Source organism: Furipterus horrens, unplaced genomic scaffold, assembly GCF_987537825.1.
Source record: "Furipterus horrens unplaced genomic scaffold, mFurHor1.1.pri manual_scaffold_5, whole genome shotgun sequence".
In the NCBI taxonomy this organism is placed as follows: domain Eukaryota; kingdom Metazoa; phylum Chordata; class Mammalia; order Chiroptera; family Furipteridae; genus Furipterus; species Furipterus horrens.
In genome coordinates this window covers 169,351,981-169,424,069 of record NW_028327175.1, presented here as the reverse complement: position 1 = coordinate 169,424,069, position 72,089 = coordinate 169,351,981, and the positions used below count along the sequence as shown (strand labels likewise).

At 39.4% G+C, this 72,089-nt stretch overlaps 2 protein-coding genes and 1 pseudogene across 2 annotated transcripts; 2 read left to right on the top strand and 1 right to left on the bottom strand.

The window, feature by feature from the left end:
- Positions 1-21,487: 21,487 nt before the first annotated feature.
- On the bottom strand, positions 21,488-26,994 carry DYDC2 (DPY30 domain containing 2). The gene is given in 4 exon segments (XM_090279415.1): positions 21,488-21,690; positions 25,420-25,540; positions 25,890-26,044; positions 26,731-26,994. Coding segments are annotated over 3 exon segments (471 nt in total). The 5' UTR covers positions 26,037-26,044; positions 26,731-26,994.
- A 2,719-nt stretch (positions 26,995-29,713) lies between these two features.
- LOC150010366 (high mobility group protein B3 pseudogene) lies at positions 29,714-30,292 on the top strand (annotated as a pseudogene).
- Positions 30,293-42,857: 12,565 nt separating this feature from the next.
- DYDC1 (DPY30 domain containing 1) lies at positions 42,858-65,746 on the top strand. Its single transcript, XM_090279491.1, has 6 exons — positions 42,858-43,004; positions 43,447-43,548; positions 56,842-56,934; positions 62,654-62,710; positions 63,186-63,290; positions 65,683-65,746. The coding sequence occupies exons 1-6, from the start codon at positions 42,858-42,860 to the stop codon at positions 65,710-65,712; spliced, it is 534 nt and encodes a 177-aa protein (XP_090135617.1). The 3' UTR covers positions 65,713-65,746.
- Positions 65,747-72,089: the final 6,343 nt, after the last annotated feature.

Sequence of the window (72,089 nt, the reverse complement as noted above, 5' to 3'; positions counted from 1 at the left end):
TCTGCCCAGCAAAAAATGTGACCCCAAGCCTAGCAGTTACCTAACCATCTCAGCAACTAGAGAGATCAGTTTTCCTGCTAGAGGAAGGATTGGTGAAGAAAGTAACCAGAAGAATTAATGTCCCATTCTGGAGGCTGGTGTAGAAGAATCCTTATGAAAATCAAAGACTTAGGAATTAAGCATCCTATCTAATAGTCACAGTGAAGGCTAAAGTTACAAAGGTACATTTCATACTTTTTAAAGGAAAGAAATTGAGTTGCTCAGACTCATATGGATACATTTTACTTTAAAAATAAATTTATTTTCCTGCTGGTGAAAAGAACTATTTCTTTTTAATTTTATAAAGCATTCGTGATCATTATGAAGAAGTTTAAGTGATATAGAAAAGTACAAAAAATAAGAATTCAGCAGTAATGCTATCACTTAAAGGACCATCTTTCTAAATACTTCTCTAGAAACAGACACATGAACGCACACGCGCACACACACCCTGAGATAATGCATTTGCTATGTCACCACATATCTTTCTACATTATTGCTTTTAATGGCTGCATAATGGTTATAGTGGAATACTTCCATGATGAATTCCAGTAATGCTTTGTGTTCTTTCTATCTACCTGTCAATCTGAAATATACAAGACACTAAATACTAAATCAAAGTACTCTTTTTGTAATCAGATCTCAAAATTGTTGTCAGTCTATGTGTGTTTTAGTTTTTGTTCTGTGTTTTTCAGGAAATGTTCATATCTTTGTTATAAGAAAAGGTTAGATGTTAAGCAGATTGGAACCTAGGAGAGAACAGCACAAGATTCTGGAGTTCAGTCTGCCAGTTCTGTAAAACAAAACCCTTAGAGATCCTCCCTTGTACATTTGCCCCCGTCTCTCTGATACTGCCCCCTGGTGGTAGTGGTGGGTGGTCAAAGTTGGGGCCAGCAGCCTCCAATCCTGCCTGTCTTTTCCTTCTTTTTTCCCCTCCCTTGGCTACTGGAAGAGGACAGCTTAGGCAGAAGAAAGAAATACTAAAATCGAGAGAAATTTACTTTTTAGTCATTTAGATTCTGAGTGCAATAAAATTTTGGAATTTAAAGTTTTGGAACAAGGTAAAAGAACCGAACCCTTTATATTGCATCTTTTCAAACCCCTCCTTTCCCAACTCTCTCTCTCTTTTCTTCTCTCTCTCTCTCTCTCACCATATACACACCAAAATCATATGATTCTTTAGGTGTACCACATTTCCCCATTGGCAGATATTATGATTGCTTTTGGTTTTTCACTATTGTAAACTTAAGTTGATGAACAACTTTGTGCATACATCTTTACACATCTTGATAAATTAAGAAGCTTCTTCTCATACCTTACTTCCTTAGTGGGAACAGAGGGACTGCAAACAGAAGCTGGAAGAGCTCTTGCAAATCTTTCAAGAGAATTCTTCAAGACTAGGGGCAACAATGGCCTGCTTTTAGAGCCAGGTGAAAACAGGTGGCACAAAGCTGTAAGAGGTTCTTTTCCATACTTCTACCAAATGCCCCATAGCCTCAGGGCTCTGCCTCTGGGAAACAGGGTGCAGCTTTAGCCCCTGGATGGTGAGCAGAGCTGCAGCAGCAGCCCTGGAGGCAGGAGGGAGCAATGATGCTAGGTGGCAGGCACCTTCAAACCACTTCTCAGACAGCAGAGGCCTGGAGAGAAAATTCACTGAATGGGAGAGAAACTACATGGTGTCTGTCCTCTGTGAGCTTACAGGACACATCTACTAGGGATGACAAAAACAATCTAGGGGAAAATCTGGACTAATAGATGGAATAACACCACTAAAATATGGGTAGTCACTCTTAATGTAATGGTTTTCAGAGGCCAGTGTTGAGCTGGGGAAACATGGCAAGTAGCTACTGTTTATTGAGCACTGATATATACTGCTTCATGAAAATGCCAAAACAACTTTACATAGTATCTTAGTTTTAGAGGAGGCAGGCATCAGAGGCACAGTGAGGTTAGGTAACTTGCCTGTGGCCATACGGCTAGTAAGTGCCAGGTCTTGGATTTGCATCCAGGTTGTGCTGAGGCCAAACGTCTTGCTCTTAATCCTTATGTCATATTGTTTGCTTTACAATTAAATAACAAATCAGTTGAGAGAAAAATCAAGTGGAGATTGACCAGTCTCATCAATTCTTTGTTTTTTCTCCATTCTCCATTGAACTAATGGGCTCCTCTCATTTATCCATTTAGGTACCCATATAGTCATTTGATTTTTTTTTTCTGGAATTTCTGAAGTATTTGATGCATTTTTAGATCTGATATCTTGTTATGTTGTTGATAATCTCTTAAGAAATAGCTTCTTAGACAATTTCACCATCATTATTTATGTCTAAAAAATATCTCAATCACAGTGGAAAAGTTAGTTATCTATACAATAACCACTTTTGGGAAGGAATTTTACTCAGATTGGGGGACATCAGGAGCAATTCCATTTTGATTAACAGTCTCAGGACACTTGTGTCTTGTGGTGAAACTTTCTCATGAAGTGTGGCTGGATTCTTTTATTTCTTCTCAATGGTTTTCGTTCACTGGCTTTACCTCCAACATGCACCTCTCCTGGAAAGGCAATGTAGTAAACATCCTCTCTCAGCTGCCAACTTGTCTCTGAGTCTTTGAGAACTTCATGCCTTTCTAAAGGAAAGTCTGGGAATCATTCCTTGGGTAACTTCACCCTGATTGACTTCATTCTTTGATGCTGTGATTTTCATTTTTGTTTGCTAAGATATATCATCTTTGTTCATATTAGGCTGGCCTTACCTCTTGCGGAAATTTTTGAAATGAGTATAGTAGTCCCCCTTACCTGTGGTTTCTATTTCTGCAGTTTCAGTTACCTGCAGTCAGCTGTCATCTGAAAATATTAAATGGAAATTTCCAGAAGTAAACAATTTGTAGGTTTTAAATTAGGTGCTGCTTTGAGTAGCATGATGAAATCTTGAACCAACCCACTCTGTCCCACCCTGGATGTAAATCATCACTTTGTCCAGTGTACCACCCTGTATGTGCTTCCCGCCCCTTAGTCACTTAGTAGTTGTCTTGGTTATCAGATCAACCATTTGGGTATCACATTTTGCTTGTGTTCAAGTAACTCTTATTTTAGTTAATAATGACCCTAAGGCCATTCACATAACTTATTACAGTATATCATTATAATTTTTATTGTTAGTTATTAATCTCTGACTATATCTAATTTATAAATTAAACTTTATCACAGGTATGCAGATATAGGAAAAAAACATAGTATATATAGGGTTTGGTACTATCTGTGGTTTCAGTCATCCACTGGTAGTCTTAGAACATAGCCCTCATAGATAAGGGAGGACCACTGTACTTTTGAAGCACTAAAGATAAGCAAATTAAACTTGAAGCAGAGAAAAATCTTCATGGCATCCTTGCTCTCTAGAAATGGGTCACAGAATACTGAAGGCAGAATTTTTTCTAAAGCTTTATCTTGGGTAACACTGACTACAGAACTTGTACTAGGAGATGACATCTGTGGGAAAAATTGGCCTGAATTTAGTTCACTTTGGTTCTGTTTTTCCTTAAAAGAGATGATTTGAGATAATGGAAGCTACCCAGCTCAGGAGAGGTAATTTCTACAGCAAACAGAACACTTCTTCCTGGTGGGCTACAGGCAAATGGCATTGTGAGCTCAGTGTCAGCTCAGCCTCACTTCAAACTACTCCTGATTCCTAAGATGTTTTGCCTTGGCTACCTTTCTTGAAAGATTTTCTTCCATTGGATAGTGTTTGCCAGGAAATTTCACTGAGTTGGATCCTCTCCATAGGCTTTTTGACAGCATGTGCTGGGCGCACTGCCCTGGCTCAAAGTATTCATTACTTGTTCTCCCCTGAAGAATTTCTTAGAAGACTCTTATCCTAACTAATCTTATATGTGAATCTTTTTATCTCCAGATGGCATTATTTGACTAGACTTATATACTATTATCGGTGGTGACATTTGCTGAGAACTTTATTCTTTATTTAGGGTTGTTTAGTTAGTAGCTTTATGTATCAAAATAATGATTTTTCTGATATTTTGTTTTTAAGGGACCTAGAAATGAATATTAATGTTCCTGAAGGCATGTGCTCAAGAATATTGCCCTGCAGACCTGCAGAAGCACTTCCACAAACCTATCTGTTCCTGAAGAGTAATCTCAAGAAACTCTGCCTTGGGGCTTGCCCTTATACATTGGTTTAGCTCATCCTGATTTCAAGGTTAACTTAGTTTTATTGTTTCTCATTGAGTCAACAAGTTATCCCTCAGAGTCAGCAGCTTTTGAGATTTTGTTCTGAATGTCTTGATCTTTAGGTATTATTTTTCTTTATAAACTTTCTGAATATCTTCTTTCTGGCTAATCCTGCTGGTGGAAGTTTTTTTCTAAGGCCATTTTCTCAGTAATTATGCTCTAAATTTAGCAATGGAAATGCTTCATCCAGGTCAGAATTTTGGGGGAATTTCCCCGTGGATTTCTTTGTCAATTTGACTCAAATGCTCCTGAATAGGCCTGTGGAGTCATTTGTTGGATAATCTCTTTTCTACATGGTAATCTCCTTGAAAAAAATGCTTGGGGAATTAGGTCCCAGTTCCATTTGTCCACTGATGAAAATCAATTTATGTCAGTTGTGTAAATGTGCCCCAATAGCCTTTTTAAAATGAGTTTATATATAATGAGCCAAGTATATACATTCATGTTTATTAAATTATGTTTAATAAAATTATATAAATTCAAGATAAAATTCTATATTAAATATGTATTATACATATTTATATATATTGTAACCATTGCTTTTTGAAGAGCCTTGTCTTGAATACCTTTAACCAAGGTTCTCAGGCTTTCAAGGGACCCTGTCGGGCTAATTAATCTGTGGCTAATTTTAATCATGGAATCTTTTTCTTAGCAACTGATTTTTGAGGAGTCTCATTAACACTGATTTTATGCACTGAATATGACAGTGATGAATATTGAGGAATTTTTCTCTGGCTAGCTTTTCTCATAAAATTGCTTCCTGTTGGTTCACCATTCAGGATGTTTTTTCCTTAGCCAGGCTCACCTAACGAATTTACATTCCCTGGTGATAATTCTTGCAGTCCCTCCTCAACTACTTGCATCCGCATAGTTAATTTCTTCAGGCAAATGATCTGGAGGTTTTTCATTCTGGCCCAGTATAGTCTTAGAATATGTCCCTAAAATGGTGACTTTGGGTGGGGGTTGGTGAGGATGTAATTGTAGCTTGGCTGAAAAAAGCCCTTGATCCAGTGATCCCACTGCTGGGATTGTACCCTAAACATCCTGAAACACCAATTCAAAAGAACCTATGCACCCCAATGTTCAGAGCAGCATTCTTTACAATAGCCAATTTCTAGAAACAGCCAAAGTGCCCATCAGTAAAGGAGTGGATCAAAAAACAACGGAATACTACACCGCAGAAAGAAAGAAGGAACTACTACCTTTCACAACAGTTTGAATGGAACTGGAGAATATTATGCTAAGTGAAATAAGCCAGGTGGCAAAAGACAAATATCATATGATCTCACCTATAAGTGGAACCTAATGAACAAAACAAACAAATGAGTGAAATAGAACCAGTGACATGGAAATAAGAACAAACTGACAGTGACCAGAGCAGAGCAGAGAGAGGAATAATGGGGAAAGAAAGGGGAAGGGTCTAGTCAAGGAACAAGTAAAAAGGACCCATGGACATGGACAACAGGGTGGGGATTGACTGTGGGAATGGGGCTGGGTGAGGCAGGGAAGAGCAACAGGGGAAAAATTGGGACAACTGTAATCAAACAACAATAAAATTAAATTAAAAACTGTGGGTTTCATCACTAACAGCAATGATTTCTCCTCAGTTTCTCCATTTTGGCATTATTATATGGGCTCTTTCTTTTTCAGTGTTTCTTGTGGAGAAATTTTTGCCCTAATAACCCCAGTCTGTGAAATTTATTTCTCCTGATATTCCGCCCCCCCCCCAAGAATAAACACTTTTATTACATGAGCTTTTAAGAAAGGAGGGAAGACGATTTATTATATTTGCCTTTCTGGGCCTTGATTTTCCTCAGCTAGAACTCCAGCTCCTTGCCCCCCAATACACAGCCATCTGCTCAGCCACACTAACTTGGTCTTGAAGTAATGCATGCATGAAGCTTGCCCTGCTGAAACTGCTCCTCAAGAAGACAGCTAATTGTGGTATTCTTTTTTTCTTTCATCATAGTTCTTCTAAATTTTCTTTGACTGCTTAGAATCTCTTCTTCTTCAGAAGTCAGCTTGGCCCCCGTCTCAGCCCAGGGGCAGTGCATGGTGGGACTTGTACCACTGTTGGTACAGTGTGCTGTCAATGAGCATGATGCAGTTCTTTTCTAGGGTCTTGGTAAAGACCAATTTGTTGTTGCATGAATTGCAGACAATATTAATAACTGTTGTTTTGCACATACAACATAGGGAGTCCTGGGGGAAGTTGCCCATGTCCAGCCTCATGGTACTTCCTGTTGCTTCTCCATACACGGATGCTGTGCGTGTGTCAGGGGCCAATCTTAGTACTGGCAGAAGAGCATCTCAACTCAAATTTTCACTACTTATGGGGCTTTCTCTTGCCCCTGGTCTTGTAGCGCTTGTGCCATTTGTCCCAATAGATGCTTATGGCTTGGTGCCAGCTGGAAAACTCTCCTGATATTTTTAATTATTCTAGTTCACTTCAGTTTAACTTATCTACAAGTGTGATATTTTCAATGATACTTTTGTATGCTATAATTTTGTTTCAGGGTGTTATCCTTTTTTACTATGGCAATCAAAGAATTTTTTCTTTTCTAATAGTTTATTTGGAATGGGTATCTTTTGACAATGACTATAGAGGACAGCAAATCCAAGAAACCCCATCTAGTGCCTACATGGCTTCCAAAAGTCTGCTTTTTGGAACACTTACTAAGATTCTCTTTTCTCTGTGACATTAGACTTGCCTTTTGTTGAAAGACATCAGAAGAAGTTTTTCCTTTTTTTTTTTAATCCTCACCCAACAATATGTTTACTGATTTAGAGAGAGGATAAGGGAGGGGGAGAGAGAGACAGAGGCAGAGACAGAGAGAGACAAAGAAACATTGATTGGTTCCCTCCCCTATGTGCTCCAACTGAGGATTGAACCTGTAGCCTTTTGGTGTATGGGACAATGCTCCAACCAACTCAGCCACCTAGCCAAGGCAAAATAAATTTCTTCTTGAAAAACAAAACTCAAACATGAAAACAAAGATCCAGCAAACCTTCCCCTTACTAAAAGAAATATGTGCTATGACTCATCTGTAAGCTATACTTGAGGAACTGTTGGCCCAAGCATTGAAGTATCTTCATACAAATTGTAAATTTTAATCCTGCCAGGAAAATCATCCACTAGTTTTTCTTTGCTGACAAGCATCTCCTTATAGCTACGTTTTTAGTTGATATAGCCATTTTAGTTTTATATTCTGAAAATATCTGGTTGTGGTATCACAGCTTTTGTTTTCCAAAAGTTCTTATTATTATTCCCTTTCTAAAGATAGAAAAAGGTGATTTATTTCCCCATAAGATAGTACTCAACCTTTTGAAAAATATTTACAATCTGCATAAGAATAGTAAGAGTGATATCACTCAGTAGTAGTTATTCAAAAGAATGTTTTCACTGAAAGTTATTCTGTCACTGGGAAGAACTTTAATATATGGACTTTATCACTGATATGATTATAAAAAACCTAACATGAATTTTTGAAGTATCCTGTTTGACAGTATAAATGCTTAGAGCTTCAGTTAATTTGGGCTGATAATCAAGAAACTGAAATATGCACAAGTGAGCATAAATGCTTCTGGATAACAATAATCTCTAAAAGCTCTTTGCAGATTTCATTTCACTTAAGAGGTAAGAAAAAGACTGTAAGTGACTTGGAGCAAAATGTTCAAGGGAAGGAGAATCAGTCTTCCTTTGTTAGAAAGCATTAGGCAGCACAGCCTGGCAGACAAGTGTGTGGGCTCCTGACAGACAGACCTGAGTGCCACCTCCTGGTAGTCTGACCTTAGGCCAGCCATTAACCTTTGAACCTTGGTTGCTTCCTCATCCATACAAGGGGATTATTTAAGTGCCCTACTCTTGGAGTGTTGTTAGAATTAAATGTGATCATGTAATTAAGTGCTTAGCACAGTGCCTGGCACATATTAAACATCCAACGTAAGTCAAATGTTACTGTTATTGACAACTAAGATAATGCTTTATAAATCATGTCTCTTTCATTCTTTAAACACATATGGAGGAATAAAGTTGAGTGGTAAGTGGGAGTTTTCACATTCCCTTTAGAAGAGTATAGAAGGTGTGGTGAGCACACAGCTTTGGGAAAGTTGTGCTCCATCCTAGATTCTAGCTCTTGGGGCATGGTCCTGATTTTAAAGTTACTTCAAAAGCAGGCACTATTATAGGAAAATTTTACTCAGCCCCCTCACTTCCTGCTAAACAAATAAAAGCTGTAATTTCCTCCAAACTTCTCCCTCCCACTCACTGCAGATTCTTCCTACCCAGCCTCTCTCAGATTCAGCCCTTCCCCTCACCCTGAGCCTCACTGGCCGTTCTGCCACACACCCTGCTTATGCTCCTGTGAGTACTCACTCTTGCCTCCATGCCTTTGCCCAGGCTGATCTGGTCTGAAACGCTCTTGTGGTGTCTTTCATCTGCCTTTGTTTCTGCCATCATCTCTCCCTACATTGGACTCTTGCTGTGGTCATTGAACATCTCCTGTATGCTCGGCATCGAATCCCTTACCGCTCCTGTTCTTAACAGGGAGACAGGACAGGTAGAGGGAACTGCCACTGCAAGTTTCAGTTGCTCAATAAGAGCAAAGTGAGCTCCGTCAGAAGTGAGATAAATAATGTTATCTTAGAGAGCAGGGAGAAAGACTATACCCCGAGTGAAGGCATACAGCTAGCTCCCTTTAGAAAGAATGTGTCTATCAGAAGAGGGCAGTGCAAGCATTGACAGTGACCTGGAAGCACAGCCCTGGGGAAGAGGCATGTGGTCTTTTTCCTTTGTCATTTTCAGTTCCTGAGGAAGCCTCGATAAAGCCCGTGACAGTATGGTAACCAGTCATGACTTGGTTTGTCCTAGACCACAAGGTCGGGTCACTTCCATTGGGAGAGGGATGAGCTGGGCTGTCTGTGCCAAGTGCCCTTAACCATTTGATTCTTGTGGCTTCTATTCTGAGGTCACTGCTGATGACTGAGTTCAAACCCTCACTTTGGAATTTGAACACTGATTGGTCTTCTAGCTACATGGACTCAAACAGGCTATCTAAAGTCCTTGTGCCTCAGTTTCTTCATTGGTAAAATGGGGGTAATAATAGTATGTATTTGCAAAACTGTATATGATAAGGGTTCTGTATCCAGAATATATATATAAAGATATCTCCTTTTTTTCATATATTAGATTGGCAGAAAATATAAGTAAGATGGTAAGAGTATTAAAAAATGGCCATTTTCATGTGAGTACGTAAATTAGTCTAGCCTTTCTGGATGATGATTTCACAAAATTTATTGCAATTAGAAACAAAATTTTCTTTTTTAAATGAAAAGTAAATAAATAAAAACTGAATTACATTATTTGGACAACTGAGGATATTTTTAAGTGGACTTTAAAATGGTAAGACTTTTATCAACTTTAAAAATTTAACATTTTATTTTAAGGTACTGATAGATTTACATGCAGTTATATGAAATAATATAGAGAGATCTCATGTATCTTTAACTAGTTTCTGCAAATGGTAACATCTTACAAAACTATAGAATAACTATGATATTGACATTGATACAATCCACCAATATGATTCAGATTTCCCCAGTTGTACTTATTTGTGTGTGTGTGTGTGTGTATTTAATTCTAAGCAATGTTTTTCAGATGTGTAGGTTCATGTACCCACCACCATAATTAAAATATGAAACAGTTCCATCACCACATCTATCTCCCTCCTTCCCCAACCTGTCCCGTACCTTGGCAATCACTAATCTAGTCTCCATTTCTGTAATTTTGCCATTTCAAGAACATTATATAAGAGGAATCATATAGTATATAACCTTTTGGGATTAGATTTTTCCACTCGCATAACTTCTTTCAGATTCATCCAAGCTGATCATACATCAATAGCTCCTTCCTTTTTATTGCTCAGTATTGCATGATTCAGATGTATCGAAGATTGTTTACTCACCCAGTGAAGAATATCTGGGTTAATTTCATTTTTTGCCTATTCTGAATAAAGCTTTTATAAACATTTGCATACAGATTTATGTGTGAACATAAGTTTAATTTTTCTGGGAAAAGTGCCCAACAGAACAATTGCTGGGTCATATGGTAGTTGCACGTTTACTTTTATAAAAAACTACCAAACTGTTTTTTGAAGTAACTGTACCATTTTACATTCCCACCAGTTAACTGTGAGTTATCCAGTTTCCCTTCATCCTCGCCAGCATTTGCTGTTGTGGCTACTTGTTAACTGTAGCCATTCTGACAGGTGTGTAATGATGTGTCATTGTAATTTTAATTTGCATTTCCCTAATGGCTAGTGATGTCCAACATATGTTCATGTGTTTGACTGTCATGTATACACACACTTGGGTGAAATGTCTGTGTGTGTCTTTTGAACCCCAAAGTGCAAATGGAGTTTACTCTTGAACAACACAGGTTTGAACTGCACAGGTCCACTTATACTTGGATTTTTAAAAATACTGTAAATATATTTTATCTTCCTTATAATTTTCTTTTAATAAGATTTTTCTCTAGCTTGTTTTAATGTAAGAATACACATAAAACACATATAACGAATTATGTGTTAATCGACTGTTTATGTTATTGGTAAGACTTCCAGTCAACAGTAGGCTGTTAGTTAAGTTTTGGGGAAGTCAAAAGTTATTGATAGGTGGATTTTTGACTGTGTGGAGGGTAAGCACCCCTAACCCTTGTGTTGTTCAAGGACCAACTGTATCTTTTAGTTTAGAAATTCATAGTTGTATCAGCAGAGAGTTATATGTACAAGAACGTTCACTGTAGCAACAAAATCAACCCTGGAAACAATATAAAGAACGTTGGTAACAATTGATTAAATTATCACTGCCTTCAGTATAATCAAATACTGAACCAAACAGCATGGAATCCTTTAAAGTAGACAAAGGTTACAACTTACTTCACACAGACTTTGATATCCAAGACATAGCAGCTCCCAGGTAGCAGACAAGCTTCTTCAACTTCTCTTTGTTTTTTTTTTTTTTTTGTGTGTGTGTGTGTGAGGATTTAGCTCCTGCCCTTTTTCAGCTACTCAGCATCATCTGGTTGCATGCCTTGCCACCAGGTGCAAATTAACATTGGTGACCTCAGCACATGCCTGGAGTGCTTTTCCAAAAGATTGAATGAATCAAGGCTACTCAAAGTTTCCTAGTTTTACCCTCTTTAAAAAATATATTATTAAATTTATTGAGGTAACATTAGTTAATAGGGTCATATAGGCATCAAGTGTGCATTTCCATGATACATGACTGTATATTGCATTTTTTGGTCTCCTTTACCCTTTACTACACTCCCCCCCTTCCTTCTGGTAACCACCAGACTGTTGTCTGTCTGGGTCTATGAGTTTCAGATTTCTATCCCATATATGAGTGACATCACACAGTTCTTAGCTTCTCCTGACTGACTTATTTACTTAGCATAATATTCTCAAGGTCCATCCATGCTGTCACAAATCACAGAACTTCATCTAGCTTCCTAGTTTTGATGTTTGACTGCTGACAGCTTTTAGGCTTCAACTCTCTTTCCTCCCTTTGTGCCTCACATCTAGGCAAGGTGATAAGCTCAGGTGCTCCCAAATTTGGAGTTTCAAACCATGCAAGCCCCTTCTCACGCATGGGAACTCCTACCTGGGCCTGCTCCCTAACCACAATACAAACCTCTTTGCTTGCTAGTCTCCTTTCCTTGCTCTCTCAAGCCATTGTCAAACCAGCTTGTGAAGCCTGTCCTGTTCTTCCCTGAAAGATTCATTATGGAAGTAATTAACCTTCTCCTGCTCTGTTGGTGTGTGGCTACAACACCCCATCTAGTAAGTCCTTGCCTGAGTCCCTATTCCTATGACCTATCACTAAAATCTTTTCCTATAATCCAGCAATTTTCAACTAGCATGCTACAAGAATTTTTAAAACATGCCATATGTGACTGTTTAGTCAGGGGCAGTGACCTCTTTTCCCTGAGATTGTCAAATTTTAAAAATGACAACATCCAGCACAACAATAGTCATCTGGTATGAATGAATCAAAATTATACCTATATTTTGGTGTGCCACAGAATTTTAGTTATTAGTTTATGTGTGCTGTGAGATGAAAAAGGTTGAAAATCACTGCTATAACCCATCCCTGACCTAAGGTTTAATACTTTTTCACTACTAACTCAATAGGTCTAACCTTTTAAAATTTACTTATTTTTAAATAAAATGTTCCTAATCTTAAGTGGAAAACAAAACAAATTGCCTTTCCATTACCACAGTAACTATCTGAGGTAAATAAACTATTATACAAATCACACTATTTCACATTTCTTTTGCCAACAAATGGTTTGTTCTTCCCAAGCTCACCCCACTATTTTTATAAAAGAAAATGCCAACTAATTAACCCATGTTAGAAGATTGACTTTAGCACAGTGGTCTCAACTGAAGGCAATTTTGTCCCTGAGGCAGGGTAATTAGCAGTACCAGTTTTCCCAGGACTTTCCTGATGTTAGCACTAAAATTCAGTATCCTGGGAAACTCCCCAGTCACAGGTAAACTGGGACAGGTGGTGACCCTACTCCCAGAGAACGTTTGATATTGTCTGGAGGCAGTTTTAGTTGACTAACTGGGGTGTAGACGTGTGTGTACTACTGGCAACTACTGAGTAATGGCCAGGAATGCCACTAAACATCCTACAACATACAAGACAGCTCAACACAGCAAAAAATGTCCCAAATGTCAGTAGTGTTAAGTTTGAGAAACTCTACTCTAGCATTTGGACTAGCAGTTTGGATGTGACGCAGAATGCAGAATCTCAGGCCCACCCCAGATCTGGTGACTCAGAATTGGCCATTTAACTAGCTCCCTAAGTGATCTGTATGTCCATTAAACCTTGAGAAGTGCTGCTCTAGTACACTTACTGTTTGTTCTTTTCATTGGTTTTTCACAGGCACAAATAGTTCCAGTTAATTATAAGCACTGGTTTCTCATTGAGATCCAGCGTTACCAGTAGCCTCTCTTTCCAGGCTGACCTCTCTACCCAAGGGCCTCTGAAAGCATCCTTTATCCTTGACAACAAATTCTTGATGTCTCAGATTCATCGTTTGACCTCTTGCACCTAGGAAGAAATCTTTTTTCTAAAGAGATCTGGTTTCACTTAGTGGAGAACAAGTTTGAGACATCTAAACCAGGCCAAAATAGAGCAATGGAATAGTAGACAAATGGTTAAATAAGTCTTTCCCTAAAAAACAACAACAACAACAAAAAAAAACCACTCAAATAAGTTTAAGTACTGTAAGTATAGGTATTCAATAGACTTCTGTACAATTAGTGAATACAAGTAATGAAAGGAACAATTGAAAATAATACAACTTCTTGTATTTTAGCCTAACACTCTTCTTTAACCCTTAATTTTCATGGTCACTAGTGTCATTTGTCATGCACGGTTTGGTTTTGAACTCAAATATCTTTTTTAAATTTTTACTAAATTTATTGGGGAAACATTGGTTGATAAGATTATATGCTTCAAATGCACATCATCTGTGTCACCTAAAGTTGTCTTCCTTTGTCACCATATATTTGACCTCTGTTACCCTCTTCTACCTCTCCTCTCCTCCTCCACTCTTGTAACCACCATACTGTTGTCTGTGTCTAGGAGGATTTTTGTTTGTTTGTTCGTTAGTTTGTTGCTTTCTATTTTATATCGCACACATGTGTGAAATTATATGGTTCTTGTCCTTTTTTGGCTTATTTTGCTTAGCAATATACTCTCAGGATCCACTGATGTTATTGTAAATGGCAGCATTTCACCTTTTCTTATGGCTGAGTAGTATTCCATTATATATAATATACCACTTATCCAATCATCCATTAAAGGACACTTACGTTGCTTCCATGTCTTGACCAAAATGAATAATGCTGCAGTGAACATAGGGGTACATGTGTCTTTACGAATAAATTTTTTCAAATTTTTTAGGTAGATAAAAGAGGGATTGCTGGTTCATATGGTAGCTCTATTCTTAATGTTTTGAGGAACCTCCATACTGTTTTCCATAGTGGCTGTACCAGTTTACAGTTCTACCAGCAATAAATAAGCATTCCTTTTTCTCCAACACTTGTTATTTTTTGTCTTGTTGATAAAGCCTTTCTAGCAGGTGTGAGGTGGTATCTCATTGTGGTTTTGATTTGCATTTTCATTATAACTAATGAAATTGAACACCTTTTCATATATTTGTTGGCCATTTATATGTCTTCTTGGGAAAACAGTCTGTTCAGGTCTCTGCCCATTAAAAAAATTTTTTTAAAATATGCTTTATTGATTATGCTGTTACAGTAGTCCCAATTTCTTTTCCCTTTGTTCCCCTCCACCCAGTGACTCCCTTCCCTCCGGTTGTCCCCCCAACTTTAGTCCATGCCCATTGGTTGTGCATATAGTTCTTCTCAACATCTTCCTGTCTATTCCACTCCCTTCTACTATGCTTCTTAATTCCTGTAACATCTCCCTCCCTTTCCCCACTTCCTGCTCCCTGCTGACAACCCCCATAATGTTCCCCATACCTATAATTTTTTCCTCACTCTCGTTGCCTACTTAGTTTGCCTTTGTTTTAGTTCCCTAGCTTCTGTTGTTAGTTGTTGTGATACAGTTTTCATTTTAATGTTCATAGTTTTTATCCTCTTTCTCCTAAACAAGTCCCTTTAACATTTCCTCTAACAGTGGTTTGGATCTGATGAACTCCTTCAGTTCTACTTTGTCCTGGAAGCGCTTTCTCTGACCTTCTATTCTGAATGACAGCTTCACTGGATAGAGTAATCGTAATTGTAGCTTTTTGCTTTTCATTACTTTGAATATTTCTTACCAGTCCCTGGGAGTCAGTCTCTTGCCCTTTGGGGCGGGGCCCCGGACACTTGTGCATGGTGGAAGTGGGCGTCTGTGAGTCACCGCCGCCCGCTGTTCCCATGCTGCAGCCATCCACTGTTCCTGCACCCACCTGGGTGGGCACAAGTAGAGCTTGCGCAAGTGGGCTGTGCACTGGCCTGGCCCCTATTGGGGTGGGCCAGGGGTGTCTTCTCATGGTCTCCTGTGTGACCAGTGGGCTGATCCTGTGCCTGCAGGAGCGCTGATCTTACGCCTTTTGGGATGGGCCCGAGGGGCACCAGGACGCGTGGCCAGCAACCTGGCTGTGCGCCTGGGCTAGTGGATGAGGGCACCTCCCTGTGTGCCCCTGCACGACCCAAGGGAAAGGTTGGGGAGTGGGTGAGTGCACTTCTGCACCTGCGCTCCTCAAGAATGTCCTATCACCCCCAAACTTTCCTCCCCTCTCTGCAGCACACAAGAGAAAAATATCAAGGAAAAACACGTTCTTACATACACAGCAGTATGCTGTTTCTTGTCTCTCAGCACCAGATGCCACCTGGCCCACTCCTGGCTCTGCCAGTGGGTAGAGACCCGCTCTCCTCCTGATTCCTTTCTGGGGAAGCCTGTGGTCGCTAAAAAGTCTTTGTGTATTTCCAGCCACAGCTTGGGAAGCCAACCCAACCAGAAATCCTGTCTCATCCCTTTTCCCTCTGCCATCCTCACCAAACAGGTTGTTCCCAGATGGTCTTCTCTGATGCAGCAGTGCCAAGGCTCAACTCCTGCCAGTGTCCAAATGCTCACTGAGATACTCTGTCTGCAATCATTCCAAACTGCAGACGGGTCTCAGGAGCCAGAAAGTGCAGCCTCCCCTTATTCCTCCACCATCTTCGAACCCCCCTTGAGTTTACTTTAAAATTATTCCTTACATCTTATGAGGCAGAAACTATGGCATTTCAGACAGGTAATTCCAAAAATTAAAATAAATTCACTGGGGAGCACAATTTTCATTGAGTTAGATCTGACACTTGTTTTTGACTAACTTTTGGCATCTGAATCCAAAAACAACCCCAGTTTTTCTTTATCACATCAACTTTGTAAGATACAGGATACCCTCCCTTTGTCCCAAAAATCATACAAAATATACATACAAAGGAAAATAAAGAAAACAATTACCTGAATATATTGTTTATTTAGAGTTATTTTATTCATATAAAGCCTATATATTGTTACTGTAAGTCAAATTGTGTATAAGTAGTGAAGTTCTGCTACCAAACATACATATTAAGGTATTTTATCTTTCAAAGGACATGCTAGGAAATGCCAAAATGAGATACTTGTAACAGTCTCCTTCAGTTGGCAAAGCTTTAACAAACTACTTCATGAGACCCAGTTTTATGTGCAGAGGTGGGAATAGAATGTTCTTCCTGTCAACAAGTGGCTAATGTAGAATGTTTGGATCACCAGGTTTGAGGTCAGATCTTGGAGGCCAATTTGACTCCACCCAATGTTTCTCACAAGCTCCGCTGTCCCACATACACAGGAAACAGGGATACTTGGTGTATCTGCATTACTGACCAAGAAGGAAGCAGACCATTTTAAGGTCAACATAGATCATCCAATTGTGCTGTGATATTGCAACAGATCAATGACTCTCTTTATGTCTTTATATTCTTCACAAAAACAAACTGAATGGCCAATTGGGACTGCACCAAATAAACTGCCACTGTGGAGGACACACTTCATATTCCACTTTGAGCTATCAGTGAACATTTGCCATTCAGTTGCATTCTAGATTGGAATTCCCAATTCCTCCATTAAACCATGTATGTTATGGCAATACACAAAGCCACCATCACCTCAAAGTACTGCAGAAATGCACTTTCTCTTGATCAAAAGTAGGATATCTTTGCTCCTTTTTCAAGCAAGTTTTTCTTGTGCAGTCTTGATGCTAGGAGTTCTGAAGCCTTTTTGGATAGTCCCAAATCTCATGCCAAATCATTCAACTCATGCTGATCAAATCCCTTATGAACTCAGTCACCTTCAATTTCAAAATCTTCAACATTTCTGTCACTTAGGTGTTCACCATACTTCTGCCTTTCGAAAGAGGGTAGTTCATTAAAAACTGACACTGGGATTTCAGCTGAATGAGGCACTGGGCATATAGCTGATGGTAGAGTAGGATACTCTGTTTTACATTTATTATTCTTGTTATATCCTGACATTTTCACTATACAAAAGGAATGATCTCTGGTCTCTTGACAAACCATAGGTATATCAAATGGCAATTTTTTATGTGTTCCCTTCATCCACACCCATAAACTCTTGACACACTGCTTGCACACCTTGTGAGGGGCCCAAGACTTATCTTGATCACCAAGTTTTACTTTAAAATATGCAAAACAGGCTTGCCTGACAAATGCACTGATGTTTGTCCTTTGGGAATGGTGAAACTGCCACAGATATAACAAAACAAATCAAGGTTGTTTAGGCACTTACAATGAGAAACAGCAGAGGCAGACATGATCTGAAGGAAAGGAAATACGTACACATGTAAATTAAAAAATAAATTCTGTTAACTTCTTGTATACAGACAAGAACTCGGACTACACTTTGGAATATGATTCACTATATAGAGCGGCACACAACCTCTCACCACACTGACTCATGTGTAACTCAATAGCCTAGACAAGTCTGAACCTGTCGCTGGTCTCCAAGGTTGCCCTCCACCCTTCCCCACTTGAGGGAGGTTTGCTCTTAGCCAATAGGAGAGCACTGGTGCTTCCCTCGATCCAGGCTCAATCCAGCCTAGAGTGATCGCATTAAGATAAGCTTTACAGAAAAAAACTTGATGTGTTAGGAGAAAACTGCCTGTAGTTTTGAAATCAGCATGCCTATGTAAGTCTATAACAACTGAAAAATCACACTCAATAGGAATTATGTTAAAAATGGTTCCCCTGTGTTATTGTTTATAACATGCTTCTACTTCTCTTGCCCTGCTACAAGAAGGCATTTTTCATAGAGACATCATTCTAGCCGTGGAAGGGTGGCTCAGTTAGTTGGAGCATTGTCCCATACACAAAAAGGCTGAGGGCTCAACCCCCAGTCAGGGTACATACCTAGGTTGCGGGTTCGATTCCTAGTCGGGGTGCCTAAAAGCAGCAACCAAACAATTGTTCTCTCTCACATCAATGCCCCCCCCTTCCTCTCTCTCTAAAATCAACAAACAGCCTCAGGTGAGGATTTTAAAAAAAGAAAGAAAGAAACCCCATTCTAAATGGTATTAGGTTACTAAGCTAGTCTATAGCAGCCTGTTCAGACCATAACGTCCATGAATAGTAGTTGTAACTTCTTTACTTTCTGGGGTTCTGAGGAGCCCATTTCTGTCCTGATCTGGACTAGGCATCCACACCCATGAGACAAAGAGCAGACATACAGTAGCAGTAGGTTCCAAAGTTCTGAGCATTTTCCTTAAGCTTGACCCATGGGGAGCCCTGTGGCAGCCTTGGATTGATGTGTGCGTTATTTGTGTGTTGGAGAAGAACAATGGGAGATCTCTCCTGTCCTTGAGAGTGTAGTCATGTAACTTTTGATGTATTTGAGCTGCCTATGCCAAGACCCCATCAGAGATACTCCTTGTGGAGGGCAGCTCTGTCTGCAGTGGGGTTCACTTCATGAGTGTGTGACCTGTGCAGTCACTCAGGGCCTGCATTTGGAAGAGTGCTGCAGTTGGTTTAATGGTCTGTCATCACCATGATGAAATATGTAATTATTTTTGAACAAGGAAGCCACATTTTCCTTTTGCACTGGGCCCCACATGCTATGTAGTCAATCCTAGGCTAGAGGACAGGGTCCGCAGTCTGAAATTGCCAACTGATCCTTGTGCCAATCAAAAATGGCTAGCTTGTCATTTTTACATATGCTATGGATTTACAGCCCTTCTATAAATTCAACTCATTTATTCACTTATTTGACAAATATTTATTGGACATCTCTTATGTGTTGGCACTGTTTTAGGTGCTAGGGATAAAAAAATAAACAGATAAAATCCCTTTCTTCATGGAGCTCACATTCTACTGAAGGAGACTGACAGGGAAAAGGGTATCACATGTGTGTGGAAGTCCGGATAGGATGTGTATGTATATATAGGAAATTTAGATAGGATGTACAGTGATACCTTGGCTAACAACAATAATTCATTCCGGAATCACATTCGTTAGCCAAAATTTTGTTAGCCGAAACGTGATTTCCTATAGGTTTCTATAGAAAATTATTTAATATGTTCTGGATGCTGCCCACCATTTAATGATAAGTTTTATAAAATAGTAAAGAGCACACTACAAAAGATCAAAAACTCCCCAAAGGTTGAGATGAACAGCTACCTAAATGGATGAAGGAGAATGGAGAGTAGAATGAAAAACCGACGATCTTTACACTATTACAGTACATCGTCATCAGATCCAAAGCAGCTTATGCTGTCAGGTGTCTCATTTCTCATTGCCTCAAACATAAACAACCCGGTTGGGTTGGTGGGTCTCCCCTATGTGATGTGCTCAGCTCCTTTCTTTGTCACACACATACAGATGAACAAGATAAGCTTCAGGAATGGCCTGACCATTCATGTTTGCTGCTTTATGTTAGTGTAAGCATACGCTAAAACATTCATTAGCTGAGTCCCAAAACAGTGAAAAAAATCTTTGTTAGCCGAAAAATTCATTAGCAGGGTCATTCGTTAGCTGAGGTAACACTGTATATAGTATATAGGAAGTATAGACAAGATATCTATCTATCTATCTCTAACTATCTGTCTGTCTACCATCTGCCAAAAAAAGCCTCATCAAAAAGGCAGCTTTTGATACAGAAAAAATAAGGCTATTTTTCTAGGGCGAATGTACAAATCCTGCTAAGGTTTCAAAGAAGAGCTCCTTTTTTGGCCTTAGAGATTGACTTCAGAAATATTGGAACCATATTTTCTTTTATGTAGTGACTGAGGAAAATCTTTCCCATTTATAAAAATATGGCACATTTGAGAAACAGATTTAATTTCATCCTGTATGTAGTGGATGATTATAGCCTATGTGCTGCATCATGCCAAGTTTTGTAGCTACTAAATAAATACAAAAGTAAATAAGAAAAGGTGACTTTTGAGAAAGGCCTGAGGAAAAGAGAATCTTCAGAAATGGAGGGATGTGGGTAGATTGGAGAATTCCAAGAAGACAGAAGAGAAAGAAGAAAGCAAAAGTTCCGGGTTGGGACCATGCCTAGTCAGGATGTCTAAAGTGGAGAGAACAATGCAGAGAGTGAAGGTGATGGGGAAGCAGATCTTATATAGAGTCTGGGACTGCAATGGGAAGCTGCTCATTAGACATGATCTGACTTATGTGTTATGAAGATCATTCTCACTTCAAAGAGTGACAAGAATAAGACTAGAGAAGGGCAAGGGCAGGAGAAGGGAGACCAGTTAACAGGCTATTACAATAATCTATGTGCAAAAGATAATTGTAGCTTGGGCATTAAGTGAGTGAGTTTTAGTTTTATTTTAAATAGAAAGCCAACAGACCAGATGTAGGGTGACCAAAAAAAGAGTAGAATAAAGGATGAAAACAAGAGTTTTGACCTAAGCAAATAGAAGAAAGGAGAGATACTAGGTCAGGGAGCATATCAGGATTCCATCTGGATAAGTTTAAGTTTTGAGATGTCCATTGGTCATCCAGACAGAAATCAAATAAGCAGTCAAGTTTAAGGAAATGTTCATTATAGATCTGAATCTGAAGTTGCCAACATATAGATGATATTTGAATGAATACAGATAGAAAATAATTTTTTTACATGTTCAAATATTTTGAGTTTTGTTGACACTGGAGCTTTTTCAAAATATGTTGTCATGACACAGGTATACTCTAGGGCAGGTGTAACACTTGGAGTGGTTGACTGCAAAGTTTAGTAAAATGAAGACTTTATTACATGACAGCTGTGTTTTCACTGCCTAGTTTGAAAACAGAAGATAACACCAGAGGAAAACATCTCATCATTTTGGTTGCTTATTTTAAATCTTTATTATGAGTTTTATTTTATCCTATAACTAGTTCAAATTTTCACATGATTAAAGAATTTTCATGGCTATCAGAATAGGACTTGAGCTAGAGAGTCCCTGCAGATACCTCCTTCTACAGTCCCTCAAATCTTGGTTTAACCCACACAGTTATCATCTTTAGGTAAGAGTTCTTCTAGATGACTATGATTCTGGCTTGCAGCTTTGAGAGAAGCATCATTAGAATTATCCACCTTCTGATAACCTAACAAGGAGATCTGGAGCCAGAATACATGATGGGAGTACTTCATGCTAAAAGCCTACTAACATAGTTCTTGAGAAGTTTCAACATTCTAGCCAGTCTGGCCAGATGAGTCAGAAGAAGGAATCTGTTGAGGCATTCCTGGAATCATACTGGAAGTATCAGGCAGACATTTCTGCTTCAAGAACTCCTTTTCAAGGGGTTTTGTGTTCTCTTGCATGAATATGGTCTTCTTTGTGGAACTAGAAACAGATACCAGTGGCTAAATAGAAAACAAAAAAAGCAAAAAAGTCACTAGCAGAGACTAAAACACACCTGGTATGGCAAGAACACAATATTGCCATTTTCATGCTGGAGAATAAGAACAAAATGGAGACAGACTTGCTCTAGCAAAGCATAAAACAAGAACCTGATAGGATCAAGATGAGTCAGCAATCATTTAACTGTCTGCCAGAACAAAGCTAAACACCTTTTAAAGAAAAACATAATCTAGCTTCCTACAAAGTATCCTCTACAATGTTCAGCATACAAATAATACTGATTAGATATGTGAAGAAGTAGGAAAATTTGGACTATATTCTAGAGAAACAGAATTTAATAGAAACAGAGCCTCATGACAAAAATGATTGAATTAGCAGATAAGGACTTAAAACAGCTATTACATACATTTTCAAAAATTTAAAGGAGAAAAATAAACATAATGAGTGAAAAGATAGAGTATATATCAGCAGAGAAAATTGAAATTATAGAAACGAACCAGATAGAAATTCTAGAATTGAAAAGCTTAATAACCAAAATAAAAAAAGTGTACTGAATCCCTAATCACTAATGTCCTTGGATATCGGACATTGCAGAAGAAAGGGTCAGTAAACTTGAAGACAGATCAATAGAAATCATCCAAACTGAGGCACGAGATTTAAAAGCTTGAAAAAATGGACAGTCTTATTGATCTCTGACAATAATAAAGAGTTTAATATCCATGGAATTTCAGTCCATGGTTGAGGTCGGAATCCTTGGAGCTTAAACTCTACTGGCCACCTCTACCTCTGTATTTGCCCAGAAGTCCCAAAAGTCCATTTGGCAATTGACCTTGTGGGGCACTGCAGAGAGGTCTGTGAAGTACTTGCCCACAGGATCTGTAAGACCCTCCTAACTTCAAAGTGCTGTGAGTCTATGCAGCATATATGTGTTTTAATTCTATAAAAATGTATTCTAACACATTTGTATGGCTCATATCTTTATAAACAAAGGGATTGTTTTCAGACTTAGAAACAGAATTATGGGTTATTTACACAAAGCTGCCTCTGCTTAATGAAAAGAAACCAATACGAGGACAACTTTTGCCAGCTCTCTTCTAGGTCTGACACAAATGCCATCTCCTCCGTGAATCTCTTCTTGATTGCTATAATTGGATATGATCTCTACCACACATAGTACTCTGTCTGTTTCTACTCCTCTTCTGACATATCCACTGGACCAGTAGTATTCAATCTATGGTACTCAAGGGCTTTCTAAGGTATATGCAAGCAATGATGGTTTTAAGATATTAACAAAAATCTTGCAAAGCTTTGAGTAAGTATGCACAGGCCAATCAACTAAATCAGTAGGCCTGCTGAAATCTTATGCAACCCATCCTGGGCCTATTTAAGACCAGGTTTTACAGCACTCGTGACACAAAATCTGAAGGTGATCAATAGCAAGAAAATAGTTTGCAATTCACCTTTAGTCACCAAGAAACCAAAACTTAGAATCTTTTCTTATTTCATGTACCCCAATCTCTTTGCTCTTTATCTAGTTCTTTAATTTATACTAGCAGAGTAACTTGCATTTGAATGACATGGCTCTCTCTGATTAAGTAAGCGATAAATTCAGCTTTATGTTAGAGCACTGTTGGGTTCTCTTTTTTTCTTTCTAATGAAGGGAATCAATGTCCACAACTACAACTTACATATGAATTCTTTCCTAAAACCAAGAACTTGCACATAGTCCAGGCATCATGCTGGTTCTCATGTCCCATCTTCCCTTACAGCTGACTTTCTCACACTTTGCAAAAAGTAACATACATTTTACTCATCAAAATCTTGCTAAGGAATATTGCTACAGGGCATAAAACCCCTCAAGTGCAACACAAAGGGGCAATTCAAAATATTTATGTGAGCAAATTTTTCCTAATAAAGGCACTATTAAACCAGGGTGGGGGTTTGGGAATCTTTCTGTTAACAGTGAAGCATGTAATTAGGAAAGGATTTGAGTTAGCAGCAAGGTTATGCAAACTTTTGCTTAATGCTCTCACCTCTTGCCTCTCCCAACAACAGTTCTAAGACTATTCTTATGGGATGGCTCACTTAGACTACTGTTTAACAATAGTAAAAAATCTCTTTGTTTTGATTTATTTATAAAACATCCAGGCTTTTAAAAGAGATCTATTATTTCTTTAAGAGGAAAGCTGAGCATATTTGTATAAATGTAAATAAGCTTAATACTTTCATCAAAGTGGGCTTGGAAAACTAGCAAAATATAGTTACTTGTATAAGATTGCATTAAAGCTTCTAACATACGGATATAGTGATAGTTATAAAGATGTCAGATATCAAGCCCAATAAGTGAATTTCCTATCTGGTATCATGTACTTTGTAGAAAACACAGAATGACACATTTTCAAAAGATTGTGGCAAAAATTTTGGAGATGCTTTTCAGACAAACTATTTCCAGCTATTCTAAGTTATTAATTTATAACCACTATAATGGCATCACAGAGGTGGAATCTGTGGCTTGATACATAAATAAATAGCATATACTCTTTACTTAAGTAAATAGTATAGAATAATTAAAATAATATACCTGAAGTATATAATTATAGCCATATTTCGTTTCTGTAAAATAGTGAATAATTTTTTTAAAAGGTTCAAAGGATCTTGTATAAAAATATATTTGTTCCAAGTGACATATTAGATTTTTTAATGTAATTTTTTTTAAACCAGTAACATCTAAGGTATTTCCTAAATCCAAAATAGAACTACCTTTAAACATTTTCTTTTTTCATTGACAGTATAAACATATAAACACGGAAAAAAATGGAGGTTAATGGGGGCTGCAATGTTAAGTAGGACAGACAGCAAATCAAGGCAGGGAGGAGGAGGGAGGGATGTCTCACCCACTAACTCAGCAGTCCTGAGCCTGGTCTGATAATATTGCCATGTGTTCCAACATCACAAGAAACACCATGCTAACAGGGGAGGAGGGCAGTCCTTGAAATTCTATGTATCATTTCCACTATCTTGGAAAGAAAGCCTTTGAAACTGTGCTTTCATCCCAAGACCTGAAAGGCAGGAAAGGGTCCATAGTGCCCAAAGGAAGAAACCCATAAAATAACCTTGGTTAATTACCTACCTCTGGTTACTATCTGTTCTATGAGGAAGTCCCTAATGCTTACAGAAGGAGCCCATTAATAACTCTCGGTAACTGCCCCAGCTTTAATTAACTGCCTCCTGTCACATAACTCTTTTATAACAAGATGAACAAATGGAGTCTGGAGCAAGATAGAGATTCAGGCTAGCAGACCCCCACAAATACCTAACTTTGGGTAGTCACATCTCCCACAGTAAAGCTGGCACCACCTTTACCTGTCAATCAATATGTAACTTCTTCATCCTCATTCCCCTCAACTATATAAGTCCTTAGAACAAAGGACCTGGAGCGTGCTTGCCACCCCAGCCTTTGGCCACCCTTACTTTCACAGCCTTTATCCTGCTCTGCCTATGCTTTTCACCCCCACCTTAGCTAGGCCTGTTCTCTTCCATGAAAATGGATCACCAATAAACCCTGCTTGCACACTAATAGACTTCCTGGTCTATAATTCTTTACTGTGTTGGCAAGAAGAACCGAGTTCTATCCGTAATATCAACTTGCTTTACACTGACCAGGATGACTATGGATTTCCTGGTGTGACCACTGGGATGTGTGCACCCAATGCCGAGTTCCTCCTCCCTATCTGGTGACACTTTTCACACTCCTGTTGAATCTGATACTCTTCTTGCTTCAGCATTTCTGTCATTTTGGTTTCCTTGAGGCTATTATCATATTCCTCCTTCAACTGGATCTTCTCCTGCCTGTTCTGGGGTAATGTGACAAAGTTGACTCAGATTAGCCCCTGGGAAGCATGCACAAAGGGGCCCTCTCTCCCTGGGATTGGCCTCAGGCCCTTCAGGTGTCCTGAATAAGCTCCTGTTATGAGCTTTAGCCTATTAGTAGCTCCAAACCCACCAACTCCATCGCTCCTGTGGGTTGGATTCCTTCTTCAGCCCCTCTAGACTCCCTACACTTCTAGGATATCTGGGCCTAAGCCACACTCATAAGGTGAATAAACCAAAAAACTCCCCCAGCTCCAGAATTCTGCCTTAAATTTCATATCACCCTGAGAAAACTAGAAAGCCCTCCCCAATCTGACCCATGCGCATACACACCTCTTCGTTGGCTTTAGTGATTTTCCTGTAATGATAAAGCCAGTGAGCCAGGTGCTCTATGGGGTCACTGGGTCTAACCTTTGCCACCTCTGCCAGTGCCTGGGTAAGGCAATTTCCAAAGCACCTCTTCAGGTAGTCAGTTTCCATCCTGTGGGCTTGGGACACATCAAAAGAGTCACAGTATTTTACAAATCTAATTTGATTTTAAAAATGGACATATTCCAACCAATTGATGGGGGAACTCAAGAGTTGGAAAATTTTAGTTTTAGGTAATAGTCAATAAGCTTAGTAGTTAATGCATATAAAAAGCTATCGTTTCAGGAACTGAAGGTACAGCCCACCGTGACTCCAGGAGACCACAAGCACTTCAACCTTTGTGCTCCAAAAGAGACCATAAACAATCAAGATGGTATCTGAGCCATTGTATTCCAGGGAGAGACATCCCAACTCCCAGGACACAGATAAAATCACCCAGGACACACAACCCAGACAGAAAACCACCAGCCAACAGAGGAAAGGATGTTAGGGAAACTATCTGATTACCCTCTTTCCTGAATTCCAAATCCCTTACCTACACTTTTTCCTCCTTATAAAAAAGTTGGCTAACTTGAAAGGAAATGTAAGATGGTCTGTTATGATACGTAACCTGCCATCTTCTCACATCGCCAGCCATCTGAATAAAGTACCCATAAGGACTCAATCCCTGTCTATGCTTATTGGTTCTGATAGTGACAGGCAGCACAAATGATGGCTTTTCTGGTTTCACAATTAGGATTCATTTCAGGATAAATATGAGATGTTTCTGGGTCCCACCTTTCCCCAAGAATCAATAAATACATACATGCCAATAGCTCCAATATTCCACTCTCTATTTTTTAAGCAGGAAGCTACTTTAGGTTGAGTTGATGCCCCTAGATTCACTATTAATGAGATTTCAAGAGCTGGAAGCAGTATAGCCTGAGTTAGACCACAAATAGGAGTGGTATCGTGCAGCAGTATGAACCCAGACTCTGGGATCAGATAGACCAAGTTCCAGTCCTGCTTCTGTAATGTATTAGCTGTGCGGTCTTCAGCAAGTCACCAATCTCTGTGAGCCTTGGTTTCTCACCTGTAAAACAGAATAACAAAGGCATGTGCCTCATAACTGTGAGGATTAAAAGAGATAATGAATATATAAAAAGCATTAAGGCTGGCACATACTGTTTAATGAATATTAGCTATTACAGTGGAAGGCTGTGATATGAAATGGCCTAGCACCTGGCCTATTCCTGACTAACTCCATATTCCTGAAGTTTATGTACTTTAAGTTCAGGTGAGTTACTAATAAAGTGACTAATAAAGACTTAAATCCAGTCTTAACATTTTCTGGAGGCATTATGCAGTTTAAGGAAGGAAAGGTAAATAGATACGTACACAGATATGAGTATATATCTCATAGCTTTGCCCAATGCAGAGGCCTAGAAGCAAAACACCTTAGAAGCAATGAGCACACTGAGCATACAGAATTTGTCTTTAAATAGCTGTCACTACTTAAAAGAAATCAGGGCTTCTTGAAGAAATAGTTAATTCCAAGGTTGAGGCAGGAAAAGTCCAATAAAACTGGAACATTTTGTTGTCCCAGAAAGAAAATGTTGAAAAACAAAACATCTGAGGACACAGGTGCCAACTTGAAGGGACTGCTACTGACCAAATCTGGGGTAATTTAATCATCGAAATACATAATGACTGTAATGGATTATAACTAATTGAGTAAAATAAGAATCCACGAGTCCATATAAAAATAAATAACTTCTGGCCAAGAGGGAGGTCTAGACAGACACGCCGAGTCTCCCTCCACAACTAAGAAAAACTACAACTACCTCAAAACTAGACACAACCAGAAGTTCCAGAAAACCAAGCTGCATGGAAGTTCAACAAACAAAAATATAAAGAAGAAATACTCATCCAGACAGAAGGGGCAGAGCCGAGGCAGAGGGTACGAAGTGTGGTGCCAGCAACAGCGGTGGCAGTGTTAGGCCAGTGGAAAGCGCAAACATTTAAAAAAGTCATGAGGGACACCTGGGGAGCACTCCCAGCACCAGATCAGACCGCGCAGCTCACAGTCCCAGAGCTGGGGAAAATAAAGCCTCATTGCTTCTGACTGTGCAAATCAGTGGGGGTGGGGGCAGAGAAACAAACTACCAGCCTCTTGTCAGAGTCCACTTGTTTAAAGGGCCCCCATGGTCCTAGAAGATCTGAAGATCACCCACTCTGGGAACAATTGCCAGGGAAACAGCTAGAGAGGCTGTCCCATACAGAAGTGGGAGAAGTGCCTGGAAAAGAGGTGAGTGCTGAGCAAGTGGCATTGTTCCCCCTCAGACACCTCCCCCCCACACAGCACCACAACATGGTGAAATGGGTCACCTTGTACTGAAAATACCTAAGGCTCCGCCCTGTACAACGTCACAGTTGTGACAGTTACACCTAAGACACAGGGGCAAAGAAACACAGGAGCCTGTCAAGATGAGGGGACAGAGAAGTATGGCCCAAAAGAAGGAACGGTCAAGGTTCCAGTGGGAGAACTAAGTGATGAGGAGATAGCCAACCTAATAGATGTAGAATTCAAAACACTGGTGATAAAGATGCTCACAGGCTTGACAGATATGCTTAAGTACAACAAACACATAGGGAAGGAGTGAAGGATATGCTAAATGAAATGAAGAAAAAGCCGCACAAAACCAATGGTTAAAGGGAAGGAAACTGGGGTTCAAATCAATGATTTGGAACATAAGAAAGAAAAAAGTAGTTAGCCGGTACAGAATGAGGAAATAAGAATTGAAAAAAATGAGGAGAGGCTTAGGAACCTCTGGGACAAATTTAAACATGCTGACATCCAAATCACAGGGGTGCCAGAAGGAGAAGAGGAAGAGCAAGAAATTGAAAACTTGTGTGAGAAAATAATGAAGGAAAACTCCCCAAATTTGGCAAAGGAAATAGACATGCAGGTCCAGGAAGCACAGAGAGTCCCAAACAAGCTAGACCCAAGGAGGACCACACTGAGACACATCATAATTAAAATGCCAAAGTTTCGAGATAAAGAGAGAATCTTAAAAGCAGCAAGAAAAAAGCAAAGAGTTACCTACAAAGGGGTTCCTGTTAGACTCTCAGCTGATTTCTCAAAAGAAACTTTGCAGGCAAGAAGAGAGTGGAAAGGAGTATTTAATGTGATGGAAAGCAAGGACTTACAACCAAGATTACTCTATCCAGCAAGCTATCATTTAGAATGGAAGGGTAGATGAAGTGCTTCCCTGACAAGGTAAAGCTGAAGGAGTTCATCATCACCAAGCCATTATTATATAAAATGTCAAAGGAACTTACTTAAGAAAAAGATCAAAATTATGAATATTAAAATGACAACAAACTCACCACTATCAACAACTGAATCTAAAAAATGAAAACAAAATAAAACTAAGCAAACCATAATAGGAACAGAATAATACATGAGGGGGTCATTTGGAGGGTCGTCAACTGGGAGGGAGAAGGAAGGGAAATGAGGAAATGGCGCAGGGATTAAGAAGCATAATTGGTTGGTACAAAATAGACAAGGGGGAGTTAAGAATAATATAGGAAAGGGTGAAGCTAAAGAACTTGTATGCATGACCCATGGACATGAACTAACGGGAGTGGGATTGCTGGAGGAAAGTGGGGTACTGGGCAGAGCAGAACAAAGGGGGGAAAATTGGGACTACTGTAACAACATAATCAATAAAATATACTTTAAAAAAGAACAATGGGGCCATGCTTCGTGCCCTGCGCTGCCTAGACTAGCAAACAATACAGTCAGGATGGCTAAAGGTGATCCCAAGAAGCCAAAGGGCAAGATGTCTGCTTATGCTTTCTTTGTGCAGACTTGCAGAGAGGAACATAAGAAGAAAAACCCGGAGGTTCCTGTCAATTTTGCAGAATTTTCTAAGAAGTGCTCTGAGAGGTGGAAGACAATGTCGGGGAAAGAGAAATCTAAATTTGATGAGATGGCAAAGGCAGATAAAGTATGCTATGATCGGGAAATGAAGGATTATGGACCAGCTAAAGGAGGAAAGAAGAAGAAGGACCCTAATGCCCCCAAAAGGCCACCGTCTGGATTCTTCCTATTCTGTTCAAAATTCCATCCCAGGATCAAATCCACAAACCCTGGCATCTCTATTGGAGATGTGGCAAAGAAGCTGGGCAAGATGTGGAATAACTTAAGTGACAGTGAAAAGCAGCCGTATAACAATAAGGCTGCAAAGCTGAAGGAGAAGTATGAGAAGGATGTCGCTGACTATAAGTCTAAAGGAAAGTTTGATGGCGCAAAGGGTCCTGCTAAAGTTGCCTGGAAAAATGTTGAAGAGGAAGACGAAGAAGAGGAGGAGGAGGAGGAATAAAAATCTCTTTATCTGTCTCCTTGTGAATACCTTAGAGTAGGGGAGCGCCATAATTGACACAGCTCTTACTTGAGAGGTGTGTGTTGCCCTCATTAGAAATAATTATACAATTGGATCATGATCATATGTAGTCTTTCAAAGTGCTCTAGAAATTGTCAGTGGTTTACATGAAGTGGCAGTGGGTGTCTGGAGCACCCTGAATCTGTATCAAAGTTGTACATATTTCCAAACATTTTTAAAAGGAAAAGGCTCTCGTGTTCTCCTCACTCTGTGCACTTTGCTGTTGGTGTGACAAGGCATTTAAAGATGTTCCTGGCATTTTCTTTTTTAATCTGTAAGGTGGTGTTAACTATATGGTTATTGGCTATAAAACCTGAGTTATCCACTGTACATATCTATAGTTTGTAAAAAGAACAAAACAACCTAGACAAGCTCTTTTGATGCTCTTTGCTAGGAGTTGAGGCTGTGGGGAAGATGCCTTTTGGAGGGGCCGTAGCTCAGGGTGTGCACTGTGAGGCTGGACCTGTGGACACTGCAGTGGGCATCCATTTAGCTTCAGGTTGTCTTGTTTTTGTATATAGTGACATAGCATTCTGCCATTCTTAGGTGTGGAAAAGGCGGGGTGTCAGCTGGCATGAGAAGTGTTTGGATCTTTTTTAGTTAAGTGCAGTAGTTTTAAACTTTTTAAACAAACTAGAACTCTTCATTGTCAGCAAAGTGAAGAGTTGCTGCATAAATGGAAGTTTAAGAACCTTCTGTACTCAACACAATTTGGAACATTTTGTTATTTTTTTTTGTATGTTTAGAATGCTGAAATGTTTTTGAAGTTAAATAAACAGTATTACGTTTAAAAAAAAAGAACAATGGAAGTGAAAAATGTATAATAACAAAATTAATATTGGCTGAGCAATAAATAAATAAATAAATGGGAGAGATGGCAAGTAGAATGCCAACAAATAATAAACTTTTTAAAAATCACAATTTTATAATCATTACAGTATAACTCAATCAAACCAGAATCATCAATGAATACTAAAACTCAGTGAATATTTGACAAAGAGGATATTTACAAAGTCTCAAAGTTTCTCCCCACAAATTATATATAAAGTCTAAAGGAAAATACAGAAAGTTTATGTGATAAAACCTGCCCAACATGACCTTAACCAAGTGATTTAAGTAAACATTACTAATAAGGGACAATGACATCACATATCTTCTGATGTAATACAGTTCTTAGTGGGACATAATATATTTCTGTGGATTCCTTCCCCAAGTACGAACCTTTAATCTGATTTGAGGAAACATCAAACTAAGCCCAACTGAGAGACAGTCTACAACTGACTTGAACTCTTAAAAATGCCAAGGCCGTGAAAGGCAAAAAAAGACGAGGAACCATTTCAGATGAAGGCAGCCTAAACAGACAAAACAACTACATGCAAAATATAATCCTGGATTGGATCTGGATCAGAAAAAAATTTCTACAAAGGACACTATTAGGAAAATTGGATAAACTGAATGTGAATTGTAGATTATATAATAGAATTGCATCAAGGTCAAATTCCTGGTTTTGGTCATTGAAATATGAGTAAGAAAATGTCCTTGTTCTTAGGAAATACATAGCATGGTAGCGCTGAATAAGGCCTCCCAAATATGTCCAAAACCTAATACCTGGAACCTATGAAATATGTATAATACTTTATATGACAAGGATTTTTCAGATGTGATTAAATTAAAGATTTTGATTTGGAGAGATTATCTGGATTATCCAGGTAGGCACAATGTAATCACAGAGTCTTCATAAGAGGAATGCAGTAAGGTCAGACAGAGGGGGTGTGATGATGGAAGTAGAGGGAAAAAATGGTGATGTGATTCAGGACCATGAGCCAAGGAATGTGGGTAGCCTCTAGAAGCAGGAAAAGGCAAGGAAATTGATTCTTCCCTAGAGCCTCTAGAAGGAACCAGCCCTGCCAACAATTTGTTTTTAGCCCTGTAAGACTCATTTTGGATTTCTGACTTCAAAAACTGTTAAAGGATAAATGTGTGTTTGAGACCACTAAGTTTGGAGTATTCAGAATGAGTCACCTCAAGATGTGCCTCTGTGATATCTGGATTGTTTTTAGCTAAAGGTAACCAAGACTCTCAGGTTCAAGAGAAACTTCTGCACCTCCCCCCAACTACCTAGAAGAACTTGAACTAGGGGCTTTGCCCATAGTAAGAGATTGGCAGAGATAATATTTCTGACCTGTGCCTAGGGAAGGGAAAACTCAACGCTGAAATCTGCTCTTCTTAATGTCGTGCAATGACTTACCTCTCCTCTGACATCCCAAGGTGATCCTTAGCTCAGAATGTCATATATACCTCATTTTCCCTTTCTGTCTTAGAACCTCTCATATATGTAGGGTCTCTGACTCTCTCATATGCGCAGGGTCCCATACATATGTATAAAATTAAATTTGGTCATTTATTTTGTTAATCTGTCTCATGTCTAATTAATTATTAGACTAGCTGAAAGAACCTTGAAGGTAAAGTTTCTTCCTCCCCCACAGGGGCAGTGGTGGAGGGTGGGAATAGGGGTGTGGGTTGTCTCCTTCTGCCAATCTGTGGCCCACCTGAACCAATGTACCAGGATAAACTATCTTCTACTCCCCTCCTACTCAAGGGTGGTCCATGAAGAGCAGCACTGTATCAGCTGGGAGCTCGTTGAAATCAAGATTTTCAGGTCCCACCCCAGGCCTACAGATTCAGTCTACATTATAACAAAACCTTAGGTGACTCAAAGTCACAAATCTACTTCGCTGTTATCACTGTAGAATTGCCCTTCCCAGAGCATAGAATCACCAATTTTGCAATCCCAGGAAGTCTCTCCACTCCCAGTCCTTGGTGGTGTGTGTGTTTTGGGGGTGGGGGTGAGGGCTACCACACTGTGTAGTGTGTGGGAAACCCTTTTTGAACAAAGCATCTGCTCCAAATTGCACATTTTCAACAATAGTCTCAATGAAATATTGTTGACCTGACAGCTTGCTGCAAAAACAGAACCACAATATGAGGCTTAGAGAGGGATGGGGCAAACGGATGCTTTTACAGCTCACTCCATACCAACTCAAGGCACACTCACCAAGGGGGTGGAGCTACTTTGGAGGGAGTTTCCCAGAGCTCCTGGGAGGGTTTGCTTACACTGGTGCTCCCTATTCATGACCTTGCACTCAGTGAAGCAGGGTAATAAGCATGGGGATTGTCTTTGTTCACACTCAATTCACAGTGCTAGGCACACGGTAGGTGCTCAGTAAATATTTCTTGATTTAATCAGCTAGGGCTCTAATATTTGTGAGCCCAAGCAAGAGCTCATGCTCCCTTCCACCTGTTAGTGCCCACTCTGGCATTTACCTCAGCCACTTTTAGTGAGGCTCCTCCTGCCCAGCACTCCTGCCCCTAAATTAGAACATGGGAAATTCTAGCAGTGTGGTGCACACAATTAGGCCAGAGAAGACTGCAATGGCTCTGGCCTGGTGGGGGTTGGACGGCTTCCCAGAGGTAAAGGCACCTGAGCTGGTTCTGAAAGAAGCTAGAGCAGAGAACGCCAGCAAGTGCAAACATGCGAAGTCATGAAATACAGGACCATGGAGCTTGAAGCGATTGTCTCTTCCGGCCAGGTATCGTCAGGGGCAGGGGTGTTTTCCTAGACGGGCAGCCCTTTGAGGCTCCTCCCCATGAGCCCACTGCCCTTTTATCTCCCCCAGGGCACACTGGACTACCCACCCCATCATTCCACTCTTTGGCATCCCCATCCTCACAGCCTTTAAATTGCAAGTCTCTACTGTACTCTCAGGCCCCCTCCTCTTGGGCGCGCGTTCTCTCCTTCCTTACGGCGCACTCTTGGCTCACTCACCTGCTAGCTCCATCCTCTCTGCCGTGGGTTTCCCTTCTCCTACCACCGCCCCTGCGCGCTCTGCTCACCAGCAGTTGCCCGGATTCCAGATTACGCAGTGTCTCCTTGGCACTTGAAGTGCGCTTGCTCGTTGCCTAGCAACGGGACGCGACTCAAGAGCCATGGGTATGCGTGTTAAGGGCGCAGGCGCAGTTTGGGGAACGCTTTCCTAGGGCTTGGCTGGGGTACCGCGGCACAGGTAGTTTGGGCCGTTGGACCTGGGAGTGGTGTAGGGCTCGAGTGGGGCCCAGGCTCCTTGAGCCCAGCAAGGGTTAGTTCTTCGCCAAAGACTCGGTAGGTGCATCTGGGGCGGACTACTTCTCCTCAGCAGTAGTGAGCGGTGCCCCACGGTAGAGGGCGGGAGAGGCGGGGATGCTTCTGCGACCCTGGAAGTGAAAGGAACCCAAGCGCCCCAAATCAAGGGTTGCCAGGTGAAATGCTGGAGGCCCAGTTAAACATGCATTTCAGAGCAGTAAGGAATAATTTTTTTAGTACAAGTATAGCATAATAAGTATTATTTGTTGTTTATCTAAAATTCAAATTTAACTGGGCATCTGTGTTTTTATTTGCTAACTCTGGGAACCACACTCAAATCCCCTCCTTTCCCACCCAGCTGACCATTTTCTTCCAGGCATGGGGCAAGGGGCCTCTTTCAACTTCTCCTAACAAATTCTCCAGGCTTGATGCAGCTGGTTCTGTGGAAAGGGGCTTTCTTATATGAAAAATAACATTCCTTAAAACAACCTTCATGATACCAACAAATAGGACAACCTGGATGAAGTGGATAGAATCCTAGAAACGTACAATCTTCTAAAACTAAGGAGGACTCAGAAAATCTGAATAGACAGATTACACCTAGTGAAACTGGGGCAGTAATAATAATTTTTTAAAAATACAACAAACAAAAGCCCAGGGCTGGATGGCTTTACAGGTGAGTTTTACTAATCATTCTAAGAACTAACACCTCTCTTTCTCAAACTAGTCCAAAAAATTCAAGAAAAGGGAAGACTCCCAAGCTCATTTTACAAAGCCAGCATTATCCTAATTCCAAAACCAAATGAAGACAGTGCAGAAGAAGAAAAGTATAGGCCAATATCCCTGATGAATATAGATTTTAAAATCCTCAGCAAAATATTAGCAAACCAAATGCAGCAATACATCAAAAAGATCATACACCACGATCACATGGGATTTATTCTGGGAATGCAAGTTTGGTACAACATTCCCAAATCAATAACCGTGATATACCACAGAGAAAATGGAAAATAAAAACCACATGATCATATCAATAGATTCAAGACAAGCACTTAATAAAATCCAGCACCAATTTATGATGAAAACTCTCTGCAAAGTGGGACTAGAGGCAACATACCTACACTTAATAAAGGCCATATATGACAGGCCCACTGCCAGCATCATACCCAACAGGCAAAAACTACAAGCATTCCCCTTAAGATCGGGAACAAGACAGATATGTCCACTTTCACTTCTCTTATTTAACAGCAGTGGAAGTCCTAGACATACCAATCAGATAAGAAGCAAAAATAAAGGCATCCAAATTGGAAAGGAAGAAGTAAAACTGTCATTTGCAGATGACATGGTACTGTATATAGAGAATCCTACATATTCCACCAGAAATTACTAGAACTGGTACATGAATTTAGTAAAATAGCAGGATACAAAATTAAGATCCAGAAATCAGTCGCATTTTTATATGCCAACTATGAACTATCAGAAAGAGAAATTAAGAAAACAATCTCATTCACAATTACTTCAAAAGGAATAAAATTCCTAGGAATAAATTTAACCAAAGGTGTAAAAAACCTGTACTCAGAAAGTTGTAAGACACTGAAGAAGAAAATTAAAGAAGATACAAATAAGTGGAAACACATATTGTGTTCATGGATAATAAGAATTAACATCATTAAAATGTCCATACTACCCAAAGCAATGTATAGATTCAATGCAATTCCTATTAAGTGATCAATGACATATTTCACTAGAACATATATTTCAAAAATTTATATAGAGCCATAAAAGACTCTGAAAGCAATAGCAATCTTGAGAAAGAAGAACAAAGTTGGAACACTACCTAATATCAAACTATACTTTAAGACCATAGTAATCAAAACAGCATGGTACTGGCATAAAAATAGACATAGATCAATAGAACAGAATAGAAAGTCCAGAAGTAAGCCCACACCTTTATACTCAATTGATATTTGACAGAGGAAATAAGCACATACAATAGGCTAAAGATAGTTTATTCATTAAATGATGTCGGGAAAATTGGAGAGATATGCACAGAAAAATGAAATGACCATTTTCTTAAGCCACACACAAGAATAAATTCAAAATAAAGATTAAATATTAGACTCAAAACCATAAAAATCCTAGAAGAAAGCATAGGCAGTAAAATCTTGGACACTGCTCATAGCAATATTTCTTCTGATATAGCTCCTCAGGAAAGGGAAACAAAAGAAAAAATAAACAAATGGGACTACATCATACTAAAAAGTTTTTGCACAGCAAAAGAAACCATCAACAAAATAGACAACCCACAGAATAGGAGAACGTATTTACCAATGTATCTAATAAGGAGTTAATATCTAAAATTTATAAAGAACTTATAAAACTCAATACCAAAAAATAAACAAACAATTCAACTAAAAAAATGGGCAGAGGACCTGAATACACACTCCTAAGAGAACATACAAATAGCCAATAGATATATGAAAAGGTACTCAATGTCACTAATCATCAGAGAAATGCAAATTAAAACCACAATGAGCTATCACCTCACACTGGTCAGAGTGCTCATCATCAATAAATCAACAAACAAGTGCTGGCAAGGATGGGGAGAAAGCAGAACACTTTTACACTGTTGGTGAGAATGCAGATTGTGCAGTCACTGTGGGAAGCAGTATGGAGGTACCTCAAAAAGTTAAAAATGAAACTGTCTTATGACCCAGTGATTCCACTCCTGGCAACTTATCCAAAGAAACTCGAAACACTAATTCAAAAGAATATAAGCACCCCTATGTGCATTGCAGCATTATTTACAATAGTCAAGATTTGGAAGTAGCCCAAGTCCATTAGTAGATGAGTGTATAAAACAACTATGGGACATTTACACAATGGAATACTACTTGGCTATAAAAAACAAGAAAATTTTTCCCACCACAATAGCATGAATGGACCTGGAGAATATTATGATAAATGAAATAAGCCAGTCAGAGAGAGAAATACCATATGATTTCACTCTTAGGTGAAATCTAATGAACAAACTGAACAAACAAGTAAAACAGAGACAGACTCACAGAGAACAGACTGATAGCTCTGGTGGGGGAGTTGAAGGGTGGAGGGATCAAGCAAAGAAGAAAAAGAGCTTCATGGACATGGATGCGGTATGGTTATTGAGGGGGGAGGGCGGTGGATGGATATGGGAGAGGTTATAAGGGGGATAAATGGTAATAAAACACAATAAAATAAATAAATAAAAATCAACGTTCATGAGATGGGTATTATTGCAATTTTATGGACTGGAAACACATCAGGCAAGGTAATGAGACTCAGGTGGGTTCTTCCATAATGCAATGCACCCATAGATCTGAGACTGACCCTCAATGTGTACCTACTCTTAGGCCAGAGGCTTCTACTTTAGGGACCATGGTCCTCTTCCCATGAATTATCTTTTTGGAGAAGCACTAAGGATCTGTATCCCTTTTTTTTTTTAATGTGTTTTATTAATTATACTGTTATAGTTGTCCCAATTTTCCTTCCCTCTGCTCCCCTCCACCCAGTGGCCCCCCTCCCTCCAGTTGTCCCTCCCTTTTAGTCCACGTCCATTGGTTGTGCATATAGTTCTTCTCAACATCTTCCTGTCTACTCCATTCCCTCCTACTATGCTTCTTAATTCCTGTACCATCTTCCTCCCTTCCACCCTTCCCCCACCCTGCTGACCTCCCCCCAATATGTTCCCCATACCTATAGTTCTTTTTCCACTCTCGTTGCCTATTTAGTTTGCCTTTGTTTCAATTCCTTAGCTTCTGTTGTTGGTTCTTGTGATGCAGTTTTCATTTTAATGTTCATAGTTTTGATCCTCCTTCTTCTAAACCAGTCCCTTTAACATCTCATATAATAGTGGTTTGGATCTAATGAACTGTTTCGGTTTTATTTTGTCCTGGAAGCACTTTCTCTGCCCTTCTATTCTGAAGGACAATTTTGCTGGATAGAATATTCGTGGTTGTAGGTTTTAGATTTTCATTATTTTGAATATTTCTTGCCAGTCCCTTCTTGCCTGCAGGGTCTCCCTTGAGAAGTCAGCTGATAGTCTAATTGGGACCCCTTTGTACATGATTCTTTTCTTCTCTCTTGCTGCTTTTAAGATTCCCTTTTTATCTTTAATTTTTGACAATTTGATTATAATGTGTCTTGGAGTGGTTCTCCCTGGGTCCAGTTTTTCTGGAACTCTCTGTGCTTCCTGGACCTGTAAGTCTATTTCCTTCCCCAATTTTGGCAAGTTCTGCTTTATTATATTTTTACTTAATTTTTTAATGTCTAGTACTTCTTCTTCGCCCTCTGGCAATCCTATAATTCTTATGTTCAATCTCTGATAGCTGTCCCAGAGGTTTCTGATCCTCTTCTCACTTTCCTTGCTTTCTGTTTCCTCTTTCCACACTGGTTGACTGTTCCTTCTCTATGTTCCAGTTTGTTCATTTGAACTCTGGATTTTATTTTCTCACCATTTGTCTCATATGTGGCTTTGTTTTTTTTAGTATGAGTGGTTTTCAATCCTTTCTTGTCTTTTTCCAAATCTTTTGTTAATTCTGTAAGCCACCTTATAACAATAGCTCTGAACTGAGCCTCTGACAGGTTTCTTATTTGTTCATCTGTCAGATTCTTCATCTGTTGCCTGGTGAGCTGCTCCACCGGGATTTCTATAGTTGTCTGCCTCATTTTGACAGATTTGCGTTTTGCTTTGCTTCTTGGGCCGGCTATAGGGGGTGGAGCCTGTGTACTACTCACAACCCAGCGACCGGCAGCAATCCAACAATGTTTTTCGCCACACTATGGTGCTTTGTCATCACTACCCAGTGACCGGTGGTGATCCACAACCTTTTTCACTGCACTGTGGTGCTTTGTTGCCACTACTCAGCAACTGGTGGCAATCCACAACCTATTTCACAGCGCTGTGGCACTTTGTGTGGGGGTTGAGGTCCTAGATGGATTCCTGCCGTTATTCTCAGCTGGGAGACCAAGATCTGTCCTTCTGCCCTCTGGGCCTCACCATCCAAGGCAATGCGGTGACTGCCTTTCCCAGCGTTGGGGTCGGGAGCTGCTGGGGTTCGACTGCAGCCGGGATTGCTCTCCCTGCCGTTGTCCCTGGTGCTACCGCAAACAGCACCGCCCACTTTCACTTATTCTACCTGCCCGATGAGTGCTGCTGGTTTATAACTTTGTATGTTCCATGTAGTTTTATTTTCTGGAATTTCTAGTTATCTTTTGTTTTGAAGTAGTTGTATTCCTTTCTAGTTGTAGAGGGAGACCGAGCATGTCAGTCTAAGCCTCCATCTTGGCTGGAAGTTGTATCCTTTTTTTAAAAAACAAAAATCTTACTCTGCTTCAAATGATATTGAGATGTCAGTGTAGGTTTTTTTGTTTTTTTTTTTTTGTCTTTAGAGTATATCCCACTGAAGGAGGACAGTGAAGATACTGTGCTTCAAACTCAGTTGTAATAATCCTTTTCTCTGTGGTTAAGACATCAATACCACCTTGATAAAGAGTTTGGTTCACTTGTGGCAGTTTTTATTTATTTATTTTCTTTTTTAAACTATATTTTATTGATTATGCTCTTACAGTTGTCCCAATTTCTTTTCCCTTTGTTCCCCTCTGCCCAGTATCCCCCTTCCCTCCAGCAATCCCACCCCCCCTAGTTCATATAAGTTCTGTGGGTCGTGCATATAAGTTCTGTGGCTTCACCCTTTCCTATATTATTCTTAAATCCCCCTGTCTATTTTGTACCAACCAATTATGCTTCTTAATCCCTGCACCATTTCCCTATTTCTCTCCCTTCCCCCTCCCAGCTGATAACCCTCCAAAGGATCCCCATATCTATGATTCTGTTCCTGTTCTGGTTGTTTGCTTAGTTTGTTTTTTGTTTTTATTTTTTAGATTCAGTTGTTGATAGTTGTGAGTTTGTTGTCATTTGTGGCAGCTTTCAGAGTTTCAATTTTTATGACTCCATTTGCCTACACACACAAACTCCTTTCCTCAATGCTGTTGCCAATACAAAGGATGGCATAGTATAATATACACAGTTTCTGCACCTTGCTTTTTTCCCCCCACTTGCCACAGTTCTAGAGACCATTTCCTATTTTAGAGATCTTTCTCATTTCCTTGTATACCTGCAGAGCCACCCACTGTGTTGTTCTATCTCCTCAATCCTTTAATGATGAACATTTGGATAGGATTCAGGTTTGGGTATTCTAAGTACTGGTGCAAAGTAATCATGTGTGTATTTGACTTCATATTTTTGTAAGATAGAATTCCAAAAATGAGTTTGAATGGTCAAAGGGTAAATACATATGTAATTTTCTAGATATTGTCAAACTTCTCTCTATAGGAATTATACCATTTTGTACTCTCACCACCATAGTATGAGAGAGAAGTATTGAGGTTTATGGATGAATCTCAGGAGGTCATTTTTTTTTAAGTAAGTATAGTTGTAATACAGTATTATATTAATTCCAGGTGTATGATACAGTAATTCAACATTTATATACCTTACCATGTGAGCACCACACTAAATCTAGTAATCATCTGTCGTGGTGCAAAATTATCACAATATTATTGATTATGTTCCCATCACCTTTTTTCACCTATCCACCTTCTCCCTTCTGGCAACCATCGATTTGATCTCTGTTTCTATGATTCTGTTTTGTTTTGTTTGTTTTGATTTTTAGATTTCACATATAAGCAAAACCATATGGTATTTGTCTTTCTCCAACTTATTTCATTTAGCATAATACCCTTTAGTCACTGTTTTAAAAAATGTTTGCAAAATGTTAGGTGCATTTGTCCAGAGACAGGTCTTGACACACTGGCATTCTGCCCCCTATAATTGCTTATGCCTGACATGTAATAGGTATATATATATATATATATATATATATATATATATCGGCAGCTGTCCGTCTCGAGAGACGATGGTGTAGCTTCTTAAGAGTCTATCTGCACCGCCGAGAATGGCTGTGCAGTCCGACTCGGGAGTGACACGGTATCTGTCTCCTCCCGTGTTGAATCGACATCTTGCGATGACGCTGGAGTGTCCTCTCCAGTGAAGCTGAAGCTACGGAGCCTGGGCAGGGTGATATGGAGGGTCTGCTCTTGCCCATGCAGCAGACCCCCCCTCTCTTCGCAGCTGAAGGGTCCAAGGGAAAGACGGAGTCAATACAGCTTGGCTTCAGGTGCGCCGCAGGAGTTGCCGGTGTTGACTACAACGTCAAACCGCCTTAGGGACTCCGGCTCCGGATTTTCTGTCGGGGTTTACTCCCTTAGCCTTTCCCCTGAAGAGGTATGCCGCAAGGCAGCGGAGGTTTTTGGAGTCAGAGTTTTCCTTCTCTGACGTGCCCTGACTGGAAGATCGAACCAGCGACACTTAGCTCGCAGGCCGACGCTCAATCCACTGAGCCAAACCAGCCAGGGCATATATATCTATATATATATAGATATATAGATATATAGATATATAGATATATAGATATAGATATAGATATATACCAGATGGGAGGGTGGTGGGGAGCTTGGTGAAAAAGATGAAGGGATTAAAAAGTACAAATTGGTAGTTACAAAATAGTCATGGGATGTAAAATGTACAGAGGCATCCTCGTGTACAATAGCCATAGAGATGGGAATGTACAGATGTTATCAGCAGAATGGCAGGGTGTTCAGTGTAGTTAGAGCCCAGAGTATATTGGAAGCAAAAGAGTTGTCTGGAGGTGAGCCTCAAAAGAAAATTGGGAGCAGAGTGTCAGGAGCCTCATATGCTATTCTTTGAAGGTTAACTTTTTTTCCTTTGGACTTATAGTTTTATAGACTTTTTTTTTTTTTGAGGTGGACTATTGTGATTTTTTCTAAAAATGATTTCCATGACTTGGGACTAGCATCTTACTATATACATTAGGAATCAGGAGTTGGGTATGAATCCCACCTCTACCATGTGCCACCTGTGTGTTCCTGGACTGTTCAATTATGCTCTTTGTGCCTGGGCTTCCTCATCAGCACCATGGGGATAATTACATCCATTTTTTCAGGTATTTTGTGAGGATTAAATGAGACATGCATTGCTTGACATATAGTCCTCTCACAATCAGTAATGACAGTATCCTTATTCTGACTCTTGGATTTGAGGGCTCTTCAAGATTTTGAAACTATTTTAATTGTAATGACTTCTGTTGAGTCTTTTTTTGAAACCATTAGACGTTTCCTGAAGGAACTTGTACCATACCTAATGCAAGGTGCCTGTGACAGGATGTAATGCTTTGTTGGCCTCATTGGACTCAACTTTCATTGTGCTTTAATTGAAATTTTCCTGCATTAATGCAAAAATATTTATCTTTTAGAAGTTAAGAGTTAGAAATGGAGTCAATGTATCTTCAAAAGCACCTTGGGACATGTCTAACTCAAGGTCTTGCAGAAGTGGCAAAAATTCGCCCAGTGGATCCAATAGAATATTTAGCATTGTGGATTTACCAGTATAAGGAAAATGTGACCATGGAGGAACTGGTAAGTAGGGATCTTTTAGAAATTTAGAAGAGTGAAATAATTGGTCCCACTTGTCTGCTTTTAAAAAGTTCAATACTATTACTTTATTTCTATTATAAAATAGTGTGTTTGTAATACGAAAACCTGGAAAACATGAAAAAGTGGAAAGAAGAAAATTTCCAAAGAAGACCTCTATTTAGATTTTTTAGGTAGTCTCTAATCTTTTTTTCCTACACATTTGTCTGTAGATTTGTTTACATAATTATGATCATACTCAATGTACAATTTTAATTATGTTCTTTATTCCAATAAAACATGTTTCCCCAAAGTATTATACAGTTTACAAATGGATAGACTATAATTTGCTTAACCCTTACCCTACTGTTGGTAATTAAGATGCTTATCAAATTGTTTTTACAATTTTTACAATTTCTCTTGTGATATTGTTTTTAAACAATGCTAGAGACAAAAGGAAATGGCTGAATTGGAGCATGAAAGAGAACTAGCTCTGATGGAACAGGAAATGATAGAGAGGCGCAAAGCAGAGGAGCTTATGTTTCAGCAGGTGAGACAAGTAATAGAGTTCAGAGGTGACTGGAATTAGCAGTGTCAACCTGGGTGTGGGGCAACAAAAATATTGAAAAACTCCCATGTCTGGTCACTTATATATGGTTTTCTCATATTTTCATCCTGATGTGTATGTTGTCTTTTCTGGAGAAGGAGCAGCAGTAAGGTAGAAGGAAAACTCAGAGAGTGCTCCCACGCAAGCCATGGGGAGAGAGTGTCTTAGTGAGACCTCCGTGGTCAACCGTGCATATGCTGGTTGAGTGAGAAAAGATTACAAAGTGCTCATTAGAGGCCATTAGTGGTGATCTTGGTGGGAGTAGTGGGAGTGCTGTTGGGTATAGCAGGGGAGATGGTGAATAGAGGTAGTACTGTCAAGCAGGTTTTCAGGGAAGGAGGTTTTTTGGGGGGGGTTGGCAACACAGGGGAGTGGTTGATGTTACTAAATAGAGAGGATGGTTTCTAGAGTCAGCTTTCCAGAGCAAAAATGAAGTTGAGTCTGGAACATAGGTTATGCAGGTAAGAATGACACTTCTTTGATTCCTTTATTCAAAGAAAGAGGAGAGGATAGCATAGGTACATGTGGATATATAGGATTTGTGGCACAAACTTGAAAGCAGTTTCTGTGTGGCTGTTCTTTATGAAATAGGGACCAGGTTTATTTTTTAAGAGTTAGGTATTAAGGTAAGAGGTTTGGGGAGAATGGTGAAGGGTTTGAAATAATGGCTTTGGATAATGGCAGAGAGTTGATTGGGGAAACTTAGTATTACTTGGTAGCATTGAGAACCCTGAAATAGTTGCAGATCAAGCATTTATAAAGTTTCCATCTGATTTGGTTTAGTGATTATGTGATTTTCAGCACTTAGACCTAGATATCTGAGTGAAGATGTGGGAGAGGCAGACCTTTTGATTGAAGTAGGTCTGGGGTAGCAGGATTGGGGAGATGAAAATGTTGGAGGGATGGGTCATGGAGTATTAACTAGATAGGGAAAAGTTCCAGAGTGGCTTTGGACTAATTTAATTTATGGAGAGATTCTCAATTAAATTTAAGTCACCCCTATGTTCTAGCAAATAATACTTAACTCTAGAGTCTCAACTTGAGTTTATACATTTAAGAAATAAAAAGAAAAAATTCAGACTTCCAGTCAAGATGGAGGCCTAGACAGACATACTGCATATCCCTTTACAACTAAGAAGGACTACAACTACCTCAAAACTGGAGACAATCAGAAGTTCCAGAAAATTGAGCTGCATAGAAGTCCAACAAAGATATAGAAGAAGAAATACTCATCTGGACAGGCAAGAGGGGCAGAGCCAGGGCAGAGAGGAAGCGATGTGGCGGCAGTGGTGGTGGCAGCAGCAGTGGCAGTAGCAGCAGCAGCAGGCCAGCAGAAAGCACAGTAATACATTTTTAAAAGTAGGTAGGGATACCTAGGGTGTGCTCCCAGCACTAGACCAAACCGTGCAGCTCACAGTTCCAGCATCTGGGGAAGAAAAACCATGTTGCTTCTGACTGTGAAAACCAGTGGGGGTTGGGGTGGAAGAAGAAAGTGCCAGTGTCTCAGCAGAGTCCATTTGCTAGAGGTACCCCATTATCCTAGAACATCCGCAGACCCCCCCCACTCTGGGAACCACAGTCAGGGCAACAGCTAGAGAGGCATCAGTCCCATATGGAAAGTGGGAGAAGTGCCTAGAAAAGGGGAAAGTACTGAGCAAGTGGCATTGTTCCCTCTAGACTCCTCCCCTACATACAGCTCCACAACGTGGTGAAACAGGTCTCCCAGTACTGATGAATACCTAAGGCCTTGCCCCGTACAATGTAGCAGGTACAACAGCTCTACCTAAGACACAGAGGTAAACACAGGAGCCTGTCAAGTAGAGGTAACAGAGAAGAATAGCCCAAAAGAGGGAGCATATCAAGGTTCCAGTGAGAGAACTAAGTGATGAGGAGATAGCCAAACTGACAGTCACAGAGTTCAAAACACTAGTGATAAGGATGCTCACAGACTTGACAGATATGCTTGAGTATGGCAAACACAGAAGGGAAGAAGTGAACGCTAGGCTAAGTGAAACAAAGGAAAATCCACACAAAACCAATGGTGAAGGGAAGAAAACTAGGGTTCAAATCAGTGATTTGAAACACAAGGAAGGAATAAACAGTCACCCAGTACAGAATGAGGAAACAAGAATTAAAAAACATTAGGAGGGGCTTAGGAACCTCTGGGACAACTTTAAATGTGCCAACATCCAGATCACAGGGATGCCAAAAGTAGAAGAGGAAGAGCAAGAAATGGAAAGCTTATGTGAGAAAATAATGAGGGAAAACTTCCCAAATTTGGTCAAGGGTATAGACATACAAGTCCAGGAAGCACAGAGAGTCCTAAAGAACCTAGACCCAAAAAGAACCACAACAAGACACATCATATTTTAAATGCCAAAGGTTCAAGATAAATAGAGAATCTTAAAAGTGGCAAGAGAAAAGCAGAGAGTTACTTACAAAGGGGTGCCTGTAAGACTCTCAGCTGATTTCTCAAAAGAAACTTTGCAGGCAAGAAGGGACTGGCAGGAAATATTCAAAGTGATGAAAAGCAAGGACCTAGAACCAAGATTACTCTATCCAGCAAAGCTATCATTTAGAACAAAAGGGCAAATAAAGTGCTTCCCAGACAAGGTAAAGCTAAAGGAGTTTATTATCACCAAGCCATTATAATATAAAATGTTAAAGGGACTTATTTAAGAAAAAGATCAAAACTATGAACATTAAAATGACAACAAACTCACAACTATCAACAACTAAATCTAAAAAATAAAAACAAAAACAAACTAAACAAAGAACCAGAATAGGAACAGAATAATAGATATGGGGATTATTTGAAGGGTTATCAGCTGGGAGGGGGAGAAATTATGCAGGGATTAAGAAGCATAGTTGAAGGGTACAAATAGACAGGGAGTTTTAAGAATAATATAGGAAAGGGTGAAGCCAAAAGAACTTATATGCATGACCCATGGGCATGGACTAAGAGGGGTGTATTGCTGGAGGGAAGGGCGGTACAGGGCAGAGGTGAGCAAAGGGAAAAGAAATTGGGACAACTGTAATAGCATTCTGGGGGTTGCTGGACCTGCAGTCTCCCAATCACAGATGAAGAAATTGACCCAGAGACAAATGACCTGGGGAGGAAGGGAGAGCATCCCTCAAAAGAGAATGCTACTGATCCCTTTCTCAGTAGATCTTTAATTGAGTTAGCTATGCACAGAAATGCTTGGCTTGGGAAAGCAGTCCACCACCCAACCATAAAGAGGATTATCAAAGAGGAACATAGATCAATATAATTGTAACAATAGGTTACACTTTCTGGCCTCAGAACACACTACTAAAGATTAGATTGTTAAGCATTCTGTCGATAGTTAAACATCCTGCTGATATAGATCTAAAGCTGAATAAAGCAGGACAGGTCTCAAAAGATACATAACATTCCCTTCCCCCTAGCACGTGACCAGTGGTGTGGTATTTGGAGCACGCCAGCAGCTGCTTCCTATTTTCAGTCAAGTATTACAGTTTGCTTTTTGGGCTTGGCATGTAGAGTGGTTACATTTTACTATACCACACAAAATGGTCTCCTACACAGCATAATCAATAAAATATAATTTTAAAAAATGAAAAGAAGCTGTTATTTTCATGTGTATATAAAAATTTAAGTATACTTCTGGCCAAGATGGAGGCCTAGACAGACACGTGGCATCTCCCTCCACAACTAAAAAGAAATACAACTACCTCGAAACTAGAAACAACCAGAAGGTCCACAAAATCAAACTGCATGGAAGTCCAACAAACAAAGATACAAAGAAGAAATACTCATCCAGATAGGTAGGAGGGGTGGAGAGGACACAGTGTGGTGGTGGCAGCAGCAGCAGGCCAGCAGAAAGCACAGTGACACGTTTCCAAAAATTGGGAGGGACATCTGGGGAGTGTTCCAAGCTCCTCACCAGACCTCGCAGCTCATAGTCCCAGCACCAGGAAAATCAAGCCTCATTGCTTTTTACTGTACAAACCAGTGGGGGTTGGGATGGAGGCAAAAACTGCTGGTCTCTCAGCAGTCTGCTTGTTTACCAGGCCCCCACAGTCCTAGAACATCTGCAGACCCATCGACTCTGGGAACAATGGCCAGAGCAACAGCTAGATAGGCACCAGTCCTATACAGAAGTGGGAAAAGTGCTTGGAAAAGGGGTGAGTGCTGGGCAAGCACCATTGTTCCTTCTCAGACCCCTCCCCTGCAGACAGCGCCACAACATGGTGAAACAGGTCACCTGTTACTGATGAATACATAAGGCTCCGCCCCTTACAACGTAACAGGAGTGACAGCTCTACTTAAGACACAGAGGCAAACACACACAGGAGACTTCTGGCCAAGATCGGGGCCTAGACTAACATGCTTCATCTCCCTCCACAACTAAGAAGGACTACAACTACCTCAAAACCAGAAACAACCAGAAGTTCCAGAAGATAAATGGAAGTCCAATGTATGAAGTAATAAAGAAGTGGTGCTCCTCTGGATGGGTAGGAGGGGTGAAGCCAGGGCAGAGAGGTCAAGCTGTGCTGGTGGCGGAAGCAGCGGCAACAGCGGCGGAACAGTGGTAAACACAGACACCCATATTTAAGGGAGGCGAGAAGCGCCTGCGGAGCACCCCTGTCTGCAGACCAGCTTGCGATTCCAATGCTGGGGAAGGCAGACCCCCATTACCTTGGACTGTGAGGCCCGGTGGGTGTGGAGACGAAGAAGGAGGCTCCCAGGTCTCTCAGCGGAGAGTGAATGGCAGGAATCCATCTTGGATCCACATACCCACAGAGAATGCCACAGCGAGGTGAGAAGGATTGCCTGGTAGTGACGAGTGCACAGGGCTCTGCCCCCTATAGCATAGAAGGTGTGACAGCCCCACTAAAGAAGCAAAGGTAAACACAAAATGGTCATGATGGCACAGATCATGATAGAGATCTTGGTGATGCAGCTGACCAGATAGCAAATATTTAATCGAATGAAGCAGGAGATAGGAAATCTTTCTGAGGCACAATTCAGAGTTTTGGTTATAAAAATGCTTACAGACATAACTGCAGATCTTAAACAAGATGGGGAAGGAATGAAGGCTAGTCCTGCTGAAATGAACAAAAACACATATGAAACTAGTGGTGAGGGCAAGAAAACCAGGGATCAGATCAACAAATCGGAACATAGGGAAGGAAGACACAGTCAACCAGTGCAGAAAGAGGAAACAAGAAGTGAGGAAAATGAAGAGAGGCTCAGAAACTCATTAGACAGCTATAAGCGGACCAACATCTGAATCATAGGGTTGCCAGAAGGTGAAGAAAAAGAACTAGAAAATGAAAAATTATGTGAAAAAATAAGCAGAACTTCCTTGACTTGGGGAAGGAAATAGATTTACAGGTCCAGGAAGCACAGGGAGTTCCAAAAAACCTGGACCCATGGAGAACCACACCAAGGCACGTTATAATCAAAATGTCAAAAATTAAGGATAAGGAGAGAATCTAAAAAGCAGCAAGAGAGAAGAAAATTATGTACAAAGGGGTTCCAATAAGACTATCAACTGATTTCTCAAAAGAAACTCTGCAGGCAAGAAGCGACTGGTAAGAAATATTCAAAGTAATAAAAAGCAAAAACCTACAACCATGATTATTCTATCCAGCGAAGCTGACATTCAGAATAAAAGGGCAGAGAAAGTGCTTCCAGGACAAAATAAAACTGAAGGAGTTCATCAGATCCAAACCACTGTTATAGGAAATGTTAAAGGGACCTGTTTAGGAGAAAGACAATCAAAACTATGGACATTAAAATGAAAACTGTATCACAACAACCAAACAGAAGCTAGTGAACTGAAACAAAGGCGGACTAAGTAGGCAAGGAGAGTGGGAAAAGAATTATAGGTATGGGGAACATTATGGGAGGAGGTCAGGAGGGAGGAGGAAGTGGGGAAAGGGAGGGAGATGGTACAGGAATTAAGAAGCATAGTAGAAGGGAGTGGAGTAGACAGGAAGATGTTGAGAAGAACTATATGCACAACCAATGGGCGTGGACTAAGGAGGGGGGACAACTGGAGGGAGGGGTGTCACTGGGTGGAGGGGAACAAAGGGAAAAGAAATTGGAACAACTGTAATAGCATAATCAATAAAGCATATTAAAAAATTTAAGTATAGATATGGAAAAATAGCTTTTTTTTTCTGCAAAATCTTTATTGTTTCTATTTGGTGCGATGCATGGGAGAGGGTTCCAGGTTGGTTAAAGGGGTGTCTAGTCATTTCAGGGAGAGACTCAGGCAAAAGGCAGATGCCAGGGAAATGCAGAGGGACCCCTCAAAGGCCTCTGGGCTCCAAAGGCTTCCTTCCTAGTCATGCTTGAGGGTGAGCCTTTTGAAGAGATACTCACACATCCCAGCCTGGGGGCTGGCCAGCTGGCAGATGTTAGTCAGGCGGTTGCCCTTCTTCTTGATGATCTTCACCTCCTCATTCAGGAAATAGGTCTATATGAAGTCACAGAGATGAGGGTCTGTGTGGGCAGAACCCAGGGCATGAAAATCCAAAAGGGCCTGGTTCAGGTTCTTCTCCAAAGCCAAGGCAGGAAAATAGGTTTTTTAAATATCTGATCTCTTGTTCTTGATACTGGGTAGAACATCTAGGCACCTTATATGGATATGGCTGTTGAAAACATTTCTGTTTCTGAGTCTTCATTTTTCAGTCATTTGGCTTATTCTAGTGGGGAAATTGCAGTGTTGAGTTGGATGTCAAATAATCATCCAAAAAGGCAAGTGCCTGTTGCAGTGACCCCAACTTTGAAAGAGGAGGATCTGCCCTTCCTCTTAGCAGCTCCTATGGCTTCTGTCTGTTCCCCATCTATCAGACTAACGAGAACTTCCCAGCACTTCTCCTTCCCTAAGACAAATTATAACGTTAACATGGAGATACTTAACTTTCTTTCAGTTATCTACTTTATCTTAGTTACGTAAAATTTATAAATACTAGAAATAAAACATTTCTCTAGCTGTAGCATGTTGACCAGTATAAAGCAATTCCCTGTGCATCAAACCCTAACCATTGTATTGGGAGTGAAAGATATAATGATATTCTGCAAAGGATTATATAACCAGTTAAAGAAATGGATTGGTTGGCAGATATAGATGAGAGAAGAAGAGTCAGGTGGAGAGATAGACCAATAGAGAAAAGCTTAAGAGAGTGAGTCTGAGATGAAGAGAAACAGGCCTCTACATTCCACCTTGTGAGAAATGCTCACAATAAAACACCAGGACACAGGACTTGAGCACCAAAGCGAGGCATTTATTCACAAGTCTGCAGAGTCGGGCACACCGCCAGCCAGGGGCATGTGTATGCAAAGTAGACAAAACTGGCTTTATACTAATGTGATTAGCTCCCCTCCCTTCTCCGTCTCCCTGCCCCCCCCCCCGCCTGGTTCTCCATTATCGTTTAATCTGGGTTCACAATCAAACGCAATTAACTACTCAATTCAGGGTGTGATTAACTAAGGGTAATCTAGTTATAGGTCTACCTCCAACTTATTTGCAAAGTTATGTAGCTATATCTTCCCATTTCTGTGTTTGTTGACAAGAATATTCCCCCTTTTGATCGCAGTGATATGTGTGAGGAGCTACAGAATGTCATTTCCTCGCCCCTTTTCCATGATTGATATGTTAATTATCTCCTTCTGGTTTGAGAGTTACTGGCTTGCTTCTTTATCCCTAACAACCTGAATCAAGTGGGCTGGAGGTTCAGGACTCTGGTCACCTACTTATTGATTGCAAAAACAGATATTCTCATAGTGATAATACTGACTTGAAATTCCCTAAAAATGAAGATATTCTCCAACAAGTCCAAGTATTTATGAACACAATAGAATTTTTATTGCTGAAGAGCTTATTTTGAAATAAAAGCTTTTTAAATTTTGTTTTAATACCTTTCTAATGATTTTACTTACTTTTTGTGAAGGAAGGAATTGTTTTCTTTTTAATCTCCTAAGATGTTAAGAAACTGGTTATATTGACCAATGTGGCTGATATTTAACAACTGCACTTTGCCTTATTTTTGAGAGATTAGAGTTATATCACTTCCTCTACCAATATCTGAAAGTTGATTGAATGATATGTTCCTGCATTTCAACTGTCTTAATATAGGAATGCAAAAAAATTACTCTTAATAGTCTTTGTGAATAAATATTAATCACTCTTTATTATCTCTATTTATTAAAATGTATTATTTTTAATAATGTAGTTTTAGCCCTAGTCCAGTGGCTCAGTTGATTGGAGCATCACCTTGTACACCAAAAGGTTGTGGGTTTGATCCATGGTGAGGGCACATGCCTGGGTTGCAGGTTAGATCCCCCATTGAGGTGCATGCAGGAGGCAGCCAATTGATGTTTCTCTCTCTCTCTCTCTCCCTTTCTTCCTCTCCCTCCAAACTCAATAAAACATAACTTGGGGAGAGGATTTTTTAATATTGAAAAAATATATAGTTTTAAAATGTTCTTAATGGGATTTGTTTACTAGTACGTTTATGAGCGCAGGACAGATGATAAATTACTTTCTGGCTTAGGGACTGGCAACTACTTTCTGTAAAGGTAGATATTCTAGAAGCAAAAGTGAGGATATTATATAAGTATTATGGTGTATTATGTAGTTATAGCAAGAGAAAAAACAAATTTCCACAATTTTTAAATTTTTTTACATTATAAAATATATTTTGTTGATTATATTGTTACAGTTGTCCCAATTTCTTTTCCCTTTGCTCCCTTCTACCCAGTACCCACCTTCCCTCCAGCAATCCCATACCCCTTAGTTCATGTCTTTTGGTCATGCATATAAGTTCTTTGACTTCACCCTTTCCTATATTATTCTTAACTTTCCCCTGTCTATTTTGTACCAACTGATTATGCTTCTTTGTCCCTGCATCATTTCCCCATTTCTCCCCTTTCCCCCTCCCAGCCGATAACCCTCCAAATGATCCCCATACCTATGATTCTGTTTTTGTTCTGGTTGTTTGCTTGCTTTGTTTTTGTTTTTAATTTTTAGGTTCATTTGTTGATAGTTGTTTGTTGTCATTATAATGTTCATAGTGTTGATCTTCTTTTTCTTAAATAAGCACCTTTAACATTTTATATAATAATGGCTTGGTGATGAGGAACTCCTTTAGATTTACCTTATCTGGAAATCACTTTATCTGCCCTTCCATTCTAAATGATAGCTTTGCTAGATAGAGTAGTCTTGGCTGTAGGTCCTTGTTTTTCATCATGTTAAATACCTCTTTCCAGTCCCTTCTTGCCTCCAAAGTTTATTCTGAGAAGTCAGCTAAGAGTCTTACAGGCAGCCCTTTGTAGGTAATTCTCTGCTTTTTCTTGCTGCTTTTAAGATTCTCTTTTTATCTTGAACCTTTGACATTTTAATGAAGATGTGTCTTGTTGTGGTCCTCTTTGGGTCTAGCTCATTTGGAACTCTCTGTGCTTCCTGGACTTGTATGTCTATTTTCTTTGCCAAATTTGGGACATTTTCCTTCATTATTTTTTCACATAAGCTTTTAATTTTTTGCTCTTCCTCTTCTCCTTCTGGCACCCCTGTGATTTGGATGTTGGTATGTTTAAAGTTGTCCCAGAGGTTCCTAAGCCTCTTTTCAATACTTGTTTCCTTATTTTGTACTGGTTAACTGTTTTTTTTTCTTTCTTATATTCCAAATCATTGATTTGAATCCCTTCACCATTGGTTTTATGTGGATTTTTCTTCATTTCATTTAGTATTGCCTTCACTTCTTTCCTATGTGTTTGCCATACTCGGGCATATCTGTCAAGCCTGTGAGCATCTTTATCACCAGTGTTTTGAACTCTGCATCTGTTAGGCTGGCTATCTCCTCACCTGTTAGGTTGGCTATCTTCTCATTGCTTATTTCTCCCACTGGAACCTTGGTCTGTTCCCTCTTTTGGGCCATACTTCTCTGTCTCCTCTTTTTGACAGGCTCTTGTGTTTGTTTGCCTCTGTGTATTAGGTAGAGCTGTTGCACCTGTTATGCTGTAAGGGGCAGAGCCTTACGTATTCATCAGTATGAGTGACCTGTTTTACCATGTTGTGGTGCTATGTGTGGGAGAGGGGTCTGAGAGAGAACAGTATCACTTGATCAGCACTCGCCCCTTTTCCAGGCACTTCTCCCACTTTCATATGGACTGACAGCTCTCTAGCTGTTGCCCTGGCTGTCATTCCCAGAGTTGGTGGGTTTCCAGATGTTTTACGACCAAGGAGGCCCTTTAAAAAAGCAGACTCTACTGAGAGACCAGCAGTTTTTGCCTCTGCTCCAAACCCTACTGGTTTGTACAGTCAAAAGCAATGAGGCTTCATTTTCCCTGGCACTGGAACCGTGAGCTATGCGTTCTAGTCTGGTGTCCCTCTTGACTTTTTTAAATGTTTCCACTTTCTTCTGACCTGCAACTGTCACCACTGCTGCTGGCACCACACCATGTCCTCTCCACCCTGGCTCTGCCCCTTCTACCTGTCTGGACGAGTATTTCTTCTTTATATCTCTTTCTTGGACTTTCATGCAGCTTGATTTCCTGGAACTGCTAATTGTCTCTAGTTTTGAGTCAGTTGTGGTTCTTCTTAGTTGTGGAGGGAGATGCAGCATGTCTACCTAGGCCTCCATCTTGGCCAGAAGTCCCACAAATGTTTTACTGATGAAATAATGAATAACATTTGAATAGAACTTTTTGTAATATAGCTTACTACTGAGAAGAATTAAATTCTTTTTAAAAATATAACCTTTCATTTAGTTGGAGTTCAAAGTTAATGTTCTCTGTCATCCAAGTTGATAGAAAATGTTTATTCATTAGTGCTGACCTGTAGTGCAGTTTTGTGTATTTATCTTTGAAAGTATCTTTTCACACATAGGTCCTGCAAAATATTAATATCAGTCCATGTGCATATAATTATGAGCATATTTACCTGTTGGAAGGCATTTTTAGAATTCTGTTAGAGTTTTCTCCTGATATTTGCCTTTTAGCATGTCCTTGCCTTGTAGGTTAATCACTTCCAGTTGAAGGCTGGGACAAGCTTCTCAATTACACAGTTAAATGAATATTAAATATGAAAATTTTATTTTTACTTACATTTAGGCCTAACAGCACTCTAAAACTACAGTTTGAACTTAGAAAATATATCTGCTACAAATTTGCGTGGGAATGGAAACCTAGTTTCTTGCTCTAGTCTTTGACAGCACTGGAAGTACATAAAGCAGTGTGGCATCATGATTCAAACATTAATTGTTGTTGAAATCATTTTTCTGCAATGTAAGTTTTACATATAAGTGCTGTTTTGCCTTAGAATTTTAGGCTGAACTGATTAAAAAACATTATTAAGTCTGCAGCAAAAGGCAAATTTCTGGAAGCATTTAATCTTTGTTAACAGTGGTTGAGAATGGTTCTCCTCATTTGGTAAAATTTCAGTCTTGACCCTGAGCTCAAAAATTCACAATAAAGCATTATTACTGTTAAGCCATGAAACTGCTGTGTGGTAGGGTGAGTCAAGATTTATTCAGCTTCTATTTCTGATGAAAATTCACAGGACTGATAATGGTTAAGTTCATAAGACTGAATGAAGGACACTGTTGACACTACTAGTTCAATACACATGACAGATTTTCTTCAGAGTAGCTGCTGTTGAATAATACAATGAATTCTCATAGGCTTTAAACACTGGATTTTCACAAGCTTTGTAAATTTGTCCAACTAAGCCTTTTTCTGTTCCAAATATATATTTTATCATTATTTGTTGTAACACGTCTTAACAAATTTCACTTTTGGATGTACTGAATTAATGTTTCTCAACTTCTTTAAGAATATTATTGCTTGTAGTTGTCCCATGAAGACTTCATAGAGGCTGATTTTTCAGTCACTTCAAACTCAGCATTGACTCCTTGAATAAACAACAACTGAGCAGTGTTGGAAACATTTGTCCACTCATCAGGAGCCAGGGAAAACCACTCATAATCATTTGCCTTGTATTTAATTGACTATTGATGTTTCTCCCAATGTCATCAGCTCTGTGAGCAACTTTTCTCACACAAAGGCTAAAAATGTTAAATAAGCTTGTTTTTTCCTGAACACTGAAATCAAACATGTTTTAATTAAATCACATTAGGAAAACATGTTTCTCTTCTTGACTTACAAATGTGCCACTTGGAAATTTACTTTTGCCACAAACTCATTTTAATTTTTGTGAAGAAATTTTGTTGTGATGAAATAATTGTTTTAAGTTTTAAAATATTTCTGACCTTTTTTTCATGTGAGTTGATAATATTGTGAGGAGTGCTTAATCTGGTAAAATTGATACTATTATATTCTTTTAGTACAGTGTCCAGTGCTTTAAAAAACACCATACTTTGTCATTTAATATGATAATTAAATAATCTACTCTCCACTGTGTCTTAAAAGGGCAACATTCAAGTCCAATTCTCATTTATATAATACAAGATGGGTATGCACTGATTAAAAATAAATATTGCAGTATAGTGTTACTGTGGCACTGCAAAACCGTCGAATTATAATGGTGTTGCTGTGATTCCTAGTGTGCTGAGCAGCAATGCAGAGTGAAGAGAGCAACTACCCAACAGTGCTGGGAGTGACCATGGCAGTGTTGCAGTAAAACTTTATTTATAGACACTTAAATTTGAATTTCATATAATTATTATTATTATTATTTGACATTTTTTAACCATTTAAAAATGTAAAACTCATTTTTAGCTTGAGGGCTGTACAAAAACAAGAGCAGGCCAGATTTGACCCACAGAATTTAGTGTGGCATATATGTTGAGCTGGCACCAAATGTATTGTTGATTATTAATGATTTCAGATAATATACTCAGGGTTTTCTCATTCACTCTCTGTAAGAAAGTTTTGGTTGTTTGAAGACCCATCCATCTATCCTCAACAAGATTTTATCTAAAAAAATTAATGCAATATCATTTATTGCTTCAAAAAGAACAGAAAATGACTTGATTTTGTACAAACTGTGCTTTTCTACAATTTGCAATTAAGGAAGCTTCCCTTTTAATTTTATATTTTAGGAAATATTTATAACAGCTAAAGTATTAGATAGCTGTGATCATTTATTTTTATAAGTTTCTGAAATTTAGGTGGGTATAAACTTAATTATTCTGGGACATTTCAGAGTGATAAAGGAAATTCTTCGCAATTGATTTGACTCTAACATGACTTACTGTTTTTTTTTTTTTTTTAACATTCAGCAACAGCTGGCCTTCCAGCTGGAGTTGGAAATGCAAGAAAAAGAGAGACAGAGACTAGAAGAACTACAGAGAGTTCAAGAACAACTAGAAAAGGTAATTTGAAGTTTCATAAATGTCTGTTTTATTTAAAACCTCTTAGAAGTCTCAACCTGTTTTTTTCTATTGTTATCATGGGATTCATAGTCTAAACCTGTCACACATTAGCTGTGTGATTTAAACAAGTCTTAGAACTCTTTTAGTTTCAGTTTACCTTTTTTAAAAATAGAGATAACAGTATAATATTATTAGCAATAACTCACTGAGTTGTTTGAAGGATCAAATAAAATCATGTGTGCAAAACTGCTTGTGAGCAGTCTTATAACAGAGATATTAATAGTTCTCTAATAGTGATATTATCAACATTTTAATTAAGGATAGTTGTTTCTAATTATGGTGGTTGATGTTGAAGTTTAAGTCCTTTGTAATATTTGGGTATTCTGTTCTCTGACACAGTAGTGCATCTCTTTTCTTCATGTTTTATATGTTATCGATAATAATTTATACTTAAAATATGTTATCAATATAGATTTTTCATGTCTTTTATTAAATAAACTATGCAGTAACTTAAATCAAAAAGTCCATCTCTTTTTACTTTGTCTGTATAATATGTTAAGCCTCTAATTTGGCCAATGTTTCTTTTTTTTTTCTTTTTTAAATATGCTTTATTGTTTATGCTATTACAGTTGTTCCAATTTCTTTTCCCTTTGTTCCCCTACACCCAGTGACACCCCGCCTTCCAGCTGTCCCCCCTCTTATTCCATGCCCACTGGTGGTGAATATAGTTCTTTTCAACATCTTCCTATCTATTCCACTCCCTCCTACTGTGCTTCTTAATACCTGTACCATTTCCCTCTCTTTCCCCTCTTCACCCTCCCCACTGACCTCCCCCCAAAATGTTCCCCATACCTATAATTCTTTTCCCACTCTCTTTGCCTACTTAGTCTGCCTTTGTTTCAATTCCCTAGCTTCTGTTGTTGGTTGTTGTGATACAGTTTTCATTTTAATGTTCATAGTTTTGATCCTCCTTCTTCTAAACAAGTCCCTTTAACATTTTCTACAACAGTGGTTTGGATCTGATGAACTCCTTCAGTTTTATTTTGTCCTGGAAGCACTTTCTTTGCCCTTCTATTCTGAATAACAGCTTTGCTGGATAGAGTAATCGTGGTTGTAGGTTTTTGCTTTTCATTACTTTGAATATTTCTTGCCAGTCCCTTCTTGCCTACAGAATTTCTTTTGAGAAATCAGCTGATAGTCTTATTGGGACCCCTCTGTACATAATTCTCTTCTTCTCTCTTGCTGCTTTTTAGATTCTCTCCTTATCCTTAATTTTTGACATTTTGATTGTAACATGTCTGGTGTGGTTCTCCATGGGTCCAGTTTTTTTGGAACTCTCTGTGCTTCCTGGACCTGTAAGTCTATTTCCTTCCCCAAGTCAAGGAAGTTCAGCTTCATTATTTTTTCACATAATTTTTCATTTTCTAGTTCTTTTTCTTCATCTTCTGGCAACCCTATGAATCAGATATTGGTCTGCTTATAGCTGTCTGATGAGTTTCTGAGCCTCTCTTCATTTTCCTCACTTCTTGTTTCCTCTTTCTGCACTGGTTGACTGTGTCTTCCTACCCTATGTTCCGATTTGTTGATTTGATCCCTGGTTTTCTTGCCCTCACCACTAATTTCATATGTGTTTTTGTTCATTTCAGCAGGACTAGCCTTCATTCCTTCCCCATCTTGTTTAAGATCTGCTGTTAGGTCTGTAAGCATTTTTACAACCAAAGGTCTGAACTGAGCCTCAGAAAGATATCCTATCTGCTGATCCATTAGATTATATATTTGCTGTCTGGTCAGCTGCATTATGGGGATCTCTATCACGATGTGTGACATCCTGACTGTTTTGTGTTTACCTTTGCTTCCTGGGCAGGGCTGTCACACCTCCTACACTATAAGGGGCAGAGCCTCATGCACTAGTCACAGCCGGGCAACCCATCTCACCACGCTGAGGCATTTTCTGCAGGGGGGTTGGGGGGTGTCCAACATGGATTCCTGCCATTTACTCTCCACTGAGAGACTGGGAGCCTCCTCTTCTGTCCCCACCCTCTCCAGGCCTCACAGTTTAAGGCAATGGAGGTCTGCCTTCCCTGGCTTTGGAATCGCAAGCTGACGGGTTTGGTCTGCAGGTGGGGGTGCTCCCCAGGTGCTTCTTGCCTTCCCTTAAATACGGGTGTCTGTGCTTACCACTGTCCTGCCTCCATCACTGCTGCTGCCGAGGACAGCACAGTTTGTACTCTCCTCCCTGGCTTTGCCCCCTCCTACCTGTCTGGATGAGCACCACTTCTTTATAACTTCATACGTTGGACTTCCATTTATTTTCCGGTACTTCTGGTTATTTCTGGTTTTGCAGTAGTTGAATTCCTTCTTGGTTGTGAAGGGAGATGGAGCGTGTCAGTCTAAACCTCCATATTGGCTGGAAGTCTCCTGTGTTTGTTTGCCTCTGTGTCTTAAGTAGAGCTGTCGCTCCTGTTATGTTGTAAGGGGCAGAGCCTTAGGGATTCATCAATAATGGGTGACCTGTTTCACCATGTTGTGGTGCTGTATGCGGGGGAGGGGTCTGAGAGGGAACAATGCTGCTTGCCCAGCACTCGCCCCTTTTCCACGTACCTCTCCCTCTTTTGCACCAAACTGGTGCCCCTCTCGCTGCTGCTCTGGCCTTCGTTCCCAGAGTGGGTGGGTCTGCGGACATTCTAGGGCCGTGGGGTTCCTTTAAACAAGCGGACTCTGTTGAGAGACTGGCAGTTTCTGCCTCTGTCCCAACCCCCACTGGTTTGCACTGTCAAAAGCAATGAAGCTTGATTTTCCCTGGTGCTGGGAACATGAGCTGCAGTCTGGTCAGGAGCTGAGAATGCTCCCCAGGTGTCCCTCCTGACTTTTTAAAACGTGGAACTGTGCTTTCCATTGGCCTACCGCTGCTGCTGCCGCCACCACACTGCATCCTCTCCACCCTGGCTCCGCCCCTCCTGTTTGGATGAGTATTTCTTCTTTAAATCTTTGTTTGCTGGACTTCCATGTACTTTGATTTTCTGGAACTTCTGGTTGTTTCTAGTTTTGAGGTAGTTGTATTCCTTCTTAGTTGTGGAGGGAGACGCAGCATGTCTGTCTACGCCTCCATCTTGGCCAGAAGTCCATTGTCCAATGTTTCTTGTTATCACAAAAGAATGTGTCATATAGACCAAATTTCTGAATGACTGAGTTATACTTTTCAGCTAGATATTTTTTATTGTATGTTTATGACTAGTATTTGTTATGTAAATGTTATTCTTCTATCACATAATTAAAAATAAAAACAGAAGCAGATTTTATAGACTATGTTTAACAGCTTAGATGAGAGCTTCATTATTTAAAACAAATTTTTAAAAGTTGTAAGGGTAAGTTGAGCTAAAAAATGAGTTTTAAAAGGATAAATTCAAAACTTTACACATGATTTTAAAATATACAGATGCTGTTGCTATCTAAGTCTCAGTATATTAGGGCACATAGGTATACATGCATGCACACACACACATAAATACAAATACATACCCTCTTTCTCTTCATTTAAGATTCAGTGATCTAAAATGAAAGAAGGAAAAACAGTATATCAAGAAGACAGTTACCAAAATGATAAGAGAATTGTAAGTATTTTTATTGAAATACACTGACTGCTATTGTCAACCAATGGTTATTCACCAATTCAACACCAACAAGGATCCCAAATTTGGGGTACGGTGAAGAAGTAAACTTTATTCAGTGCAAAATATCTCAACTATAATACAAAACAGCTGTGAAAACAGCACAGCTATAGAACAGCTCTGGGGCCAGGTTCCTCTTCTGCCAAATAGCTATTCTCTGCTCCATGGTGGTCTGCTTTGTGCTGCACTGGTCTGCTCTGCTCTGTAATGGTGGGTTTCACACTGCTCTGGTGAGATATATTTGGTGGATCAGCTCAGTCAAGGATGATACACAGTCTTCATCCTGCCCTGGAAAGGGAAAGTGCTCTCTCTGAGCCAAGCAGGGAAGCTGGCTTATATGGATAGAAGTCCTTGTCTTTAGTCCCTGCTTGATCCATCCTTGGGCAAATCAGGACTCCAAAACCTCACAGTTTGGTCCAAAATGCACTGTCCTGACTGGTCATAACAGAGCTGCTCTGATTGGTCAGAGCCACACTGCTCCAATGGGATGAGGAAAGTCTCAGTCCTGCTGGTTGAAATAGGATTCCAGGAACTTCTTTATAAGGGCTGGCTCAGGTGGTAGAAACACAGTACAGTCAGGCAGTTCAGTATAGAGGCAAGCAGTTCAGTGCTGGCTTCTCTGGGCAGTGCAGTTTGCATGATAGGCCTCTGTGCAGAGATGGCTGCTGCTAGGCTCTATTTGTAAAAATTTGAGCACAGTAGGGCCCTTCTTAGTATGTGTCCTTTTTTTTCCCTCAGGGTTCACACTGTATTTGAATGTATGAAAATTTATGATTTATTGGAGGGATTGAACTGTTTTGTGGCTCATTATTTACTCTCTGCAGGCATCATCAGACCTTGTGACCAGGGCCACAATGACTTCATTAGTCCATATTTCTAGTGGCTTATCACCCATCCCCTCTCTCCTGAAAAGTACCCCTGCCTTACTCATTGCTCAGAGATGGATCCGTTTCTGTCTTTCCGCCCTGGCCTTCTGGTGGCTGCAGAGATACAACTTAAACTATCATTTGCAAAAGGAAATTTATTGGAAGGACCCTAGGTTGAAGAAAGTGTTTTATAACTAAACTGTGAAGGGCTCTGGTACAATTGGGCCTTCCAGACCCTTGGGAGCATGAGAATCAAATGTTACCTCAGTTCTCACCTCTGCTATTCTCTGGCCTTTAGTTTTAGTCTCTCTCACAACAGCCTAATTTACTGCACACAGGTGAGAGATACAGTCCTTAAAGGCTCTTGAGTTTCACAGTGTTGTGGCCTCTACCAAATGGCTTAATTTCTGTCAGGCATTCATCCATTAGCTGGGGGACAGGGTCCTATGAGAACATGACTTTCCCACTACAGCCATGTGGTGATGGGCTAAGATGTCCCAGGAGAATAGAATCGCCTTGGGAAATATATCAGACATGTTTCTATTATTATGGTCATCATATATATGGTCATGAGATCACTAATCTTTAAACAGCCAAAATGAGTCAGCTCAGGATCAGTTAGGTCATCTTGCTGCCTTAGAATGAAAAGATAGGGGCCATGTAGCAAGGCTTTGTTGGTTAGAATGTTTTCACATTCAGAACAAGTTTCCTGTGTGTTCAGAATACTATAGAGGGTGTTGCTTGGGTATTATGAGAGGATTCATGCATTGGATAGTGACTGTGGCCAGATTAATTTCTTCAGAAATAGTTACCCCTTTCTTACTATGTGTACAATTCTATTTAACCGCAAGTTCTCTCTAAAATCTCTTATTCTAAGAATTTATTAAAAATTTGTTTTGTCACTTTTTATATTTGCTAATATTTGGCTTCAGCTTTGATGTTTCAGTCCATTTCATTTTTTAAATTGTATTTAATTGTAAGCAAAACAGGATTATCTTCTATTAGTATAGAGTACTAAATGAGACTGATCAGTTTTATATTAATTGTATTAACATAATTCCTTTAAGAATGATAACATTATCACTGTTACATTCATCATAGCATTATGTAAAAATAAAAATGCTTGTAAATTAAACATGTAATCAAAATGAAAAGTATATTCAAAATATTTTTTATGTATTACAGGAGATGAAACTGAAGATGGAAAGTATAGCTAAGGGTGAAGATACTTCACAAATAGAGGTGAAAAGAAAAAGTTATTCTATGTTATGTGAAATAAATAAGTATTCTAGAATGTAAAGCTTAATTTTGATGCATTAATAGCTAAAATTTTAATGAGGAGATTATCAAAACTGACAGGCCAAATATATATTCTAGTAATTTTAAGCCACAAATATGATGCACTTTAAATTTTAAAGCAAAACCTCAAAGTGGATAAAAATTGGACATTCAGTTTGTGTTTGTATTTTTAAAATCCAGAATTTTATGCGATATTGACCATAGGATTACTTACAATGACAAATTTTAAATTTCTGAATGTACTTTTAAGCAAGTTTTAGAATTTATTCCTAGAATTATCTTATCATTAACACATATTGGTTCATTCCAAGGCTGAACTTTGATGTTGTAATTCAGAAATTTCTTAACAAAATTGAAAGAAAATCAGTGTATTAATTTTGAAGTAATTTAAAAGTCAAAATGAATTTTATGATTGTAGGGTACTGCAACAGACTCAGGCAAGACACTAGCTGAAATCAGTGATCGATATGGGGCACCTAACTTGAGCACAGTGGAAGAACTTGATGAACCAATGCTATCTGATGTAAGTGTCTTTAGGAGAGTGTTTTGTGAAAACCAGTTTTTTGTTTTCGTTTTTGTTTTTAACTTTGGGAAAGCCTTGTGCATATGAGGCCAGAGTTGGTTGGCAAATGTGTCTTTTGCTTCATAGAAAAAAAACCAGTTTCCTAATAGAGGTGGTCCGTATCCTAATTTGGCCCTCTTCCCTTTTGGAACATGTGTAGCTGGGCACAAGGCGAGGATGGGCACATGTCTGGCTCCTCCCAAATATGTCAGCACTGATGGGGCAGTAGATGGAAGCTCATGTTGAGGTAGCAGTGTGCCCTCTTGTGCAGAGGGTAATATATATATTTTGGAGTTAGGTTTTGAAATTTTCAAAATATGTATTTAAAATAATTTGGTGAAATACATAATCTTTACATTTGGGTGCCAACATTTTGGTTCTCAGTAGCAAACCCTGGAACCAAATAAGTATCTTAATGAAAGTATATGCTTTTACAGTAGTATATAAATTTTTTAATTTAAGAAACATACAATGTTTTCTATATGCCAACCACTGTACCTCATGCTGTTGTGAATAAGACAGTTTTTGGCCTTGTTTAGGGGAGAAACAGACAACTGAATAAGCAATTAATTGTCTTGGTTAGAGTGAACAGGTAATTTATTGTCCAAAACAGTATGCTTTAAGAGTGAAGGGAGGAGCTATTGATAATGAAGCAGATCAGCAGGTGTAAACAGGGACTGTCCTGGCAGACAGATACATTTAGTAACCTTAATTCATGTATGCCAACAAGTGGGACAGCAGCCCAGTTGAGGAACCTAGGTCAGGGAAGGCTTCCTGAAGGAAGTCAGTTATTTGTCACTCAGTGGTGGGATGGGGGCTCACAGCACAGCAAGTGTGAAGACCCAGCTAGGGAAGACTAAGAGTGTGAAACAGGGAGGGAGGAGATAAGGAAGAGGAGAAGAAAGAGGCCAATCCATGAAAGAACTTGTAATCTGTGCTCAGATGATTAGATTTTATCCTAAAGGTCAATATGATTAGAACTTCATTTTAGAAAGGCCATCTGGCTACAGCATATAAAAGAGAAAGGAGTGATAGATTTGAGAAGATCTTATGAAACCATTGCAATCACCTAGACATTGCTGACATTGATGGCCTGCAATAACAAATGGTGCTTTTAAAAGCTGTTCAGAAAATGGAGCTGGAAGGACTGGGTGCTAAACAGTCAGTGGGAAAACTTCTATTAAATGTTTTGGTACTATGCAGGTAGCTAGAAAATACCAGTGAACAAAACAGATTGGGTTTCTGCCCTTTGGGAGCTATATGCCAGTGGAGAAAGTGCTCTGAGAGGAAAGGGCAGGGAAATCTGACCCAGCCTGGATACCCCTCCTCAAGGAATTGAAGTTTAAGGAATCAGCTGAGATAAACCCATCAGATGGAGACAGCAAGATGCTTTCAAGGAACTGACGTAGTACAGTGTTATGGCTGGGTTGCATGGAGCTAGGAGGATGGTGTGGACTAGAGAAGTGCCTGAAGTCCAGATCACACTGAGCTCTGTGTCAGGTTAGGGATTTTGGACTTAAGTGCTGTGGGAGTCAGTGAAAGGGTTTAAGGATTAGATGTGTGTTTTTAGGACTTTGAGAGAGGATTTAAATGGGCAGGAGTGGAAACAGGAGCCCACTTAGGAGGTTATTACAGTCATCCAGGTGCAAGATGACCAGGGCTAGGACCAGGGTGCAAACAGCAGAGATGGGAGAACTGAGTAGATTCAACAGTGACTGGGAGAATAAGGGAGAGAAAGAAATCAAAGACGATGCCCAGATTTCTGCCTCGGGCAGCTGGGCTCTACATTTTTAAGCTTTACCATTTGTTGAGTTGAGGAATGTAAGAACAGAAAGTAGGTTTTGTGAAAATAATGGCTTCAGTTGTGAGCATGTTGAATTTCAGGTGACTCTGGGATAAATAGGTGAAAATAGCCAAAGGCCAGTTGATGTACAACACAGGTCTGGAGGACAGGAGAGAGGTCAAGGCAGGAGATAGGAGCTCAGCAGTCATGGACATGTATGCTAAGTGAAGCTAAGAGAGTAAGGCACCTAAGAGAGCATGCAGAATAAAGGAGGGGGCTCAGGGTGAAACCATTAGAAATTCCAGCATTTAAGGGGTGGCTACAGGAAGAGGGCTCCTGCAAGAAGGATAAGGATATCAATAGAGGATAGCAAGAGAAGTAGAAGAGAGGATGGGTTATAAATACACTGAGGACACAGTTATTATATTGAATTTTGGTTTTATTTGAAATTATGAAAAAGCTTCATTTGCATAGTCACATAGAAATTCCCTAAACTCTGTTTTCTTTGGCTTGTACACTTTCACAGTTCTAATTGTATTAAAGCATATTTACTTTTTATTTTGCTTTTAGGTTGCATTAAACATTGATCAAGATTTGTAGGATCAACCAAGCTAAGAGCAATAAATTTTTCTGCTTGTTTCAAGTTTCAAAATATGAAGTCCCAATTGTATTTCTTTTCTTCCAAACTTGAACTTTACTTTTTTTCCCCTCTAAAGATAGCTTTATAAATGGACTTCCAGGGAGGCCTTAAAATACTGTTTTGGATTCCCTAATGCAACTGATTATTCAAATGATTCCATTAACAGAACAGAAGAGTTTCCCAAAGCAACTAACAGGGGCAAATGAGAGAGAAACTGGAAAGAATGTGTGTGTCTGAGGACAAGATTACCAAAGATGAAATTCATTGTCTGTGAAAAGTGGGAGAGGCTGCCACTGTGTATGGTTCAGGAACGCTTAACATCCATACATGCTTTAGATTTGGCATTTCCTCCTGAGAGTGAACTGCAAAGTTTTCCCTGGTTTGCTTGGAAGTGATGCTCTGTGGTGCCACTTAATTCTTGTTTATTGAAGGGGTTAGGATGGGTAAGAATACAGAGGAGCATAATTTCTTCTGGAACAATCAGTGGACAATTGCACTGGATACAGGCCATGCAGGGTGCTTCCTTGAATGGACACTGGGTGGTCTGTGGACCCTCACTGTACTCTCGGCCCCTTGGAAGTTTCAGGTCTAGCCTTGAACTTAAGGGAGAACTCTGATTACTTTATAAAATTCTTCCAAATCTATATTATGTTTTGAGGGTTTTCTGTTCCCTAAGAAAGGATATAGTCATGAAAATCTAAATGCCATGAAGAGGCATTGTTTTTTTCAGGTATAGAATCTGATCATCTCAAATCTTCTAAGGAGGCAGATGCATGGGAGTTCACAGGCATTGCTGTCAGGGGTGTGAATTAATAAGACCAGTTTGGAAGAGAGTTGGGTATTGCCTAGAAATGTTGATCATAAGCACATTCCAAAGTGTATAATCTGGAGAAGCTTTTACATGTGTACACTGAAAGACACCTAGGAGAATATTCATAGCAGCATTGTTCCTAATAGTTAAAAATCTGAGAATCATCTTTATTAACAGAAGTATGGATAATTAAACCATGTCACACTCATACCAGCAGTACTGTATCATTAATGAACCTCAGAGAGATAAAGCTGAATAGAAAAAAAATTACTATATTATTCTATTTATAAAAAGTGAAAAAAAATGCAAAAACTAAATATTTTGCTTGGTGATACATTTATATGCTAAAAGAATCTTTAACACAAAATTCAGAATAATGTACCCCCACTAGGATCGGGGGTACATAAGTGAATGTGGAGGTACTAATAATAGAATATTTCTCAGGCTAGGGAGTAAGAATGGAAGTAGCAATTTTATTATTCTTTAATGTCCACATTTTTTGTTTGAATGAAAAAAGATTTTGGAATAAAGAAAGCATCAGGCTTAATTTTAAGAAAATTTACATTAATCTTAAAGCACACATCTCACAAGGCAAATGGGAAATTGTCTTGGTCATTACAGGGGTTCTCCATTTTGAGAATTATGAAACTGTTTGTTTATCCCTAACCTGAGGGTTATGGAAAGATCCTGAGATCCTACATGAGTCAGCACATAAGGAGACCCCTCTGGTCATCAGCCACTGTCCATCCTGGTCCACTGACCCAGGCGGCAGGTTCCTTTTATGTCCAGCAGACCCTGGTATATCTGCCCCACACTTGGAATGCAGGGGTCTTTGGGGACAAGGGAGCAGGGGAGAAGCCAGAATTCCCTGGGCCTAGAATTCAGCCTCTCCAGAATAGCACACAGCTAACCCATCTGAGACCTTTCCAGCTCCCCGTGTAATTTAGCCTTGGTTACCAAGATATGGTTCTTTAATGTCTCCATGGGTTTTTATGCCAGTGCCATACTCTTTATTTATTAGAGCTTTGAAATGCATACTACCTTTACATTTTTAATTTTTCAATTGCAGTTAACATACAGTACTAGTTTCATATGCACAACAGAGTGATTAGACATAACTTATGATGTGATCCCCTGATAAGTCTAGTACCCGTCTGACACCATACACAGTTATTACAATATTACTGACTATATCCCTGTGCTGTACATCCCTGTGACTGTTTTTATAACTGGCAATTTGCACATCTTAATCCCTTACCTAACCCCTTCCCTCTGGCAACCATCGAAATGTTTTCTGTATCTCATTTCGTTTCTGTTTTGCTTGTTTATTTATTTTATTTTTTAGAGTCCATGTGTAAATGAAATTATGCTATTTGTCTTACTTTGTCTGATTTCATTTAACATAATATCCTCTAGGTCTACCCGTCTTGTCATAAATGTAAAATTTCATTATTTTTGTTTTATGGCTGAGCAATATTGCATTGTATATATGTATCACATATTCTTTATTCATTTGTCTATCAATGGACATTTAGGTTGCTTCCATATCTTGGCTATTGTAAGCCATGCTGCAGTGAAGACAGGGATGCATATGTCTTTTTGAATTAGTGTTTTGAGTTTCTTCAGGTCAGTACCCAGAAGTTGAATTGCTGGGGCCTTCTTTGTCTCTTGTAATAGTCTTTGTTTTAAAGTCTATTTTGTCTAATATTAGTATTATTACCCCAGCATTTTTCATTTTTATTTGCATGAAATGTCTTTTTTTATCTCTTTACTTTCAATCTGAAATGCGTCTCTTGTAATTAGCATATGTGTACGGGTCTTCTTTTCTTTTCCATCCAGCCACCCTCTGCCTTTTGATTGGAGCATTTAAGACATTTACATTTTAAGTGATTATTGATACGTACATATTTATTGCCACTTTATTCTTTTAACTATGTTCCCTTTTTAATCTTTTCTTTTTCTTAAAAAAGACCCTTTAATATTTCTTGTAATACTGGTTTGGTGGTAGCAAACTCTTATACGGTTTTCTTGTCTGAGATGCTCTTTATTTCTCCTTCAATTTCAAATGATAGCCTTCCTGGGTTGGCCAGAAAGTTTGTTCTAAGCAGTACTTAGTTGTTTTTAACTCCATTCAAAACAATTTTGTTAGATTGCATTGTGACAGCTGTCATATCAACATACATTAAAAAAAAACTGATCAAAATTGGTGAAGTTTTGTGTAACCATTTTAATATTGAAAATGGAAGAAAATAAGCAACATTTTAGGCATATTATGCTTTATTATTTCAAGAAAGGTAAAAACAACTGAAATGTAAAAAAATGATTCATGCACTATATAGAGAAGGTGCTGTGACTGATTGAATGTGTCAAAAGTGATTTATGAAGTTTTGTGCTTTAGATTTCTCGCCGGACAGGCATATGAGTTAAAGTTAATAGTGATTAAATTGAGACATTAACTGAGAACAATCAACATTATACCATGCAGGAGATAGCTGGCATGCTAAAAATATCCAATCAAGCACTGAAAATTATTTGCACCAGCTTGGTTATGTTAATTGCTTCGATGTTTGGGTTCCACATAAGTTAAACAAAAAAACCCTTCTTGACTATATTTCCACGTGTGATTCTCTACTTAAATGTAATAAAAATGTTCTATTTAAAAAATAAATTTTTATGGGTGATGAAAAGTGGATACTTTACATTAATGTGGAGTGGAAGAGCTTGTGGGGCAAGTGAAATGAACCACCACCAACTACACCAAAGGCCAGTCTTCATCCAAAGAAGGTGATGTTGTATATGTGAGTCCAGTGTCTTCAGAAAATCAGGAGAAGGCAGCAAGCTTATAGCAAAGCAATTGATTTACTGGGAGACTCTCCATTGAGAGGGGGAATTAGTCAGATCAGGACCAATTCCTATCAAGCTGAGAGAGGGGGAAGTAGCCAGAGCAGGCCAATTCCCACCTGGTTTTAAAGCAATAAACCTCACTGGGGGAAGTGTATGTTGTATAAGTTTCTATTGGTTACTTTCTATATTTTAGTGAGTTGTGGTTCCCTTATTGGCTAGGCAGTTTCACCACCCAAGCCACCCCCTGCTCTGTATTCTTTCTGCTCCTGGAGTGTGTTTTATCCATTCTCAGTGTTCCATAACCACTTTTCTCCTTTGTTCTTGTGGTCATTCTGTTCTGTCCCTTCCTGTTTTTCTGTTCTGGGTTATTAATTCTGTTACCTATCAGAATATATGGTAGAATTGAGAGTCCTCTATTATGAGCTCCTTCCATAAAATCAAACAATTAATTTCAACAAGTATTGCTCCCAATTAGAACAGCTGAAAGCACTCAACAAAAAGTGTCCAGAAGTAGTCAACAGAAAATGCATAATCTTCCATCAGGATAACTCAAGACCTTATGTTTCCTTGATAAGCAAGCAAAAACTGTTATAGTTTAACTGCGAAGTCCTGATTCAGCTGCTGTATTTGGCAGACATTATACCTCCAGATTTTCATTTATTTAGGTCTTTACAAGATTCTCTTAATGGAAAAAAAAATTAATTCCTTGGAATATTGCAAAAGGCACCTGGAATAGTTTTTTGCTCAAAAATATTAAAGGTTTTGAAAGATGGAATTATGATGTTGTCTGAAAGATGGCAGAAGGTAGTGGAACAGAACAGTTGAATATGTTGTTAAATGATGTTATTGGTGAAAATGAAAAATGTGTCTTTTATTTTTACTTAAAAACTGAACAAACCTTTTGGCCAACCCTTTATTTTTTATTATGAGTCCTTGCTTTTCATCACTTGGAAAATTTCACACCAGTCCCTTCTGGCCTGAAATGTTTCTGTTGTGAAATTAGCTGACAATCTTATGGGAACTCCCTTGTAGGTAACTTATTGTATCTCACTTGCTACTTTTAAGATTCTCTCTTTGCCTTTAACTTTTGCTATTTTAATTATGATGTATCTTGGTGTGCGCCTCTTTGGGCTTATCATATTTGGGACTCTGCACTTCCTGGACATGTACATCTATTTCCTTAACCAGTTATGGAAGATTTTAGTCATATTTTCTTTTTAAAATAGGTTTTCAATCCATGGCTCTCTCTCTCTTCTGCTTCAGGTACCCACATGACACAAATGTTATTATGCTTGCTGTTGTCCCAAAGGCTCCTTAAACTATCCTAATTTTTTTTTCTTTTTGTTGTTTTGATGGGTGTTTTCCACTGCTTTATTTTCTAAATCACTGATTCAGTTCTCTGCTTCCTCTAATCTACTGTGAATTTTCTCTAATGTATTCATTTCAGTTATTGTATTCTTCATTTCTAGCTGATTCTTTTTTATATTTTAAGTTTTCTATTTCTTTGTTAAAGCTTTTTAAGACAATCTATTCTTCCCCTAAGTTCATAAAGCATCTTTATAACCAGTATTTTTAATTCTTCATCTGGTATATTGCTTGTCTCCATTTTGTGTAATTCATTTTCTGGAGTTTTCTTATATTCTTTCATTTGGGATGTGTTTCTTTGTTTCCTCTTTATAGCTGAATCCATGTACTTGTTTCTATTATTGGGTAGAGCTGCTATGTCTCCCAGTCTTGGTAGAGAGGCCTTATGAAGTAGGTGTCCTGAGGGACCCTGTGGCATAGTCTCCCTGATCTCTTGAAGTAGGTGCTCCAGGAGTGTCCCTTGTATGGATTGTGTGTACTCTTCTGTTGTAGTTGAGCCTTGATTACTGTTGGTACATCAGTGGGTGGGACTAACCCCCAGGCTTATTGGCTGTGAGGAATGGCCATGACTTTAGCAAAGAAGCTATTGTGCAGGGGGTGACCCTGTGGAGCTGGATTCATATTAGTGGGACTCTGATCCCTGCTTAGCCCACCTTTTAGGTATGTTGTTTGTGGACATGGTCTGGGTCATGCTCTGGTGTGGTCTGAAGCTAGCCACTGAGTTTGTTGGTTTTGGAGAAGAGGATCTCTAAAAAAATTTATGGTTTTGGATATAGCTTTACTGAGGTAAGAGAACAGCCTCAATGTTTAAATAGGAAGAGAAAATGTGGAAAAATAATGGGGAAAATATTGGTTTCATTTAAAATAAATGTTATCTTGTGCTATCAATTCTGTATATTTTTGACAAAGAAGTCCAAGATGCTCTGGAGAGATGACTTCTGTGTCAGCCAGACTGCCAGGCACCATTCCCCCAGCATAGATGACCTGCATTCACTCCATCTAAGCAAGAGTATCTAAGGGAACAAGAGAGCACAGTATCCTTCCAGGCCTCAGCTTCAACCTCTGTGGACACCATCCAACAAAGGTGGGGATGGACAACAGACTCAGAGATCTCTTGGGCTCAGCATAGCATGCGCCCATCTCCAAAGGTGGAGATGGAATTTGACAAGAGTCTGTGAGTGTTGGCTAGTCACAGGGTGAAGTGTTGTGACTCTGAGGCAGGGGGTAGTTTTGTTTGAAGAGCTCCCGGACAGAGCCAGGCATAAGAGAGAGGAAGTAGAATGGGGTAAAGAAGATGAAACAGGTCAACCTCTGGGG

Excerpts from the sequence above, each read along its gene's own strand:
- DYDC1 (XM_090279491.1), top strand. The coding sequence starts at position 42,858 with ATGGAGTCAATGTATCTTCAAAAGCACCTTGGGACATGTCTAACTCAA. Across the intron at positions 43,005-43,446 it reads ATGTGACCATGGAGGAACTG|AGACAAAAGGAAATGGCTGA; the intron begins GTAAGTAGGGAT and ends AAACAATGCTAG. Across the intron at positions 56,935-62,653 it reads TTCAAGAACAACTAGAAAAG|GAGATGAAACTGAAGATGGA; the intron begins GTAATTTGAAGT and ends TATGTATTACAG.